This window comes from Panicum virgatum, chromosome 5N, assembly GCF_016808335.1.
Source record: "Panicum virgatum strain AP13 chromosome 5N, P.virgatum_v5, whole genome shotgun sequence".
Classification (NCBI taxonomy): Eukaryota; Viridiplantae; Streptophyta; class Magnoliopsida; order Poales; family Poaceae; genus Panicum; species Panicum virgatum.
In genome coordinates this window covers 29,490,077-29,562,165 of record NC_053149.1, presented here as the reverse complement: position 1 = coordinate 29,562,165, position 72,089 = coordinate 29,490,077, and the positions used below count along the sequence as shown (strand labels likewise).

At 45.8% G+C, this 72,089-nt stretch overlaps 2 protein-coding genes across 3 annotated transcripts; one reads left to right on the top strand and one right to left on the bottom strand.

Annotated features, from left to right (window-relative positions):
• Positions 1-17,404: 17,404 nt before the first annotated feature.
• On the top strand, positions 17,405-46,865 carry LOC120673369 (RAB11-binding protein RELCH homolog). 2 transcript variants are annotated; one of them, XM_039954173.1, is made up of 7 exons: positions 17,405-17,767; positions 18,960-19,112; positions 25,704-25,882; positions 26,450-26,557; positions 26,929-27,099; positions 27,182-27,280; positions 46,608-46,865. In XM_039954173.1, exons 1-7 carry the CDS (start codon positions 17,542-17,544, stop codon positions 46,677-46,679), a joined length of 1,008 nt encoding a protein of 335 aa, XP_039810107.1. In that variant the 5' UTR covers positions 17,405-17,541; the 3' UTR covers positions 46,680-46,865. The 2 variants fall into 2 exon arrangements, with proteins under 2 accessions (XP_039810107.1, XP_039810108.1); XM_039954174.1 differs by lacking the exons at positions 17,405-17,767; positions 18,960-19,112 and adding an exon at positions 19,317-19,794.
• A 1,131-nt stretch (positions 46,866-47,996) lies between these two features.
• LOC120674732 (AP-3 complex subunit delta-like) lies at positions 47,997-51,433 on the bottom strand. Its single transcript, XM_039955866.1, has 2 exons — positions 51,340-51,433; positions 47,997-51,220 (listed from the first exon to the last, which is right to left on the bottom strand). Exons 1-2 carry the CDS (start codon positions 51,431-51,433, stop codon positions 48,249-48,251), a joined length of 3,066 nt encoding a protein of 1,021 aa, XP_039811800.1. The 3' UTR covers positions 47,997-48,248.
• Positions 51,434-72,089: the final 20,656 nt, after the last annotated feature.

Genomic DNA, 72,089 nt, shown 5'->3' with positions numbered 1-72,089 from the left:
CTTCTAGTGGCAACAAGATTAAAGTGGTAGGAACGGTTTTACTACCCAAACTAAGTGGTGCATTATGAACGATTTGGTTTGATGCAACTTTACCACCCGGAGTAGATATCATGAATGACCCTTTCGTGTGACAAAAATCTAACCCAACCCTTGCTCCAAATTTAGAACTAATGAAGCTATGAGATGCACCAGAATCGAATAAGATAACTGCGGGGTGATGGTTTATGGAGAATGTACCCGAAATAATTGGTGCTCCCTCAGGAAGGTCAGCAAGGCTGGTGAAGTTAAGTCGGGCCTGCCTGACTTGAATGGTTTGCCTCTTGCCCTTGTTCTGATCATTTCTGCGAGAAGCCTGCCCTTGAGATTGTCCCGCCTGGGGGCACATCTTGGCAAAGTGATTTGGACTCCCGCATTTGAAACAACGGTTATTGTTGTCAGGGCGAGCTGATTGCTGAGTATTCGGCCTAGGCCCGGTCTGCTGCTGCTGAGGTGCAAATCGAGCTTGCTGAGGAAAACCGAATCGAGTCTGCTGCTGCTGTTGAGGAGGCCGAATAATCCAACGCCCTGGCTGAGGGGCCTTCTGAGAGGGTGCGGGTGGGTTATTCTGTACAAGGCGATACCTCGGTGTAGAGGCACTTGAGGGTCCAGCAGGTGCCTTGCGCTTCTTTTCAGCGCGGTGTGCAGAAATAAGGTCCTCCTGAGAGATAGCCATATTCACCAATCCATTGAAAGAATCCGCATGGACAAGATTTAGCCTTTCTTGTAACTTGGTACTAAGGCCTCGACGGAAGCGTTCACACTTCTTACCATCGGTATTCGCGTGATGTCTAGCATATTGGCACAATTGATTGAATACTTGGGCATACTGCACCACAGTACGAGTGCCCTGAGTTAAAGCCAAGAACTCATTGAGCTTACGGTCAAGAAGTCCAGCTGGAATATGATGATCCCGGAAAGCCATTTTGAACTCATTCCAATTCACCACATGATCAGCCGATAGCATCCCGTGGTAATGATCCCACCACATACGAGCTGATCCGCGAAGCTGCTGCGCGGCGTAACGAGTCTTGTTCGCTTTTGAACAAGGAGTAGTCAATAGAGAAAACTTGGACTCGATTGTGCGAATCCAAGCGTCCGCGTCTAGAGGATCATCCGCTTTATTGAACAGCGGAGGCTGAGTACTGAGGAAATCTTGGTAGCTCGCTTCTTGTGCTTGGTGAGCATGATGCCCACCTCGTGGTTGTTGCTGAGCTTGAACCAACTGCCGCAAAATTTCCGTCTGGGCGGCAAGAACCTCAGCGATACCCACTGGTGGAGGAGGTGGCGGTGGATCGCCATTTCCCCCGGCTCCAAAACCACTAGGGGTGCCTCGAGTTGATCCAACCATCTAAAATGTGAATATTTTTGCATTAGGCTCAACATTATCATCATTTCAAATGGAACATACAACTCAAAATGACATGGGAGTAATCGGAATTGCTTAAATCATGTTGTGCAGAAAAACCAGTGATACGAAATCGCTCATAACTGGAGTTATGTACATGATATAAACTTGAAACTTTTACAGGAGATAGATAATTTCATGAGCTACACCTTTGGTAGTCATCACCAAGTCAGATTCCAAGAGTAGGTTAGTCGAAAAATTCATTTACTCCTCCTCTGGTTTTTCTGTTTTACAGAAAACAGAGCTTCTGTAATTTGCGATTATATCCTGCGATATTAATCCGTTTGAGCTGAAATTTTGTGAGAATTTCCATGATGAAATATGGAACAACTTTGGTATTCAACTCAGGAGCTAAATCGGAAAGGAAAAGAGGATAAAAAGTCGAACTAGCTGCTGCATTCAGCTTTTCACAGATCACCGATATATCACATTAGTAGCATTAGAGATTCATTACATCCATCATCCTCTCATTTCTACTTGGTTACTTCTAACATCATCAATACTAAGGGGGTTACTCAACTCTAAGTTAGCCTAGTAGCCATGATCCAAAAGTAGGCTACACTAAGAGGAGTCTACAAAGCTAAGAAAACAGCGCCTCGGTCTACATGTTGACCGATGCCTCACTCGCCGCGGGAGTGTGAATCTCAACCGGTGCGAGCTGCGGCGCCTGGTCCTCGGAGTCCATCTACGAAATGCCCTGGATCTCCTGGGGCTCGTCCTCACCGTCCACCTGCATCTCGTTGGGTGGTGCGTGAAGGGCATCCTGCGCGTGCTGTATCTCGTGGAGCTGCCCCTGGGCCTCGTCCAACTCAAGCTGCAGGTCGTGAAACTGGTCCTCCAGGAAGTTGATTGTAGCGTCACGATCCATCACCGTGTCCTGAAGCTCATGAACCTGGCCGTGGAGCTGGACGATAAGAGTAGCCCTGCTCTCGAGCTCGGCACTAGCCTCCTGAAGCTGCTCATCTCTCAGGTAGACCGCCAGGTGCAAGGCCTGAGCATGGTCCACCAACTGAGCGACTGCGTAACTCTGGTAAGTGTGAAGTCTTTAGAGACCGTCCAAGCACCTCGCTGTCGTCCAATGTGCCCGGACCGGGTCAAGGGTAGCAACCACGTCCACGTGTGCCATCCAGTCGAGCCAAAGCGGGTCTGTCGGGTCAGGTGCAGGGAACAACCCGAACGCGGTCAGAACCACCTCCAGAGGGTGCGAAGAGCAAAAAGTGGTCATTACCCTCATGGCGGTAAGCTCCCAAGTGTCCAGCAGATAGTGACCGACCATCTGAGTCACAATCGGCTCCCACCCATTGAGCGGGTGCTGCGGGATCACCATCGTCACACTGCAGCGACGAACTCCGTCCTCCACAAACTCATGGCCATCGTAAATCGGTGGCTGGAGGTAACCGGCTGCACTCAAAAGCTCCCAAAGACGGCGAGGAAATCTGTCCCAGTGCAAGCAAGCGGAGTGCACATGCCCCTGCGCGTCAACAGCTAGCAGCTCCTCCATCTATCCCAACAAAAGACCGATGGATCAGCTGATGGTAAACAAGGAATGGCTGACTCTGGACAGTGAAAGAAATTTGCTAAAACGATAGATAATATGCTCCGAAAATTCTCAAAAATTTACACAAGATCCCTATGATAATAAGGAATGATTCATCTAGTCATCACTAAGATCAAATCGGACTCCAGGGGGTGATATGCTCAGGTTTTCAGAATGACCTCAACCAGGAAAACTGGGTGTCCAGAGAGGGTGTATTTTGACCATAACTCTCAAACCAATTGTCAAAAATTATTTAAATTTTTATGGTAAGATCACCACTTAGTTGTCTACAACTTTCATGTTTAACTATTTTTCGTTTGAACAACTTATGAAGGTCGAAAAATTTTAGTTGTACAGATTGTTCAGAGTTAAGAGTTTTAAACAGAGTTGATCTAAAATCACAAATACCAAGCTAGAAGCCTTCAAAAATTCTCAAAATTTTACAAGAGTTTGATAACTTATTGAACATAATTTCGTCTTACTACCCCAAGTCGGTTTGAATAAATTAACAGATGGTTAAAATTCGTGGAAACCAATTTCCCTGAATTTGCAGACTATCTAGAGGCTCCTTAAGATAGGTTTTTAGCCGATTTGATTGGGATTTCTTCCAAAGATTTCTTTGTTAACCATTTTGAGGATGAATGCAGAACCTATCCGTCCTCACCAAGGAAAAGAAATGCCAAGTAACCTTGGTCTTACGCAATTGACTTTGGTGGCATACATATTATGTCTCTCACTAGGTAGCTACTCAATATAGCTAAATAGTCTAGGATTCGATTTCGAGTTAGCGTACCTGCAGAAAATTTGACAATATATAAATTGAACCTTCCGTGCCAGCACCTACGAAAGCGTTCCCATACATTACCGATCACTATAGAACCGGCATCCATACAATTACCGCCGTATGGACAACGTTAAGCATACATCATCGAAACAACGTATTAACTGAGTACCGTCTTTGACGGGGAATTGAATTCCAGTTTCGAAACATTACTCCCCATATAATCAACCGAAGTTGGTATATGGGCAGCAGCTCAAGTAGGCCACTGCCTAAGCTCCAGCGTTCGGCTCGCATCACCGACGGGAAGGTCAGATTCTCTCAGCTGACTGAGTAAGCATACCTTCGCGGCGACGATGTAGTTGCAGAATTTAAATCATAGAATTTAAATACTGAAAAGTAAAGTGCTGGAAGTTAGCCATACAATATAAGCCACCTGATTATACCCATAAGATCCCCTAGGGCTTTACGTCCTAGACTTGTCCTTAGAGATCCTAAGCTCTTTCAAAAACTTTAGTAGTTTTGAAGTCAAGTTTTAATTTGTTGTTTTGAAAACCGAGGTTGTCATCTCTGGTAGGCTGTCTGCGAGCTCTGATGCCAGCTGTGGCGGAACCACCCAAAACTACTGGGCCCGGGTGCACTGAACTTTGTTCCTAAGCAACTCTGACCCAATTTGACACTCACCGGTAGTTCCTCGAGCGAAGCCTTGATAAAAGACACGCTATTCCAGGATCAGTAGACAACACTCACACGAAGGTGAGCCCAGAGATTACAACACAGAACATTTCTTACATCTCAGAGTGATTGCAGCGGAAAGGAAAATTTATTACAAACCAGAATAGTAAAGTACTACAGAGTTCCATCTACTCAAATTATTCAAGTCTCAATGTTCAGCGGAAGCATTAAAAGATAACTAGCGAAATTACGTGACGCATCGATAAGCCCGTACGAAAGCGTCACTCAGCGAGAGGGTGGTCAGCACCAGCTGAAGGGCCATACCACTCAACAGACCAACCCGGAGGCAAGGTACACGGCCAAGTAAGACTCGCGAACAGATCTTCAAAGTTAGTACCTGAAAAACAGTGCCACAAGCAAGGCTGAGTATACTAATACTCAGCAAGACTGACCCGTCTCCAGATATATCATAGTTCGATAACTAGACATGCAAGGCTTTTTGGTTGGTGGGTTTTGTTTTGCCAAAATGCCGCTAAGTGTTGATCCTTATTTTCAGGTTTTACTTAGCCATATTCTAGTTGGATTAACCATTCTAAATTTGCAACTAACTATACACAAACATGGTAGAGCAACCATTTAATCAATCAGCAGTATTATCAACATCATGTTCCACTTGTTACTCGGTGTGACCGAAAACATTAAGCAATCCCATGCCGTGAGAGGCAGACGATTCCGAATCGAATTTCAACCTGGCTAGGGGAACCTAGACCACACGCATGGGGATCGACTTCACTCCCGCCCACGCTACTTTTCCCCTTTCTTTCCAGTCCGTGGATCCGAAACACCCTCCCCAACTAAAGAGCCCGACGTCTCTGCACCCGTATGTCGCGACAAAAATATAAACCCTACTGCTACCAGGAGGGTGCGAGATCGTTCCACTCACCGGTCCAATCAGGTACTTAAGGTTACCAATTACCATATTTCTCGATATGTGGCTAGTACTTTCAAACGCTTAACGAAATGAGCCACACACCGCGACCTTAGCCATTTTTGACTACACCAGCGGGGTATCACAACTACACAACCCCGCCCGTTGTCCTTATATTTCAGCAGGAATTAAAGTCAGTAAAACTCCTAATTGCTCGCGAGAGGCAGGAAACCCCTCGACTCCTACCGTACCTAATTAGCATGGCAACTAGTCGAATATAAAGATCCGGGTATCAAACATAGGTACCTAGGCATCATGCATCTAAGGTTTTCAATCAACGCCTAGAAAACTTAAATGCAGAAAGAAACTATTACAACACATGATAAATAGCTAAATGAATAATAACTCGGAAAATAAGGCATAATGCACCGAGGTTTGCCTTCTTGGGCACTGTCAGGAAGAAAAGCCTCTGGGGCTTGGCCTAGGTCTTGAGACAAGTTAGCACAGTTCAAATTGACCTCCTGATCCACACGAGAGTCCGCGGGCACCAATTCGTAGTCACCGTCCGCGAGATTAACCGTTTCTATATGCAATGCAAGATTATGAGTTATTCACGGATAACGATTTCTTTCCTTCACGATAAAGTTGTAGTTCAACAAAAGTTAATTTAGTGATAATTTCAACATTTCATTTCATGGGCAGTCATTTATAGAGTAGTAAACACAACTATTTTTCTTCATGAATGAGTGGGGGTTTTTGGTTTTCATTTTCAATATTAAAGCGTAGCATGCTTTCATCATTTCATAACATCAACTCTACTCCTGAGCTAGTGATGAAAAACTAAAGTAACATAGATCCAAACTTAAGCATTTATGGTATAAATTTCAGCATCTAACCACAAAGCAATTAACCATAACTATTCATGTAAGTAGTTTATTCTAGTTACTTCATCTTTTTGCACAGAACGTTTGACATGGGTTCTGGTGCTACAAATTTTACGGGAGCATCTACAAAGCATCTACTCAGTACTGAAATTTTCCCAGATTTTATTCACTTGCATAGAAGAGGTGACAAAAAGAACAAAACTAGCAAGCTATTAACTAAGATTAAATCTACAGAGAGTTACACTATGGGTATGGTTCTCAAATTTTTACCAGAGCTTAATCATGATATAAACATACTCCAGAATAATTATCAAGCTTTATATCCACCAGATAAATTAGTTATGCAATTAACTTAACATGAGTTAGCATAAATTTCTCACAATGCATTTGACCAGTACTGCATGTGAACTTTTTATTACAGACAGAACATACTCTAAAAAAGAACAAGTCCAAAAATCATGATCAGATATGTTGTAGTTTACTCAGAACAAAAATGATAAATCTAACCATGAGATACTAAGCATGATTATTAACTAAAGCTTAACTCAGTAACTGCAGCTCAAAATTTTTAGGCAGGACCACAGAACTAAAGTGAGACTTCAGAAACAAATATAGATTTTTCTGAGCCTAAGAAAAATATATGATGAATTAAGTTGATTAAACAAGCATAAAACATGGTATATAGCAAATGAACTCTAATAAATCTAAAATTTATGAATTAACGAGGTTTCAGTTACACATGCATGCAGTAAAAATTACAAAGCAAGTTCATGCATATGTTTTCCAGCATTAATTCAGGAAAGTCAACAACAGATTAGAGAATCTTGATTGTTCCAACATGATAACTATTTTGGTTGGGTGCCATATTTTTATTGTGAACTTAATATTCCATCAGTGATAACATATTCAAAAATCAAGGTCATTTGTTGAGTGGAACTTCCTGAACATGCATAGGGTGATTTTCTTATTCTTTTTCCCAAATTAAATTTGGTAGAGTTTCTACAGATGTGACTGTTACAAAACATGTAGATCTTGTTACAAGAATTTCAGATCCGTTGAGTTTACATTTTTACAATTTTTCTGTGATATGTTTTGCATTTTAGAAGTTCACTGTCATACACTGGAATTCTTGCAAACACACCCGTAAAGGAAAAAAAAGAAATTACAACCGGGCCTTTCGCCGGCCTTCACCGCCGTGGCATCTTGCCGGTGGTGTTCTGCTAGGCAGGACTTACCGGGGCTGCCACGGGGAGGTGCGTGGGAGAGTAGAGATCGAGGAACACCTACCCTTGTAGCCGTTCGGGTGGAAGAAGTTCGGAGGTGAGCTCGTCGGCGCTAATGGCGGAGAGGATGTTCGGGTCGCCGGCGTTGTAGGCGAAGAAGGGCTCGAGGTGGAGGAACATGGCGTGCACGAGCACCGCGAGAGCGTGAGGATGCTCCTGGGGTAGCTCTCGTGCACGCTCTCCCTCTGGGCTGGTCGGTTCGCGGTGAGCCCGAGCTCGCCGGCGGCGGCGCAGAAGGGGAATGGTGTCGGGAAAGGGTTTGGGTTCGATTCCACGCGCGTGGAGCTCAACTGGAAGGTGGAGAAGCTTCTGGGGTGGTTGGATGGAGCAATGCAGGGCTGTGGTGGCCGGTCCGCGCGAGCTAGATCTCGCCGGCCATGGCGGACGGCGGGAGGAGGAAGAAGGAGGGGAAGCCGCGCAACGGCGGGGCGCTGGGGGTACTTATAGGCCCGAGAGCACCTGGGAGAGGGCAGTGGCAGCTGGGGAAGGCTGGTTTGGTCCGGGGTGGTTCGACGCCGAGCGGGCGGAGCGAGCAGGCGGCGCTGCGCATGGCGGGGCGGCGTGGCAGCTCGGGAGAGCGTCTGGGACGTGTGTGAGCGTGGGGAGGTGCCAAGGGGCGGGCCAGGTGGCGTTGGAGGGGTTCCCCGGGTCCATTTGGCCACGGACGCGCCGTGGACGAGGTCCACCGGCGGCGTACGGTGGGCGGCGGGCAAAACAGAGGAACCGGGAGGAGAGAGCTGGAGGTTAGGGCATATCTGCGATTTCTGAAAATCCAGGGACCTCTCGGTAAACTAAAAATATCTCCTACTTAGAGGGCTCAAATGAAAAATTGTTGAATACCAATTTTGCATAACATTTCAAGATCTACAACTTTCGTGTTATGCAAATTTTCATTTGAAACTCACCTTTTGAATTATTTGTAAATTTTCAAACTTGCATAAAAGGGCTTTGGTTTTATTCAGTTTTTTATTTGTTTTTTTGCTGAAGTTCAATTGAGCACATGTCAATTGAAGTACCTCTCATGAGCCAACTAAAATTTTGTGCACATTTTTTAATTGAATTTTTGAGTAGCTTTTCACTCCTTTTTCTTTCTCCTTTAATTTCTTTTGTACACTTTGACTTTTATTTGACCCCTCCTCTTTGAATTAATTGCCCACATTTTTCTTTTAAGTTTAAATGGGTACAGTGATCTGTATTTAAGTGTACTGACACCTAAGGTGTCACAGTCCAGAGCCACCACGTGTTCCGTGGGCGCGGGTGCGAGTCTTCCGCTGGAAGGCTCGCCCACCCACCGCATTCAATGCGGTGGTTGAGGCGTGTCCTGCCGCCGCGGCACGTGGGGCAGCTTTTGTCAGGCCTCACTATAGAACGCATTTTACCGAGTTACACATTGCAGCCGCCTGCGCCGCACCCACGTAGAGCCCTTCTGCCGCATTAATTGGATACGACGGCACGGCACTTTTCCATCATGCCTCTTACGCCGCAAGCTACACAGCCCGTTCAGCTACGTGGCAGGCGACGCCGCTTGCTACGCCTGGCGCCGTTTCGACAAGACAGCACCTGGACATGCTGAATGGAGGATTCCAGGAGCAGGCAAGGAAATCCAGGAGAGAGATCTCCTTCGCCTGCGACGCCATAATGTATGAACAGTATGTTATTTTATACTACATCGTTGGGCCCACCTGTCGGGGACCCAGCAGCCATGTACGCGCCTCCCTTGAGATACAATGGGGAGGCGCTCGCTGCATAGGGCAGGCCATCTAGAACACGCACAGACGCACGCTGGACTCAGCTCCAAACTCTTCAGTCTTGAGCAATACAGCACACAGTGGACGTAGGGTATTACGCTCCGGCGGCCCGAACCACTCTAAACCTGTTGTGCTCATCATGTTCTTGAGCGAGATCGAACTAGTCGCTAGCTAACCCCCGAGTACTCACCCTCTGGACATAGGCAGGTGCATTCCGCCACCCGACTGTGGTTTGCCACACCACGACAAGCCCACTCTCCATTTCAAAGTTACAAACTATGGAGTTCAAATAAATGGGAAGCCATCCATTCCATCCACTCCATACCCTCCAAAAACCCCATGTTCCATGAGACCTGAATTTGGCTAAGTACCAACCCCGGCTTGGATCACCCTTCGGCTAAGCAATACAGGTAACCAAGGTATCCATACATCTTCCTACCCATAAACTCCACATATCAGCCTTAGAGATAGGAAGAAGGTGGTCATCTTTTTCGACCATATATGAGGATCATACACTTTGAGCGACTCGAGAGTACCATTGGGAAACCTAAACCTCTTTTGAAAAACTTTGCAAAAATCCGAGTTGGAAACCTAAACAGGTAGCAAGGAATATTCCGGTGAAGGTTGTTCAGTCCAACAACCGCCGGAGACCGAGGGATGAAAAACGAATACGCCCCATCTTCCAAAACCTTAGGTATGTGCCAACTTTTCATAAGTACATACGGGAAGAGTAATATGCTGTGCACAAGGTACCTGCAAGGGGGTAAACATTGATGCAACTCCTGATCCACCGAGCCTCAGTTTAAGCTTTGCTCGAGGACAAGCAAAAGTTTAAGCTTGGGGGGGGGTGTTGACGGCCATAAATTCACATTCTAAGCCATCAACTTCTCAGAAATAACATGAGCTTTGCACTATGTTCCATTCATATTTTGCTTAATTCTAACGAGTTCCATGAGTTTTAGACGAGTTTTGATTTCAGGACTAAGTGTACCATTAGCTCATCTTCCATGACCTTATATTGTTGTATAGGGGGAAATCCTGTAAAAGCCCTTCATGACTCCACTGCCGAGGCTTGCATCATGTCCGAATTCCTCATGGACACATTCATAGGAAGCATGCCTCTAGAACCGACCAACATACTCTTCCAAAGTCCTTCAAGACTATTCTTTGAATGTCGTGGGATCGCATGGGCAGTGCTGGTCAAGATAGACAAAATCGAGGTCAAATTAGGCTTTCACATCTATCCGATCCTCGATTTTGAACTTCTCATAGGCTACCCTTTAGAATTGTTTCCTCATGAAAAATCATCGCAAGGGAGCCTCAAACATAAAACCAGGGAAACTGCTTTTAACTCTTGCCCGGAAAATCCAACGGTGGAGCACCATCTCGACCACGACCCATTCGAAGAGATGATGCTTGTGTCACCATTCATCTCTCCAAATATTGCTTCTCCTCTCGACCCTTTCAATGAAGAACTTTTGAAGGAGGACATCAAGGAGGAATGGTCAAATGGAATAATAGACTTTGCTGAAGCAGTTTGGATTGATTCACCCTCCATAACCATTCCATGTTCCATAAAGGGAATCACCGTAGAAGCCCAGCTTATCCCTAATATGGAGGGTAATATCATGCCATGGCACTTGACACACACCCTTTTGGGTAGTGTTTTTATAAAACCATCGGGCAAGCTTTTTGAAAGTTGTCCCTTTGGACATATTCTTGAATGCCGGGGGATTGCAAGTGTCGTGTCAATCACAATAGACAAAATTGAGGTTAACCTTGACTTTCACATCTTTGATATCCTCGATTTTGATCTCCTTATGGCTCCCCCTAGAAAACTTTCATCATTCACCTCTAGGGAGTCTCCATGAAGAACTTGGGAATTTGACTTTCGCCACACCTTGTTTAGAAAATCCTACGGCGAAACTTTGTCCCAAACAGAACCCGCTCTAGAAGATGCATGAGCAACCCTCATCATCCTCGATCGAGTTCGAGCCTATTCTTTCTAGCCCACATTGTGTTGTCCTCGATCACGATCGGGATACAACCATGATTTTCCATGATGAACCTTTTGAGGTAGAAAACTCTTGGGCAAGGGAATCCAGTGAGGCGCTGACTTTGGACATCGAAGAAAATAACTCTATAGATTAGCACGGTAGCTTCATCGTCGAAACATCACGACCATGCTCCTTTAGCACCTCTCCAGAGTCAGGCACTCATTGCACCATGAATACCTTTGCGAGCTGCAACCTCTTTAAAACTCTCTCTAGCAAAATGTTTGGAAGGATGATTGTAGACGCCTTTGTTTATCATAAGCATTATAGAATTTGTGGTTGCACTTTAACCCTACAGCTTAGGCACAATTGATGAATGGTGGTGAAGGTGGGGGGCTACATCACCAATTGATAGCTGCAGGAAGAAGCCCCCAGGGTCGAGCTTATGACCATAAACAAAGCACTACCGGGAGATAGCCCGAGATATAAAAAAAGAATATATATAATTCCTTCTAAAAAAATAATAATAAGCATGAGCATGTTTTCGGTATAGTATGGACCTTTGGGTATTTTTGATCGCTAACCCTTTCAGATTAAAATTAAAAAGAACGAAGGACATGTGACGCTCAAGAACATGGGAACTACTCCAACTGGATGCTGGGGATTACTCCGAAGGAAACACCAACATCACACACTTGACTCTTGGTGTTCCAACACACAAAAGTTCAAGTGTGGGGAAAGTTGGTGGGCAAATCAATGCAAGTTCTATTCAAAGAGTATCCTAGTTTATAGAAGGATCAGCTCTGGTTTACTTATTAAAAAAAGGGAAAATTTGATTCATGCCACCACAACTCCGTGAAATTGGGTGTCATGTTGAAAATCATGCCACTCAATGGCATGATTTTCAACATGAGATCCAATTTCAAGAAATTGGAGTGGCATGGATCCAACTGACCCTAAAAAAAAGAGAGTGAAAAAAAAGAGAGAAAGAGAAAAAAAGATAGATAAAAGAAAATAAAAAAGGGTAGTGAGCGAGGAGGGGAGTAAGAGTGAGCCTGCAAGATCCACACGCGTCAAAGGCCGCCATGTGTGCATGCCTTCAAGCTGTGGCCTTACACATCAGCAGAAAAACATTTTGCTGCCTAGATCCACCCATCCTTGCTCTCTCGCGCGCTTGCAAAGCCTCGCCATAGTCCTCATCTGCTTCTAGCTTTGCAAAGTGCCACTCTAGCAGCCCGAGCTCACACACCAGAGGAATACTCCTTTTCTGGTCTGGGGCTTTGCTACTCTAGTCCATTTGGCTCTCACTCGCACACATGAAAGGAGACGTATTTTGCGCCTCCAATCACCGTACCAATGGAGCATGCCACCAAGGCTCAGGGTTCCTGCACACTAGTCGTGTGTGTGATCCAGCCTTGCAGTCACTTGAGTCAGCATGGTCTATGTGTCCTCCTTTGCTTCAGCTCGCACCAAAAATGTTGGAGTCATCGACAATCAAATATGACCATGCCACCTCTTCAGCAATATCAAGACATTCGTCTTACATGCAGGTGGTAAGTGCACTCAGGTATGTAACCCCGAGTTCACCAATCTCCATTTGAACATAGCTTGATCTTCTAAATTCATGCTTCCGTTGTTTATGCTCGTATGCTCTGGTTTGGATGTATTCAATTGGTACATCCATAGGCTCTTTAAATTAAGCGTGGTGCTTAGATTAAATAATCTTTTTTAATCAAATTAGACATGGTGTCGAGTTTGGTTAATGAACATTGAGCTAATACTATCACAATCATTGGATGCATATCTTTTGTGGACTAACCCCTGCAGAAAATTTTCAAAATTTGAGGGGTAAGTCCTCAAGTTCATGCAGGAGATAAATAAAGGCACGGGAGGCATGTCAGGAAAAATTGCACAACATGTAAGGGAAGCACATATCACCTTTCCAAGGTGCACTGTGAGTATATTGTCAAAATACTCCTTTATGTTTGTGCAAGTTTTATCCTAGCCTTGTTTAAGCCACAAATTTGGTGAACCACAATAAAAAGAAATAAAAACCTTTTGATAAAAAAGAGGGAAATATCTTTCTTAAAAAATGAATGAAATAAAATAATGGCCAGCAACATGGGATCCATGCAATTTGAACTTTGGAATATGATTTTAATTAACCATGGATGTGAACAATAAATAAAAAAATGATGGAATACTTTCAAAGAAAAAAATCTTTAGCCATTTCTCAAATATTTGTTGTCCACTAACCTTTTGTAGGGAATGAAAAGAATGCAACCAAGGAGCAGCGTGAACACCCTAACACTCATACAGCCTTCCTTGGTCCCAGAGGGAGACAGACGCACAAGGAGCCAAGCAGAACAAAATACAAGATTTGGCTTTATAAATATAGAGCTTAACTCTTGCATCTTTGTTCAAGGATTGGTAAGTTCTATCAGGTAAATATTCCACATACCTTGTGCATCCTCGTTCATTTCTTCACCCTGCAAAGTTACCCATCATGCTCAGTTTGCCATAATAAAAAGAAAATAATATATATATAATGAAAATAATAATAAAAAGAAACTTGGGCACTTAAACATTCCATGAACCTTGCCTCAATAAAAATTTGACTGCCCGGTATTCAACCCCCGCAGAGTCCCTCTTGTTTCCACTTTTGTTTTTCTTTTGAATAAAAGCAGGTATAAGAATAAGTGTGGGGGGAGATCTTTCAAAGACACCAACTGCAAGCTCACTTGAAGATCTCTCCCCCAACATGTTGCACAACATCGATGGCCCAATATGCTGAAGAATAGGACAAATAGGAACCAGAGAAGGATAGTCAAACCTCTGGTTCAACCAAACCAACTCTGATTTCTCTCAGTTCCCTCTTCTTCCTCTTCAAACGATGGTTTGTGCAAACAAACTCTTCTTACTCCCTAAGTTCTTGAGTTTAAATGAATTCATGCTAATCACTAAAAATAAACTCAATGAACCTTGCCTATCACCTTTTGCACTCCATGCACGCCCTTAAATAATCTTGCAGGCTCTTTATTCCTTGCAGTCGTTCTAGTTCTTATGAACAATTATTTTCATAGGGACCCCATATTCTCTAAGTATTTGACTAATATGATATGATTAGATAAATAGAACAATGCTATTTCTTGCAAAGTACTTGGGATTTCTTTAAAAAAAATCACCAATAAGCTTGTCTCCTCAAATTAATGAAAATTCCTACCAGAGCCAAAGTTTGAGCTTCATGCAAAACCTTATGCCTATGCAGCTTGTCTTTGTTTTGAGCTTTGTCAAATTCTATGACCCATGTTAGAAGCATTTCATACTCCCATAATCGAGATCACGTATGCATCCACTCACACATTATGCTTCTATACTGGAAGATAGCAAGCATTTCCATCTATACTGGGAGCGCGTGGGAGGAGCTGCGCTTGAGCGGTTTCGGACAACAAGAGCTACAAGATCGCGTGGGATGGCAGAACAATCAAGAGACAGATTTTTTAGAACTTCGTTCTTTTTAATCTATACAATAACTATTATTATTTAACTGCTAATTGGTGTTCTAACCATTTCAATATGCTATATTCAAATAACTACGATGGGATGATCAAATTGGTAATTTCTTTACCTCTCACTTCGGAGCTGGAGTAGGACATTACATTCTTCTGGAGAAGCTTAGTAGCAACAAGTTTTCAGCTGCGCAAAGAAACATCAAGATCAAAGTTATTTTGCAACGGTCCAAAGACGGGAATAATCGATGTCGCGTGCGGACCTCGATCCAACCCGTCGCACAAGGTCCAGCAACAACCCGCAGTTGTCACTATTTGCCATGTCACACGGACTGCCGGGGTTTAGGGTTTTAGATCTGCTGGAGTTAGGGTCTAGGGTTGCTAGGAATGCTATGCTACCGGGCTATAAAGGGGCGGTGGGAGGTCGCTGATTGGCGGTGGGCTAGTTGAGAGAGGCAGGGTGGTAGGGGCGCTACCCGCTGAGGCGGTGGGGGATGGTGGCTAGGTAGGGATTGTCGCTAGGATATGTGGCCGGAGTTGGAGAAGGAGGAAGCTTGCGGCAATGGCATCAGTGGGTGGTGGCGGAGGAGCTTAGCCAGTGTCGAGGATGAGGGTTGGGTTAGCTTCGGCGGTGGTAGTGGGTGGTGGCGGAGGTGCCGTGGTGATGCCGGAGCTGGCAAGCGCAGGGGAGCAGCGGCGGCCCAGTACCGACCAGTGGCGGCTCCTTCTCTAAGAGAAGGAGCAGCGGCGGTTCCTTCTCTAAGACTCTCGTTTCCAATCGCACCTGCTACTGGCCCTGGGTAAAGATAATTGGATGGAAGAGTTGTACATATCAAGTTGCTGAATGATGTTTAGATAATGTATTCCTCTGCAAATGCTGGCTGATACTGGAGTGGATATTTGACAAGTGAGATAAATTGATATTTTGTTGGTTCCCGGAGTTTATGATTTTAAGACATACTTTATCTCTATAGGTTGTTCTTGTTTTGGAAAGAGGACGCTTATTGACCATTGGACTAGACTTACTCTCATGTATTAACTATTGGAGGTGGTAAATGATCTTAAAATTTAGCTTATATAATTTAAGGACATGACTATAAAGACCAAACTTCTATTTTGTATCATTTTGAGCAGAGTTATTGTAAAAGTAGGACTAAGGTAGTTATTACTAACACTAATACTTCCTTGGTTCCAAAATGTAAATTGTTTTGATCTTATTAGATTTATAAACATTTACTTAAATTTAAATTTAGATACATAATAAATATTATAAATTAAAAAATAATCTATATTTTAGAAGGCAAAGTATTAAATGTTAATTCGAGCGTCCATCTACATCAGATCCTGCTGTAGTGACAAGACATGCCTTCTAGTGTACGCGCAGGCCACATGGTATCCGGATTAGGTGTTTGCGCGTGCCTCGATCTCCTCCGTCCGAGATTGAGACTCAGTGATACCGAGTTCTGTAGCGGTAACTTACCATCCTTTGAAAGCCGTCCACCATAAAAATAAAGGTTAGATCTGAATTAACAATTTGCGTGTATAGTATCAAATAGTAACCAGCTTACTCTGGAGTGATTATATTTTTATTATCTATTAACGCAAGTCACCTTGTACAAGAGGAAGTCGTTGAATCCCGATCCCTCCGTCCGTTCCCTCCCTGCCCCTGACCCCAAATCACCGTTCCTATCCGCTCGTTCCCCATCTAGTGCTAGCAGGCGATTCAGGGGCGATTCCAGCTTCCGGCATCGATCCGTGCGATTCCCCTCCTCCGGTGTCTGCTCCGGCGGCGTTGTGGAGTGGGGAATCGAACGGATCGACGTTCGGTGTAGGTTTAGCTGCTTTCTTAGGTATCTAGCTAGTAGCTTTGATATGCGGGTGAGGTCGCCGGCGTCGGCAAGGGTTGTCTACGGGCGGCGTGTTGCTGGCGGCGAGGACTTCATGGCGGCTTCTTTTGCTCCCGTTGGACCTTCCTGGTCCATTGGTGGGGGTGCTTCTCCTCTGCTGCTGTGGGTTCGCTGATTCTCGGGACGGACTCTGCTTCTTCTCCGGTATCGGCGGCGGCGGCAACATGAGGTTAGTTCCCGGCAGCGCTTGTTTGGTGGGGGCAGCGCGGCCACCGTGGAATAAATTCCCCCAGGTATTCGTCAGCCTCGTCGTCATGTGATCCGGTGGCGGCGGCGGATCTGTGGGGCTCGTTCAGCTCGGATCTGAAGCTCCTCGTCGGGATTCAGATGGAGTTGAATCGGGGCTCTTCTTCTTCCTCGACTACAGTCTGTTCTTCCCCTTCTTGTTGCTGCTGGTCCTGCGTGTGCAAGTAGCTGGGCAAGAGAAGGAGCGTGGCAAGATCGTCTCGAAAGGCTCGACAGCTGATGGGCGGTTACGGAGGATGTGCTGCAGCTTTCCATTGTTTGCACCTTCGTTTCGGGGGATTGATGGTGGAGGATTGCAGCTTGTGCGCGCGGTTTGGCGTACAGATGGGGATGGATGGGCGGGTGGAGGTGGAAGATCTAAAGTACCAGTAGGGATTTGGTTGTAATTGTCTTATTCCTTGGGGTCCTTTCTGCAAAAGTTGGGTATACTGATCCGTTTGCATCCTCTTCGCTTTTTTTTTTTAAATCACCGTCTCCTTCCCATATTCCTTCCCACCGGCCTCGAGTCGCCCGCGCGAGATCTGCCTCCCACCGCGGCCACATGCCGCGCAACGACGCCCGGCAAGCTCCCCCGCGATCGAGGTAGGCCCCGCCGGATCCTGAGAAGGATGGAGGCGGCGGGCGGCGGCACGGCGGACGAGCGGTGGGCGTCGCTGTGCAACTGCGTGGTGAACTTCCTGCTGGAGGAGCGGTACCATCTCACGGCGCTCGAGCTGCTGCAGGAGCTGCAGGAGGACGGACGCCACGCGCACGCGCTCCGCCTCCGCGCCTTCGTCTCCGACCCAGCGCTCTTCCCGCCGGACCTCCTCGCGCGCGCATCCTCCGCCACGCCCGGTACGTTCCACGCACCCCATTTCCCCGTCTCGCACCGCGCTTGGCCTCACGCTGCGGCGCTCACACGATGGTCCGGTGGCTCGCTGGCTGGATCTCGAGGGATCGTGCCCGCCAGTGCTGCCTACTTTGTAATTGCGCCCTTCTTTCTCTCTGACGTGCGGGTCCACGCAGCTTCGCCTCTCCGTAATCCGATTCGAGATGGAACTCTGGTCCACTCTGCCCCTTTTCCTTTGCGCGGTGTTGCATTAGTGATGGTACAGCTCTGTTCAGTTGGTGTATGTATTGTGGACTTGTGGTGCTCAACTGGCATTTTGAGGGACCTTTGGTTGGCATATCCACGGTTGTTATCGGCAGTGCTGTATGTATTCGTATTAACAACTTCTATCAGATGGAGAAGTACAAAATGAACCTTCAAGGAACGGAGGCCGTTGAACAAAAACATTGGGGGCAGGGAACGGGTGGTAAAGGGCTCAATAATTTAGGCTAAGAATTTTAAGGATGGGGCTCAATAAGGGCCGTGTCAAAATACTACATATTTTTGAACTAAAATTAATTAAGGCCAAGTTGGATTGTGAAGGTGGCATAAGGGTCATGATCCATTACCACCCCTAGGAATACATATGTCAACATTCTAACTTTTATGATGGCTTCTCTATTGTTCTTTTGTTCTTTTTAAACCGTTCACATCACTCAATTGCAAACACAGATAAGGCCATGCCATCTGTAGAACAGCAGCACATATGCTTTTTATTGTGTTAGCTTTGATGACAGGCAGATCCTACTTAGTAGGTATGAGAAAGGAGACAACGCCACAAAAATATATGGGGTATGTGTTTTGAGTGGCATTTTGTCAATTGGATAAAATCCAGTTACTTTGATAATGAATAAAAAATATATAGGCTCCATGGTTTTAGTCTTTCAATAAAATAATCAGTTTTCTATTAATACAATGATATGCAGCAGAACTGCGTATTCGAGAAAAATAAACTAATCTGTTGGCTAGAAATTAGATAAGTGTAAGTTGTAACTAGTTGCTTGACTTGGCTCTTAGTAAAATTCAACTATCCTATTTACTTGGCTTAATTAGTTAAGTTTTTTGGGCGTCCAGGCACCTGATTTTTTTTGGTTGCTTGCAAAGTACCTGCTTTATTACAGAGGCATTGAATGATTCAATATATGTTTACGTTGACAGGTGCTGATCCACAGAGTTTGTTAGAAGAGAAAGTAGCGGCACAAGAAAGATTGGCGCTCGCAGAGTATGATCTGCGACTAGCCAAAGAAGACCTTTCACAGTTGAAGCTTGAGTTACGAAAGCAAAAAGAATCATCTTCTGAAGATTCAAACGGTTTGTGAGCTTGAAATTATGGCTAATGTGATAGATTTTTTTCCGATACGAGGCTTACCCCCATTCCCATTCCAACTGAAACGGAAATACCAGTGTGCATACAAGATAGAGCGAAGGAGTAAAGAGAAAAAAAGGGAGGGGGGAGGGGAGGTAGAGGAGATATCTTCCAGCATGATTCAGATTGGACGAGACAGATGGTAGGTTCTAACCCAGGGTTCCCAGGTTACAGCAGACAAACCTCCTCAGCACTCGGAACAAAAAGAAACAACTCTCAAACGGCTCCCAAAAAAACTTTCTTGATGAAACTCCATCATCGCGAAGAACGCCAGCTTTTAACTCTTCTCCTTCATCCTCATGAGCTTCCTCGTCCGGCGGGGGCAGCAGCCTGGTAGTGATCAGAGTCGGAGGTTGACCTGCCATCACCCTGTGCGCACAAGCCAACAGGGCCTGCACTCCTTCAAGGATCTTCCCCTACGTCTCCTGATTGTACAGCCCTGCCCAATATGTCAGAAAAGCACAAATATGGGTTATTATCTCAACCGGACTTTTGATTACTTTCTTATCGAAACAGGCCTTATTTCGGCATTTCCAAATGGCCCAATAGACTGCAGCGCAGCCACAAGTATAGACAACCCTGAAACCCAGTTCGAAATCCAAACTCTATATTGTCGGAAGTCTCTCGGTATGTTACTCAGACCAAAACATAACCCAATGACCCCCCCCCCCCCCCCCCCCCCCCCCCATATTGATTTGGCAAGAGGTGGTCCACCGATTCATCCTCATGGCAGAAGTAACAAGGTGACCCCACCCAATGTCTTCTTATGAGGTTGTCCTTCGTTAGAATAACATTATTCTTGGCCAGCCACATGAAAATTTTGATTTTATAAGGGATCTTTGCCTTCCAAATGTGTTTGAACCCTCTTCCAGATTCTTCTTTTGTAAGAATATCATACACATATTTAGTTGAAAAACATTTGTTTTTTGTCCACCTCCACATTGGGGTATCCTTCCCATTCTCAAAATTATAATGGTAGACAGAGTCAACCACCTCTAACCATTGAGCAAACAAAACTGGATTAAGCCATCTACTAAATTCCAATTGCCCCTGACATCTCAGGAAGTCACGAACAAAAATGTTTTTGCTTTGGCAAATGTCGAAAAGGACAGGGAGAAAGCATAATGGTTTGTCAAGCAGCCACTTATCAAACCAAAAGGAAGTCTGTTTACCATTTCTGGTTTTCATCACTCGGCCTTCTAGGTATATGTGTTTTATCTTAATCAGGTCAGCCCATACAAGGGAGTCTCTATGCTTCACAAACCCGACAGATTCCCCCTGTTGGTATTTGGTGCGCACCACATCCTGCCAAAGGCCTTCCTCAAATTCAATCTTCCACCACCATTTACATAATAAACTCACATTCATAGTTCTAATGTCTTTTAACCCCAACCCACCGTATTTCTTACTTTTGTTGATGGTCCCCCAACGCACTAGATGATACTTTCTTTTTTGGGCACCTCCTTGCCAAAAGAAAGTTCTCCTATGTTTGTCCAGCTTTTCTGTAGTGGTCTTAGGGAGGAGATACATGGACATGTGATATATAAATGTATTAGATAAGCTAGCACTAGTCAGAGTAGCTCTACCTGCAATGGATAGAGTTTTTCCTTTCCATAGAGCTAAATTTTTTTAATCATTTTTCTCCTCTAAGGGAGTTCAATCTTTTATATGCAATCTACTAGGGCTCACAGGAACCCCAAGATATTTGAGGGGGAACAACCCAGTTTGGCAATTGAATAGCTCAGCTAACTGCATTGCCTTGTGTTCATCCCCATTTATTAAAAGGACTTCGCTTTTTGTAAAGTTAATTTTGAGGACAGACATCTGTTCATACAGATACAACAACAATTTCATATTCGATCTCAAAATCATCTTTAAGGCAAATTATGGTATCATCAGCATACTGTAGGACAGCCACACCATTTTGTATAATGTTATCAGCCAACCCAGTAATCAGGCCATTTCTCTGGGCCTGTCTAATCATTCTCGTCAAGTAGTCTGTGACAAAGTTGAAAAGGATTGGGTACAAGGGATCCCCTTGACGGACTCCTTTGTGGCTCACAAAATAAGGCCCCAACTGATTATTTACTTTCACACTCACAGTGCCCCCAAAACAACTTTTCGCATCCAAGCACACCATATTTCATTAAAACCTCTTATTTTCAAATTGTCAAACAGAAAACCCCAGCACATCTTATCATAAGCTTTTTCGAAGTCAAGTTTCAAAACAATCCCAACTTTTTTTGGTCCTTTTTGTTTCATGAAGTGTCTCATGCAATGTGTCGTGGTGTGGCAAACCACAGCCGGGTGGCGGAATGCACCCGCCTCAACCCAGAGGGTGAGTACTCGGGGGTTAGCTAGGTCTAGTTCGGTCTTGCTCAAGAACACGATGAACACAGCAGTTTAGAGTGGTTCGGGCCGCCGGAGCGTAACACCCTACGTCCACTGTGTGTTGTATTGCCTTGCCTCGAGAGTCTGTGAGGGCTTGTGTTCTGGATTGCCTAGAGTCTGTCCAGAGAGCGTCTGCCCCCCCTGTTCTAGCGGGTGTGCTATCCCTTTTATATGCCCAAGGGGAGCACGTACACTGAGCGGGGCCCTGACAGGTGGGCCCGGCGATGTATTATAAACTATACTTTGGCTTTCAATGCCTCAGATTCGGAGATCTTGTCGTCGGCTTCCGTGCGTAGCTTCTGACCAGGGATGGTCTTGAGCTGTCCTGTCAGAGTAGAGTCTAGCCTCTGCAGCCGCGCGTCGAGGTCATGATGAAGCGCCGCACTACTGACTCAGTCTACTATAGCAACGTGCACTGTTACTCCAGTCAGTAGCTGGTCATCATGACTCGTCGCCCATGCGCGCGGCGCTGAGTCTTTAATGCTTGTCTTGGTAACTGACGAGCCGCCTCGGTAACTGGCGATCCACAGTGTGGACTGACAAAAGCTGCCCCGTGCCCAGAGGCAGCCGAGCCTGCCTCAACCACTCGCACTTAATGCGGGTGGGTGAGGGAGCTTCCAGCGAAAGGCTTGCGCCCGCGCCCGCGCCCGTGTCTGCGTGACACGTCACGGCTCCGGACCTCTCCCGAGCAGCTAGCTGAGCCGAGAGCTCACGGGGGTCCGGATAGGCACGTGGAGGTCCCGGACCCATCTGCGGGAGTCCAGATGGCACGTGGAGGTCCCGGACCCATCTGCGGGAGTCCGGAGGGCACGTGGAGTTCCCGGACCCACCTGCGGGGGTCCGGGTCCGCGGCCACAGGTGCTGAGTATTTCCACCTCTGGGACACGTGGTGACACCGGACCCATTCCCCGCAAGGGGACGGGTCCGGGACCGTTGGTCCGGTGAGATGGAGTTGGACCCCAAGGGTCTGCCTGCTCAGCTCCTTAGGGCGTAGTTACGGATAACTACGCGAGTCTTGGCACAGTAGGAGTGGGTACCCCAGCTGCAGGGTACCGACAAAGGCCCCCGGGCCCGCCTCGGGAGAGGCAACGAACCCGCAGGTGGGGCTACTACTGTGAGCAACTTGGCTGCTTCTGGCGCACAGTGGTGCGCGCCGCAAGGGTCTTGTCCTGCGTCGTCCATCCTTTGGGTCACCTGCTGCATCATCACGTTTGGACCTGCACATGACTCAAGGTAGATGCTTAGTAGCGTGCCCACGGGTCCCAAATCCTATTGGCTGTAATCCTTTGAGATAGACAGCTAGGTTTAGTGAACGGAGCTCAAGGGGCCGGCCTTTAGGTTAAGAGAAAGTCCGGACCTCCAGGTTCCCAGTTCTAGGTACTACGGCACTCATTCACAGGAGGTGGTGCGTTCAGATTTAGGGTACGGAACCAGGCTAAGCGACTACACGGCTCCGGACCTCCCCGGAGAATGAGTGTGCTTCCCTGAACCTGCAGGTTCCCAGGGGTCCGAACCCCTCTCTTCCATGAGGGGTCTCGAGCTAAGTCACTAAATAGCCAACTCAATTCGGATCACAATCACCGCACAAGAGTAAGAAGCCACGTGGGGGTTAGCGCAAACAGAATGCGTAGATTAAAATTGGAATGTAACATCCTTGGAGGCGAACTGAGAATAAACTTTTCCTTTATAACTAGATGTACATGAGATGTGCGATGTAAGCCAGAACACGGGTTTATGAGGTCGGAGCTGTCCGGACCTCCGGGCCCCCAGTCTTAGGTACTACGGTACTCGCCCTAGGGAGGTAGAGCATGCAGGCTTAGGGTACGGAACCAGGCTAAGCGGCTACATGGCTCCGGACCTCCCCGGAGGGTGAGTACGCTTCCCTGAACCTGGTTCGCAGAGGTCCGGACCCCTCCATTGGGGAGGCTCACCGGACTGGACCACACGGAAGTACTACCTAGTTACAAAGGAAAATGTTTTATTCCCTGCTGGGCCTCTAAGGGTAGGACATACAGAGATGTAGAGTCGGGGGTGCGACCGGAGTCGGCTTAACATGAGAGCCACCAGAGTCGGCTTAGTGCGACCGGAGTGGGCTTTCCGCCTGAGCGGGCTTGGTGCGACCGGAGTGGGCTTTTCGGCGGAGCGGGCTTGGTGCGATTGGAGTCGGCTTTCCGCCGGAGCGGGCTTTGTGCAACCGGAGTCGGTTTTCCGCCGGAGCGGGCTTGGTGCGACCGGAGTCGGCTTTCCACCAGAGCGGGCTTCCTCACATGAGTGAGGTTTGCTGCGAGCTGGGATTTGTTGATCCGCCGCTCGCAGCTTGTGAGGGGGCCCTTGACGGGCGCCCTGACTTTCGCCGACGTGCAGCGCGCGCCGCCGCCGACGGTGGCTGCTCCACGGGCACGGTTGCCCCTGGCGTAGGAAGGCGAGAGGCGCGTGGCGCGGATGACGCCACACCCTCCGTCATCTCCACGTCGTCGTCGTGGTGGGAGTGCTCAACCATCCGAACCATGGAGATGAGCAAGAGATGAGCTAAAACTAGCTAAAACCTCCCCTACCTGGCGCGCCAAATGTCGTGGTGTGGCAAACCACAGCTGGGTGGCGGAATGCACCCGCCTCAGCCCAGAGGGTGAGCACTCGGGGGTTAGCTAGGTCTAGTTCGGTCTCGCTCAAGAACACGATGAACACAGCAGTTTTGAGTGGTTCGGGCCGCCGGAGCGTAACACCCTACGTTCACTGTGTGTTGTATTGCTTTGCCTCGAGAGGGTCTGTGAGGGCTTGTGTTCTGGATTGCCTAGAGTCTGTCCAGAGAGCGTCTGCCCCCTTGTTCTAGCGGGCGTGCTCTCCCTTTTATATGCCCAAGGGGAGCACGTACACTGAGCGGGGCCCCGACAGGTGGGCCCGGCATTGTATTATAAACTACAATTTGGCCTTCAATGCCTCAGATCCGGAGATCTTGTCGTCGGCTTCCGTGCGTAGCTTCTGACCAGGGATGGTCTTGAGCTGTCCTGTCAGAGTAGAGTCTAGCCTCTGCAGCCGCGCGTCGAGGTCATGATGAAGCGCCGCAGTACTGACTCAGTCCACTATAGCAGCATGCACTCTTACTCCAGTCAGTAGCTGGTCATCATGACTCGTCGCCCATGCGCGCGGCGCTGAGTCTTTAATGCTTGTCTTGGTAACTGATGAGCCGCCTCGGTAACTAGCAATCCACAGTGTGGACTGACAAAAGTTGCCCCGTGCCCAGAGGCAGCAGAGCCTGCCTCAACCACTCGCACTTAATGCGGGTGGGTGAGGGAGCTTCCAGCGAAAGGCTTGCGCCCGCGCCCGTGTTTGCATGACACGTCACGGCTCCGGACCCCTCCCGAGCAGCTAGCTGAGCCGAGAGCTCACGGGGGTCCGGATAGTCACGTGGAGGTCCCGGACCCATCTGCGGGAGTCCGGATGGCACGTGGAGGTTCCGGACCCATTTGCGGGAGTCCGGATGGCACGTGGAGGTCCCGGACCCACCTGCGGGGGTCCGGGTCCGCGGCCACAGGTGCAGAGTATTTCCACCTCTGGGACACGTGGTGACACCGGACCCGCATCACGCTCGGGGACGGGTCCGGGACCGTTGGTCCGGTGAGATGGAGTTGGACCCCAAGGGTCTGCCTGCTCAGCTCCTTAGGGCGAAGTTACGGATAACTACGCGAGTCTTGGCACAATAGGAGTGGGTACCCCAGCTGTAGGGTACCGACACAATGCCATGATACCATTCATAATATCTCTGTTTTTCATAAAGGCAGATTGATTTTTTAGAATGATGCAGAGAATGCAGAAAGCTAATATATGAATGGTTGCTCTCCCGCTGCTGGGTCAGCAGCAGCTACAGTAAAAAGCACTTCTTTTCAGCTCAACCAAAAAGCGTGTGCAATGTCATCTATCACATTAGCCAAACAAAACTAATGCCCATAACCATACTCGAGTGATATTTGATATCTTATCAGAGCACCACAATATAAAAATGTTTTTAATATAAAGAAAGTCAATATTAAATATTCCAACTTATAAGGTGCTCTTATATTCATTTGTGTTATGAGGTTCATAAGCAGATCAGTGATCAACTGATCATTTTGAGTTTGCGTGACATGATTCACAAATTCGGCATACAGGGCTCCTTTTGGGTGCTTCTACACGGGAAGGATCCATTAGCCAACCAGACAAACGGGATTTGAAAATTTCAGCATTGGGCCCTCTAAAGGATAATGAACGAAAAGATCTTAACTGTGCTGTAAAAGAATACTTGCTTTTGGCAGGGTATCGACTTGCAGCCATGACATTCATTGAGGAGGTCTGTATTATCTATGTAGTGCATTTTTTCCTTATACTCCCTCCATCCATTTTTATAAGGCATAGTATACCATGGCACGGTCTTCCAAATAACACTTTGACCATTCATTTATCATATATTATATCACTTATGGTTATAAACTTATAATCGTGGTAAGTATATTTGATTACGAATCCGATCATATAATGTTTACATTTTAAAAATAAAAAATTAATAGTCAAATTATTGGTCCAAGATTGCAAAGTTTGAATCTTGATATGCGTGTGTGCCTTATAAAAGTAGATGGGAGGGAGTACTATTGTAACTTATGTCAATGTGTATCAGCTTGTTATTTTTTTCTTAAATCTTTCATGGACGTTGATATTTTGCACCATTATACTTGTACCTTTTATAAAAAATTTAGTAAGGATGGTACTTTTGATGTGACCAATGAAAATAGTTCTATGTATATTGGAGGTGGAACTTAATGAAATTTGATTTCATCACTCTAATTAAAAAATAAAATATTTCTGATCAGAGGGAGTATTTCCTTACCAATGACTTGTACTCTCAATCATCTTATTGCAGGTTCCTGATCAAGACCTTGATGTCTGGCCAAACAGTTCAGCTTGTGTTCCTGATGCGCTTCGCCGTTATTACTATCAGTATCTTTCATCTACCGCAGAGGCTGCAGAGGTAACTTTTTACATCAATTTGAATCTTATTTCAAACTACAGATTGATGCATTACAGTGTCATATACAGCCACGGAAAAATACAAATAATGCACTGATATTTTCTCTTTCCTGTTTCATGAAACCTCCTGCTATTGATAGGAAACCTTGATGGCTTATTACAGATTCTGAATAAAACATTTAAACATCAATCAGCAAAAACCTTTACCATTTGATGACTTTGGGCTAGGACAAAGTTCATGGCATAGTTCTGTACTTCATTTCCACCTTTTTCCTTGTCACTTCAAAAGTTCAAGCTTTACTTTATATTGTGCTTTCACTTGGAAATCTAAAACTTCTAAACAGGGTCGTTCAATTCTGTAACGTATTGCAGGAAAAAATATCCATACTTCGGGAAAATGAAACATTAAGTAAGGACAATGAGCGACTCAATGCTGACAAGGGCTCCTTGATGAAGAGCTGCGAATCAGCTAATGATCAGGTTGCTGCTTCGAGGAAGACTTTGGAAGCTGCACATAAGGATATAAAAGAGAAGGAGAAAATGGTAATATTCTCTTAGAAATGATGATCCAGATGATCCATAGTATAAGTTTTCTGAACTTTCCTAACCTTCAAATTGATTAAAGGTTCAAGACTTGAGGCAGTCACTGGATGTCCAGAGGAAAGAGCTGAACGACTGCAGACCTGAAATTACATCCCTTAAGATGTACATTGAAGGGGCAAGGGTGAGTACACAACTTGTACTCAACAAGTATAACACAAACTATGAGGCTCTAGGTTGGCTGACTGACTGCATTAGCTTTTAAGTCTTGGCAAAAATTTATTAAAACTATTTACTACAAGTTGGTGAATTACCATAAACGAAGTTACATAGTAATTAATCAGAATTAATCATGTTACTACTGAGAACCAAACCACAACCATACCAAAACCCCGAGAGGCACCCCCTCGTCGGAAGGAGCTAACCCCACTAATCAAGAGGAGGATCTGGGCCGCTCATGACCGTGAGCACGGCTAGTATACCAGTTTTACACTCTGCAGAGGTTGCACATCTTTACCCACAAGTCGTGAGCTACGCCAGTTGTTCATCACACTTCCTTAGGTGAGATGACTAGCGACTCACTACGAGGCCGTTACAAAGGACACGTTGGTAAGGTGTAACCGCTAAGGATTCAGTCAATGCAACGATGGTACCCACCTCGAGGGGTGCGCACACCAAGCCTCGTAGCCTGGGCACCATTGAGGCTCGACTCCCCTCTTGCCCCGTCGGTAAGTTACTCCCGAACCAAAATGGCCTAATTAGTAAGCCAAGACCGTCTCATTCCAGTCTTGTGGTAGCGCTGTTGTCCCAGGTTGTCGCTCTATGAACCGGTCCTTATGGAGAGTGGCCAACCAGGCAGTAAGCACCGTGCTGGCCCCCTAAACCAAGTTTCTAACAAAACCAATTTTAATGAGAAGTGAGCCACTCAAGCCACACAGAGGGCCACTCTCGGAATTAAGTTGCATATACCATTAATCAAATTAATTAAAAAGGACCAAGTGTGTTATAGCGCGGCACCTAGCACAACTAACCAAAATGCAACCCAAAGGATATATATAAAGGATATAAAGTGGCTAGGAAAGTCCTTATAGGCATACAGTATTAAAATGCAGTATGAAAATGTATTTAAAAGTGATAGGTTGTTCATGTTACACTTGCCTTCCTCAAAAGTTCTCCTGCTGCTCAAACTGCTCAGAAGATGGCTCCTGGTACTGGTACTGATGCTTCTCCGGTAGCTCAACATCTACTCACGATCGCAACGCCAAAACAAGTCCACATATACACATACATGCAAACAAGAGCAAAAACTAAGAAACAGTACAACAATACATGAAAACATCACACAAAACTACTCTAGAACTACTCTATGCGTTACAACGATCGCGTGGACATAAAGAACGCCTAAATCGGAGCTAAAACGCATAATCTAGGCCAAAAACAAGTTTTAGGGGCTTATCTGCGAGAAAAACTAAGTTCCAGCGGGTTTTCTGTGAAAACCGAGGTCCTAAACGTAATTAACCATTAACTCCAGGGTCTAACTCGCAAAAACTACCAGGCTGGACGGTGGGTTGTATTTTAAAGAAACGCAGGGTCTAAAACGTAAAAGCAGGGGCGGATTTGGAAATATTTTTGAACTATTACGGACCGCGGGTTGATTGTCGAAAACCTGAGGGGTTCTTTAGCAAAACTCCCGGGCCGAACCGGTATCCTAGGATATTGGCCGTTGGATCGCGATCTGGCGGTCTGGATCTAAATGGGGGGTGATCTAATCTTGACCACAGGTTCTGGATCGAACGGCTCTAGCGGTTTTGGGCGCGGGGTGGAGGCGGAACTCGCCGGACTTGAGTACCCGCGGCGTCGCTTCGCCGGGAGCTCGTCGGAGAGGGCGGCCTGGCGCAACAAGCGGTATTTTGGGCTGCTGTTTGGCCGTGGAGCTTGTGCGCGGCGTGGCTAATCCACCTAGGCACTCAGAACGGTCGATTAGGGGTTGGGCGCGGCTCGCCACGGCGAGGGGCGGCGCTGCAGCGAAGGTGCTCGCCGGAGCGAGTGCTCTAGGCGATGCCAAGGGCTACGGGCTACGCTAACATGCCAAAAAGGGAGCGCGGGCGGAGGATGTCCTCACCGAGTCTTGGAACGGGCGGAGCGTGACGCGGAAGAGGGTCGCCGGCGAGGTCAAGCGGAGAAGGCCGGTCGGAGGAGGTGGCGCGGTCGAAAACGTGCCGTTCCAGCGTCCTGGACCCACGGGCTGACTCCGGGAGGTGCTGCGGAGGCGAACATGGGGTCATGGGGGCCAAAGCGTCACCGGAGGCGAGCTATTGCTCGGAGGCGGACCTGCGGCGGCGGAGCTCGGTGAGTCGGGGCAGAGCGGCGCGGAGGCGGCAGGTACGATTTGGTGTGGCTACGGGATGGGAAAGCGAGGTGCGGGGAAGGCCGGGCGTTTAAAGGGGAGGGCCGGAGATCACGGCGCGGGGCAGCAGAAGGAAATCCCGGCGATCTCGGCGAGATTCGGGCGCAGGCGTTGCGCTGCGGGGGAGACGGACCTGGCGGGTGGGGCCACGGCGTCAGCGACTCGTGGGCGACGCGAGCGACGCGCGGGCGCGAGTGGGTGGAGCTGGCGTGTGGAGCCGGGTTGCAGCGGGGCGGGGAGGGCGATGCGCTGGGCTGAACGGTTGAGCGGGCCACGCGGGGAGGGGGCGTCGCGCGGCGCGGGGCAGGCCGAATGGAGAGGAGGGCGCACACTGGGCCGAAGCGGGATGGAAAGGCCGAGCGGGAAAGGGAAACCGTGGGAGCGGGCTGGGCTAACTGGGCCGCGGGAAAGAGGGAGCGGACCGGGCTGGGTGCTGCTGGTTTGGGCCGGCGGCTTGGGTTGAGCCGCTGGACTGAAATGGGGTGGGCTCTGGTTTGAGCGTGGGAGCTGGGCTGAGTGAGAGAAGTGGGCCACGAGATTGGGTTTGAGTTTGGGTTTTGGGTTTTGGGTTTTCTTTCTCTTTCTATTTCTTTTCCTTTCTAAAGCTAATTCTAATTCAAACTCAAGGCAAATGAATTCAAATTTGAATTTGAATTCACACAAGCACTCAACAAATAAAACAATGCTCCAGCATGATGCAACAACAAAAAAAATTAAACCTATGATAAATTTTAATTACTTGTGGAACAAAACTTAGATTAAATACAAGACTAGACATATAAACCTTAGAAAATTAAATAAACCAATTAAATTTATTATTAAATGCTGGAATTTAAATTAGGGTGTTACATTCAGCCTTTATTTTGAGGTGTGAGGGCCTCAAAATTGATTTCCCAGTTGCACATGAGGTGCATACAAAATCTAAGGTTTTTGGGAATTTTCTGTCACTCATACCATGTCCACATGAATTGCTTATGATTTTTCTCATCATGCCGATGCCAGGATGGCCAAGGCATTTATGTCAAGTTTTGAATGTATCCACATTAGGAAAAATCACTTTGGATGCAAAATGTGGTATGAGTTTGATGTATGTGTATGTTAACGGCCATTATTTCCCATTTTGACCGTCAACTTCTCGGGAATAAAATGAGCTTCACACCATGTTCCATACATATTTTACTTATTTCTAACAAATTCCACAAGTTTTGGATGAGTTGTGGTTGCAGGAACTAATATACCAAAAATGAGGCAAAACTGGGACAAACCCAGGCCGGCCGGCCTAGCACCTCCACTATGTGTGCCCCGTCTTCGGTACAGGAGCGAAGAGACATGTGTACAAAGCCTCTAAACCAAGGATTGCAAGTTGGTTTGATCAAATGGACCGAAAGGCCTAGCACATGGATGAAAAGACCTACTTGCAGCACTTACCGAAATCTTTTGGGCTGGACCACCACTATGGACTTCATACACATGTGGATGAAGATGTCGGTGAAACGGGAGGCCGAGATATGCCAGACCTAGGCCGGCCGGCCTAGGAGAGGCCGGCAGGCCTACAATTTTCAGCTTTGAAGCCACACAACACACACCATCATCTAGAGAAGATCAGAAGCGTCCACGAGAAGGTCGGCGCCAAACGGAGGGAATCCCAGGCCGGCCGGCCTAGGGGAGGCCGGCCGTCCCCACTTTGCAGCGTCTCAAGTTCATCTTCGCGTGGAAGCTACGTCAACCGACCCTCTTGCGTACAATCGACACCTCGGCCAAATACCGACCTCTAGCAAGTATAAATAGGCCCTCCATCCTCACTTGTGAGATACACACCAAAAGGAGTTCTCTCTTCTCATTGTTAGTTTCTAGAGTAGGTAGGTAGTCTAGGAGTTAGAGTCGAGTCGAGCTTATCTCGGGATTCCGGAGTTAGTTATCTTCTTTATCTTTTCGAGTCAGCTTACTTGCCACATTTATTTATCTCTCCAAGTTATCTTGCTTGTGTGCGGAAGTAATTTCTCTAGCTTAGGTGTTGTACCTATCTTGTTTATCGGGATCTTACCTCAAGGGTTTTCTCGCTTGGACTAGAGTATCTCAAGTTAGTGCTCTAGGTTGAGGGGGATTTCTCTTGTTCGCGACAAGAGAAATCCTAACACCGAGTACGGACGTGGTGTTTGGGCTTAGTGTTACCTAGAAAGTGTGTTCCACCCCCACAGAACTGTTGTGGTAGTCGGTAGGTGGTGACAGCCCTATCCGTCCTTTGTAGTCCACCACGTTCGGGAGTTTTCATAGAAGTAGTTGCAGGTTGCCATTGGACTCCCCTCTCATCCCTTTCTGAAGTTCTTCCTATTCTAGCAGCCGAAGTAAGCTCTAGGTTCCCGATAACTAGTTAGAAGCAAGGTTTAGTCTAGAGAGGCTAGCTTGATAGTTTAGAAGTGTTTTAGGAGTTTTTCTCGCTCGTTGTCCTCCCAGCTGCTTACCTCTCTAAGGATTAGAGTCTCCTGTGTCAGACGGTCATCGTTGGCCATTATCTTATCTATCATATCAGGCTTACCCCCACTAAGTTAGTTGGTTGATATCTCTAGTAAAGTTTGTCATTTGATTCTTCGATACTCTTTATCCATAGTGCTTCCCTAAGGAAATATATTATACCCTGGAATACTCCAAGGTGAAGTGCTACAGTGGCGATTCTATGCACTTGCGGAATCCATATTCTATTAAGCGTAAGAAACGCCAACAGTGTAGTACAATCCAGACGGGAGAGAAGGCACCTTTTCAAGTGTTTGTTTGCCATATCCAATATCTTTGGTAAAGAGGAGGAACTCCTCACTATGTTCTTCGTATGTTTCCACATGAATCCCATTTTTTCGGATATCTCTATAACTTAGTAACATGTTGAATCAGGATATAATAATGCTTCCTGGATATGTATTTATGTACCCATTGGAAGTATGATAGTCACCCTGCCGGAACCAACAATCATAGCATCATGTCCCGCGATGGTCAAAATTTGTCCTTCTCTATTGGTGAGAGTTTGGAAAAATTTGACTTCCTCAAGTATAGTGTTAGTGGTACAACTATCCACTAGGCACATCTCTTCTTCCATTGGATTGACTCCCATAACAATCTATATAATGCATAATTTAAATTCATAACAATAAATGCAAAATATATAAAGTACATAGAAATATATTTAAAAACATGTGCATCATTAAAATTGATAAAAATGTAGCAACATCATGTCTTTATTACAAGAGATACTTTTGCAAATTTAAATATTAAATATATGGAGCCTATTTGAGGTCTCCAAAAATATTGTTGGAAGAGAAATCCACAAGCATGTCGTCGATGTCCAGAGAGCCTTCTTCATTTGGCGGAGTCTTGGTGTTGCTCGGTCCCGCTCCTTGAGGGATAGGGTCCATAGCTTCAGTCCAGCACTTGAAAAACGAAGTGTGCTTCATGCTTCTGATCCATGGGCTTCATGTATAGTTCAACAAGATGCTCAGCTATTATCATTTTTGGGCTTAGAAATGCCTTTCCCCTTTTGGACATTTGCACGTGGCTTTCTGGCTCTCTTTTGTTTACCCTTACCTGAGGAATTTCCAGATTGTGCGTTCATGTTGAACCATTCTTCTTCGCATTTGCATGTACTGCAGGCAGTGGTGCAGTGTCCAATGGGTGCTGATTTGAATTCCACACGGTGAGCTCATGGCTCTTTTCTGTCTGTTTCAATGTTTGAATGAGTGAAGAATATTCTATGAAATCCTTCTCAAGATATTGTTGAGTAATTATCCTTTCTGACGGAAGCATTGTAGACGAAGTCTTCTCAATTTTCTCTGCTTCAGAAGGTTCTTTCTCACAAAACCAGAGCTTAGAGCATATCTTATGAACAACATGGTTGAACTCGTCTACAGTTTTGAAATCTTGTAGACGTAAGTGGTTCCACTCATGCATTGCCTCTGCGAGCATAATAACTTTGTGTTGTTCATATCGATTTTTCAGAGGTGTCCATAAAGCACATGGATCCTCCTCATACATGTACTCCATTTTCAAATCCGGATGGATATGATTCCTCATTTCTTTTAAGGCGGAGTAATTAGACATGCTTGAGGGGTAACAATCCCAGCTACTATTTCATATATACATATGTATAGTCCAAGTGTCGATAGATTCACTTTGAGGTCCATCGCCCAAGAAAGGAAATTGGAACCATCAAGAGCGAGGGTATCAAACTCTTGGTTGCCATCTCACCTACATTATGATAGCCAAAACTTTTGAGAAATTATGGTATATTTATGCAATTTTGTGAATTCAAAATGAACTCAAATAATAACTTAAATTTCCTTCAGTTTTGGTAGAGAATTTTGAGTAGGAGGGATTATCGCAATGCTGAGGCATACGTAAATCCATATTTCTCATACCTGAAAGAATTGTTCCAATTTAGAAGGAATTTTTGTATTGAATAAATAAAGCAGAGCTTGGAAATTAACTTTGCATAGTATTTATAATATTAAAGAACATAGGAATGCATAAATTGCTGAAATAAAAACATATATGGAAAACAGAGAATTACAGGGTGCTGAAAGCAAATATAATGTCTCTGATTATTCACAGAATGTAAACTGTTCAAAGTTCATGGACTGAAATGTAAAATTTCTTGCTCAAATTTAAATACTAGAAATAATAAAGATAATTGGGTGGTGGGCCGAGACAACCTCGGTTTCAGCCCACCGCCGCTTTGAGTCCAAGGGGGGTAGGCGGGGTTTGGCGAGCAGGCCAGTGCGCATGTTTGGTCGGTGCGGCCCAGCTTGCCACGGCCTAGAATGCCCGGCTTGGGCACCGGTTAGGGTTAAACCCTAACCTGGTCCTGCCGTCGCTGCCCAGCCGATCCGCCGGCGTCACACCGCTGCGTAGATGCCGCCTCCGCTACTCTACCACCGCGTCGTTATGCCACCGTGTCAGTCCGTCGCCACCAAGCTGATGCACCGCCACTGTGGTCAGCTGGTGTGCCACGTTGCGCGCATCGCACCATCACCCACCGCACGCCGCCGCCCGCCTCCTCTTAGATCCCGTCTCACCCGCTCTGCTCAATCCTCCCCCTCACCTGATAGTGGGGGGCGTCGGGCAGCGCCGCTGCTGCTCATCTCGGCTAGGACGTGCCCGGTCTTGATGATGCAGTTGGGTGGCCGGCAGCCAAGGAAGGCGGTGGTGGGGGCGGAGTTTCCGGGGTGATGTTGCTGGAGCTTCCTATGGTCGTGGAGAAGTGCAGGGCTCCACAACGTACGACAATCATGCCTCTGAGGAGGAATTCTGGCGGCGTGGTCGGAGTTGGAGAGTTCGGTGGCGTTGCCGGTGTGTACTTTGGTGAAAAGGAACCGTCGTCACCACAAGGATAGGACTACAAGCCATAGCAAGGACAGAACGCCGTCACCATGATGGGTCCATCCTGTCCGCGATGAGTCGCGTGAGTGCTGGAGTAATTGCTGTTGGCTTGAGCAGATCTTCGCGCAGCGGCGTTACCGTTGCAGCATCTTCCTCCACGATTGAAGAAGCCCTTGTCGTGTTGACCCATGTTTCTTGCCTACATCACAAGGGTTAGCAACATTTTGCAATTGATCTTTTGACCCATGTGATGAGCTCTCACTAGTTTTAACTACTTTACTAGAAAGCTTGCTAGTGAGTAAAGCATGGTCTAATACCAAATTCTCATGAGCAACACTAAGCTTCTCATGAGTCAATTTTAGCTCCTCATGTGAACAACTTATGACATAAAGTAGATTGACATAAAGTAGATGCTTTTGTTGTTCACATGTGTCTTTGAGAAAAGAGTTTTGTTTTTCAAATTTGATTGTTTTGGCTAACACTTCCTCAAATAATTTGGTCAAGTTAGCATATCTACTCAAGAGCTCATCATATGAATTAAGATCAATCACATTGCAATTTGATACCTTTGTGTCACCTTGTGACATGAAGCAATGTGGCGATGGAGATAAGCTTGACGTAGCAATATCATCCGTGCATGAGCCAACTTGATCATCAAGTGTGCTTGGAGTAGAATCATAATTTGCAACACTTGAATCATCATCATCATCATCAATCATGTCAAGTCAACTTGTTGTAGATTGATTATCATCATCATCACTTGACCATGAGGTGGAGCAATCTTCCACAACCACCATGTCATGGATGTGCTCATCATCCTCATGCACTTCCTCCTTGGTCTTATAATTATCATGATCATCGGAGGCCGCCCCATATTTCTCATTTAGATAACTCCAAATTTCATGGGTGGTTTCCTTGTCCATGATCTCACCAAGAATGCAATTATGCAAAGATCTAAACAAGATGTTAGTAGCTTGGATGTCTAGATCTAGGCATTTCTCTTGTGTTGGAGTTAGATTTCCTTCATCTAACACATGAGAAAAACCTACATCCACCATCCACCACATTTGAGGACAAATAAATTTAAAATTGCATGTCATCCAATTTCTCCACCGTGCAAAGTGTGTGCCATCAAAAATATGTGGACACTCAACATCTAGCCCATAAGTCGCCATCCTCTCGGGTCGGTAAGGACCACAAATGAGAGACCTCGGCTTTGATACCACTTGTAGGGTCGAGATGGCGGACTAGAGGGGGTGAATAGTCCTTTCTAAAACTAATTGCGCCGGTTAACCGAAACTTATGCGGAATTGAAATTATTAGCTCAGCCAAGACTTCACCCCTCTAACTATGACTCTAAGGCACCTCCAAAAAGGATCCTACACAAAGCAAATGGAGTGCCAACCTAGTAAGAGCTCCCCTAACACTTCTAATGCCAAGTCATACAAGCCTAAGCACTACTACTTCACAAACTGGGGGGAGCTCCTACACAATTCTAATGTGCAAAAGCACAAAGCCAAACCTAAGCTCACTAGATGCTCAAGGACAAGGATACACAATACAAATCCAAGAGCTCAACTTGCTTAGCTACACAATCTAAGCAAGAGCAACTAATTAAGCTACACAAGCTAACTAGTTACACTAGGAGCAACTACACAAGCACAAGATATAGATGAAAGTAAATACAAGGCTTGTGATTTGGAGAAAGCAAACCACCGAAAAGAGTAGACAAGATTGACACGGTGATTTTTATCCCGAGGTTCACTTGGTTGCCACCAAGCTAATCCCCGTTGAGACAAGCTCCAAGGTTGCCGCCGATCCTCTTGCTAGTGGTGACTCTCAAGTCACACTCTCCCACGTGGAGTGCTCACACCGAGCTCTAGCACATGATCCGGCCGGACCACTTGTTGCTCTTCACGTCTCGCTCAACTAGAGTTGCTCTTCGCGGCTCCCGCGGGGTGAGCACAATACCCCTCACAATCTCTTCTCCGGAGCACCGCACAATCTTCTTGCGGGCTTCAACGGAGCCTCTTGCCACCAAGCCGTCTAGGAGGTGGGAACCTCCAAGAGTAACAAGCACACCGGCTTGCAACACGATCACCTAGTGCCACTTGATGCAATCTCTCAAAGCAATCACACTAGAATCGCTCTCTCACTCGATCGAATGATTAATATCAAGTTAGAGTGAGTAGAGGGCTCTCAAGCACTCTCACACATGGACACCAAGTCCCCAAGGTGCTCAGCCGCCTCAAATTGCCGGCCACACCCTCTATTTATAGAGGGAGGCCCCAAACTAGCCGTTACACTCAAATCCCGTGAAAACAGAGTTTTCGCGGACTGTCCGCCTCACAAAAACCGAACTGTCCGCCATTCAAAACCAACGGCTAGAACTGCAATGATTATGTGTCAGAGTCGACCGTTAGAGCCCCGGGCGGACTGTCCGCACACCTGGGGCGGACCGTCCGCGGTTCAAAACTTTGAACCAACCGATTTGCAAACGTCTCTGACTAAATCTGGAAGTGACCGGTGGACTGTCCTATCCCCAGGGGCGGACCGTCCGCGGTACAAATTGGACACCCAAGACAGAACTACCAAATTTCTGCGCCCATTTCAGCTTTTAAAGGCGGACCGTCCGCCCCCATGGACCGAACGGTCCGCAGTTCATTTTGGACCACCAACAGAGCCAAAAATGGTTCTGTTCGAGCTCATCCGAGATAACGGTGGACCGTCCGCCCCCATGAGCGGAACGTCCGCAGGTCTATTTCCAGCAGAAATGTACCTCGGTAAAACGGCCATAACTCTTAGCTCCAATGTCCAAATTTGGTGATCTTGGACTCTATGGAAAACTTATTCAGAGGGCTACACAATCCAACTGAATATTTGATCCAAAACACAATGGATCAAAGCAGTATTTCACTACAAGAGCCAACCTAATCTCCGAAGAACACCGAAAAGCCTTTCTTGCTTCCCCAAGTTGATAAATATCAACTCCAACTCTTTCTCCTTTGTAAATGTGGCAACAACACCACGTGAACAAAACCATGTGCATGTGTGTTAGCATTTCACAAACATTTTCAAAGGATTTTCACTTGATCTCACCACGCCACTCGATCCTAGCAACATCGCAATGTTAGATCGCTCAAGTGGCACTAGATGACCGATATGCAAACAAGTTTACCCCTCTTGATAGTACGGCCATCTATCCTAAATCCGGTCATGCACTTCTCTACACAACCTTTGACCGGTGAAATAAAATGCCCTACAAGTCATACCTTTGCCTTGCGCATTCCATTTCATCTACCCAGATGTTGATGCCACACTAGCACCAAACTCCATCAAGCCTTTTGATCATCATCATGAGTCAACACTTGGCTTGATCTTTCTTAAATGATATGATCCACTCTATATCATCACATGAACTCTTTGGTCCATCGATCTTGACCTTGCTCGCTCTTCACCGTTGCCTCGGTGCATCGGCGCCAAATCTTGCCCAAGCTTCACCGCCTCGCGGTCTCTCGCTTCAAAGCCTTGATTTGCCCTTCTGCATTGCAACCGGTCCATCAAGCCAAGGCTTGTCTTGATCTTCTCCACTTTGTCACATAACTACATGTCATGTCTCATATGCAATGAGCTCCTCGATCACACTATATGAGCATAGCATCAACCCTTAGCCATTTCTCCTCCATGTCACATGTTGCTCATACTAGTGTCTTTGTGTGGACTAATCTCCTGTGTATCTCAACATAAACACTTATTAGTCCACCTAAGTTGTCACTCAATTACCAAAACCAAACAAGGGCCTTTCAATCTCCCCCTTTTTGGTAATTGATGACAACTCTACGAAGATATGGAAATTAAGCATATTCCAAGCTAGCACTTCACACACACGTGTAAATAGCTAACTTGGTATGGATTTTATGTTTCTTATCCACCATTAAGACCACTTGTAAAAGATTGGATAAGCACCATAAAAATCCGACTTGGTAGTGATAACTCCAACTACATGTGTGCTCAAGAGATTTGGTTTTAAACTCACACACATGCATAAATATGAAATTTGTGGGATTGTTATCACTACTAAGTGATGCTAAGGTATATAGGATAAATCTTTGAAGCGTGATACCAATTTGAGTTGTATCTTTGAAGTTCATTCCTTAGCATCACCGAGTAACTAGACATTCATCAAAAACTCAAGATACCTCATGAGATCAACAATATTAGCAAAGCTCTTGATTCACTTGTAAAAAAATGTCTAGCTACAATCTATGCATGCTAGTTATCAAATCATCAATCAAGTTCTATGACTAGCATACATCACACACAAGCAATGCATATATAAATTTTAAAAATTATGCAAATGCAAGCAAGCACATGAATATGCACATATCAAATGCATGCACATATCAAATGCAAACAACTAAGTTCATGAGCTTGCTCCCCCTACTTGTGTGCTCCTCTTGTCCAAGAATATTGATCCTCCTCAATATTACTCCTCTTGATCCATGTCCATGATTGCACTCTCATCTCATCTCCCCCTTTGTCATCCAAGGATAATTCATATCTTTGTTCATTCCTCTCCCCTTTGTCATCAATGACCATAAAAAAAAGGGCCGAAACCACATGAACTTGGCCATGTGAAGATCAATGGCTATCACTTGAAGCTGTACCTCTTGTACTTATAGGGTTACCACTTGAATACCCCTTGTAGGCAATCATATGAAGCGTTTGTGGTTTGATACAAAGAGTTGGACTTGGGTAGATGGTTGAGTCTTGAATCTTCATTTTTTATGGATACTTTCAAGTTAATTAGAATTGACACCACTTGTAATAACAACATGTGGAAGCATAAAGACCACCTTGAAATGCCACATGTAGGACACTAGTAGGATTCTTGACCTTGATACGTTGTAGTGGGGCTCCTCCCCCTATGTCAAAGTGTTTGTCAATCTACTTGAATCTTGAGCTTTTCTTGATGTGGGTAGCTTTCTTGATTTGAATTGATCACTTAAAGTTGAGGATCACTTGTGGAACCACCATTGTTGCACTAGATCTACTTGAATGAATACAACTTGTATGACCATGTATATCACTTGTAGAGATACAATGATATACCTTTTGTTGAATCTAGTAACAATTGTAAAATCATGATGGACCACTTTGTTGAATTTGACATTGATAACCAATTCTTGAACTAGATTGTTTCCATGAGCTTCTTTCTCTTTGACTTGATCTAGACTACTTGCCCAAATAATTCAACTCGGTTTGAACCAATGACAAGCTTCTTCACACCTCATTCTAAGGGTTATCTTGACAATGTTGAGTTAAACACTTGAAAGCTCATTTTCTAGATCAACTACTTGGGTTTACTAGCTCATGAACATGTCATATGTTACCACTAGATCATATCAAGTATAGAAGCAACAGTGGCATCATAAAACATTTAAAATTATTTTATTTTTCATGAATGATCACTATATATGACTATATGCACTAATCATGTCCTTCGCATAGTATGAATGCATATGTCAAGCAATTTCACCTTGCTATGTTAGAGTAGAGGATAGTCATTAGATTCCAATTTAGCTCTCCAACTAGCATCATGAAGTCCAATTATAATAGCTTGGTGAAGACAATGAATATCAATATGAAAATCATTCTTCACCCATATGAAATGAATACCACTTATCATCAAATACACTATCTTGTTGTGGTTGGCTTGCTCCATCTCTTTGATTTTTGCTTGCATGAGAGAATACCATTTGAATATCACTTGTATTTTCATGAATATCTCTACTTTGGGTGTTACTTGCTTTTCTTGATCAACCCATTTGATATCTTCAACTAAGCATCTCCAATGATTCTAGATCACCACTTTCATATTGGCCTTCCAAGCACCTTGCTTGTCAATCCCACTCTTGGGTGGCTCTCCCCTCTCCAGAGAGAAGTGATATCTCCAAGAACCATTCTTGACACTCACTTGAAATGAATTTTAATTAATTGATCAAACAATGGACTTGTCATGATGAGTAATTTTGAAGTCTGCTCTAAGTCCTTTTCTTTCTACTTGAGGTTGGTCTTGATTCTCAATTTGAGTACCAAAAGTGTGCCAAAAATACTTCTCAGTCAAATGGCCTTGTACCCAATACTCGTCATGCTTCTAGATCATTTCAAAACCAAACCTAGGTTCCTCAATCACTTGTAAAGATGATTCCAACTTGAGGACCTTTCAATTTAAGTGACTCAAGATCAATCCAATATTTGTCACTTTTATGACAGATTTTGTACTTCTCAAAGAATACATCAAATCTCTCAAAGTACAAGTTGAATTGCCACGAATTTTTGTGGAGATGTGTGACACTAAGTCATACAGCAGCCATAAAAATTTGAGCTTCAATGCATTTCTAGATTGCTACCAGATTTCACATCTTCACTCATAGGTGTATGCTGAAAACTGCTGCACATGCATTGACAAGATCCACTCCAAAACCGAAGTATCCCTCATCATATTCTCATGAAATTTGTAGATCAACTAGTATCATAAGTGTAGGGAATGCACACCAAATTTCAATCCAATCCAAATATATTTGATCATCCAACCATGGCTATCTTCTCAGCTTACTCAGATTTTCAATAAAGGACAGATTTTGAGCAATTGAGCTATACTTCATCAAATTGAATCAAACTTGATGTCAACTTATTTGAATAAACTCACAAGACATATATCTAATCATATCTCATACTGAATGTCATCTCATGATCTTATCCATTCAAACTAACTCAATTTTGATTACTAACCATTTAATCTATTCAATCATCTTGTAGCAAGCAACAAGAGCATATATATCCAATTCAAACATCTCATATGCACCCAAATGAATGTGATCAACTAGAGATATATCTTTGTAGCTGATGATAAGTCTGGCTGTCAGGATCCTCCTGAAAACACCAAGAGCGGACCGTCCGCAGTCCATGAGCCCCGAACCAAAAACCACTACTGGTAGAAAACTTCAATTCCTTGATCCAATCATAAGATCAAAAATAAGAATTTAATTTGAATCAAGCTCCCAATGCCTTTGGTACCTACACACATTCATCCATGTTTTGATGGTACCCAAACTAGGTTGGGTCCTCTCAAGTTAGGAGCAACATACTTTGGCAATGCCTTAGTATGAATAGCGGGATGTTTTGCAATAGTAACAAATGAGGTACCATTACCATCCTTTCTAAGCATAATATTTGCATCAATTGAAATAGGCTTAGAATTGTTACCTAAGGGACATGAATAAACCATGTGTCCCTTTTCCCGGCATAAGTAGCATCTTCTCTTTTGTTGAGCCTTTTCTTCCTTACTCATTTGATGCTTCTCATTGTCTTGCTTCTCATTGTTTGCTTGAGCCTTCTTCTCAAGCTTGTTTGGGCAACCCGAAGCTAGGTGACCCAATATTGCACAACTATAGCACTTGATGTGAGTATGTGGATTCTTCTCTTGGATCTTGTTCTTGCTCAACATCTTGGCACCTTGAATGTGAGTTGGATGCCTTGCTCTTGCCTTGCCACCCCTTCTTGTTCTCTTTTTCATCATCTTCAAGTCATCAACTTGATCATCATGGTTGATCTTGACTTGAGGTTGGGGTACCTTCTCTTGCTCAACTTGTGGCTTTGGTTGAGGTTCTTGTTGCTTCACCAATTGCTTGATTGGACACATTGAGGTGAGGTGACCCCAAATACGGCACTTGAAGCATTTGACATGTTTAAGCTTCTCTTCTTCCTTCTTCAATTTGAGCTTTTCTTTGTTGGGGCAACCATTTGCAAAGTGTCCCATTTCATGGCATTGAAAGCACATGAAATGAGATAGCTTTATTTCTTCTTGCTTCTTCATCTTCCTATTATATTTATTCTTGCCCCATTTCTTGCCTTTGAATTTACTCTTGTTGGAACCAATGCCACTCATGTCACCGAAGCTTCTTTGGCTTTTTATTATGCTTTCAAGTGTGACTTTTGATTTTGTCCATCTCTCTATCTTGTTGCTCAAATACTTCACTTGACTTTGGAGCTCTTTATTTTCTTCTACAAGGTTAGTCTCATATTGCATAGTAGAAGAAGAACAAGCATCTATATGTGAAGTACATGGCATAGACAATAAATCATCACATGAGGTGGATACGTGTTTCTTGCCTACATCACAAGGGTTAGCAACATTTTGCAATTGATCTTTTGACCCATGTGATGAGCTCTCACTAGTTTTAACTACTTTACTAGAAAACTTGCTAGTGAGTAAAACATGGTCTAATACCAAATTCTCATGAGCAACACTAAGCTTCTCATGAGTCAATTTTAGCTCCTCATGTGAACAACTTATGACATAAAGTAGATGCTTTTGTTGTTCACATGTGTCTTTGAGAAAAGAGTTTTGTTTTTCAAATTTGATTGTTTTGGCTAACACTTCCTCAAATAATTTGGTCAAGTTAGCATATCTACTCAAGAGCTCATCATATGAATTAAGATCAATCACATTGCAATTTGATACCTTTATGTCACCTTGTGACATGAAGCAATGTGGCGATGGAGATAAGCTTGACGTAGCAATATCATCCGTGCATGAGCCAACTTGATCATCAAGTGTGCTTGGAGTAGAATCATAATTTGCAACACTTGAATCATCATCATCATCATCAATCATGTCAAGTCAACTTGTTGTAGATTGATTATCATCATCACTTGACAATGAGGTGGAGCAATCTTCCACAACCACCATGTCATGGATGTGCTCATCATCCTCATGCACTTCCTCCTTGGTCTTATAATTATCATGATCATCGGAGGCCGCCCCATATTTCTCATTTAGATAACTCCAAATTTCATGGGCGGTTTCCTTGTCCATGATCTCACCAAGAATGCAATTATGCAAAGATCTAAACAAGATGTTAATAGCTTGGATGTCTAGATCTAGGCATTTCTCTTGTGTTGGAGTTAGATTTCCTTCATCTAACACATGAGAAAAACCTACATCCACCATCCACCACATTTGAGGACAAATAAATTTAAAATTGCATGTCATCCAATTTCTCCACCGTGCAAAGTGTGTGCCATCAAAAATATGTGGACACTCAACATCTAGCCCATAAGTCGCCATCCTCTCGGGTCGGTAAGGACCACAAATGAGAGACCTCGGCTTTGATACCACTTGTAGGGTCGAGATGGCGGACTAGAGGGGGGTGAATAGTCCTTTCTAAAACTAATTGCGCCGGTTAACCGAAACTTATGCGGAATTGAAACTATTAGCTCAGCCAAGACTTCACCCCTCTAACTATGACTCTAAGGCACCTCCAAAAAGGATCCTACCCAAAGCAAATGGAGTGCCAAGCTAGTAAGAGCTCTCCTAACAATTCTAATGCCAAGTCATACAAGCCTAAGCACTAGTACTTCACAAACCGGGGGGGGGAGCTCCTACACAATTCTAATGAGCAAAAGCACAAAGCCAAACCTAAACTCACTAGATGCTCAAGGACAAGGATACACAATACAAATCCAAGAGCTCAACTTGCTTAGCTACACAATCTAAGTAAGAGCAACTAATTAAGCTACACAAGCTAAATAGTTACACTAGGAGCAACTACACAAGCACAAGATATAGATGAAAGTAAATACAAGGCTTGTGATTTGGAGAAAGCAAACCACCGAAAAGAGTAGACAAGATTGACACGGTGATTTTTATCCCGAGGTTCACTTGGTTGCCACCAAGCTAATCCCCGTTGAGACAAGCTCCAAGGTTGCTGCCGATCCTCTTGCTAGTGGTGACTCTCAAGTCACACTCTCCCACGTGGAGTGCTCACACTGAGCTCTAGCACATGATCCGGCCGGACCACTTGTTGCTCTTCACGTCTCGCTCAACTAGAGTTGCTCTTCGCGGCTCCCGCGGGGTGAGCACAATACCCCTCACAATCTCTTCTCCGGAGCACCGCACAATCTTCTTGCGGGCTTCAACGGAGCCTCTTACCACCAAACCGTCTAGGAGGTGGCAACCTCCAAGAGTAACAAGCACACCGGCTTGCAACACGATCACCTAGTGCCACTTGATGCAATCTCTCAAAGCAATCACACTAGAATCGCTCTCTCACTCGATCGAATGATTAATATCAAGTTAGAGTGAGTAGAGGGCTCTCAAGCACTCTCACACATGGACACCAAGTCCCCAAGGTGCTCAGCCGCCTCAAATGGTCGGCCACACCCTCTATTTATAGAGGGAGGCCCCAAACTAGCCGTTACACTCAAATCCCATGAAAACAGAGTTTTCGCGGACTGTCCGCCTCACAAAAACCGGACTGTCCGCCATTCAAAACCAACGGCTAGAACTGCAATGATCATGTTGACACTGGGAGCCGCCATCGAGCGATCACATGGTGGTTAGAGTATGCAACTGCCCCTACAAGCGTGCCAACTGTTGGTGTTTCCATCACCGGCTAGTAAATCTGTGTTGCACTTCTCTGTAGCTCGATGGCTAACACTGAAAGACAAAGGGATTTAGACTGGTTTGGGCAATTGCCCTACGTCCAGTATGGGGTTGGTGCACTTTTGTGTTCCTTGAGTTCGAGTGTTGGGTGCTTACAACCGGACACTTGCAAGCGGTGAATGTGTGTGTGTTCAAAATGGGCTTGAATTGGGTCAAGTTGAGAGAGTGTCTGGAGAGAGTCTGAGAAAGAAAGCCTAGCTCTACCTTATATATATCTCAGTGGGCTAGGCTACAATACGAGAGGAGGGTTCCTCACCCCCCGGTATTGATATCCTGGTGAGGAGGTCAAAAGCTCTACACATGTCCTAACTAAGGCCCACAGGCTGGTTGCGCTCCATCTCGTCCCGAAGCTAGTCTTCTCCACTCAACCCGCTGCACCGCATGTCAAGGCCTCGGTCATGTCATCTACCCCCGTGTCAGGGCATGCCGCATGCCACCATAGCATGGTCATCTCGGTCCGCTGATATGGGCTTCTTCATCTTGTTGGAGAGATCAACTCTCTTCACTAGGGTCGGCGGGTTAGGTCTCTCTTCCCCCTATCTTGGTGGTGCGTGGCGGGCCCGCTGGCGCGGCACGCCTTCCTCTACCTACGGCTGATAGCGGAGGGTGACCAGAGCGGCCCATCCTATCGCTCAAAAAGGAATAAGGACGCAAGCGCGAGTTCGCGGCATCATGATGCCCCGACTAACCAGGGCCGCCCCTACCGGACCCTCGGTCCTTGGGTCGAACCCCTGCCCCATTTGTTAGACGGGAGGCATGAGCGTGGGTGCGCATCACATCGTTCTGGGGCATTTAATGCCTCTAGCGGCCGGTCTTCCCCCGCATGCCACCCACAGGGTTGGGGGAGGGGGGTCGGACTCGGCCGTTGAGTCGGCACTGGCTTCTCGACACCACTGAACCTAGGGTTGGTAAGATGCCATGTGTCTAGCGGTCGCCTGCCGGTCTTCTGCTAAGTGGGCCGGCGCCGGGTGTGCGGCCAGCCACGTGGCATTAATGACCCGTGGGGCCTTCCTTGGGTACGTGTGGTAATTGACTCCGTTAAAAAAATTAAATTAATGACCTGTTTGCTTTTAGATTTTTGTGCAGTCCTCATGGAACACGGAGCAAAACACCATTTTCTGAACCAAATGTCTCATGCAGTTGGACGATATGCTATTTTTTGCACTAAATGGAATTTTTGCCTCCAATTTCAAGGTCAAATCAGTTGCTTATGATTCAACCATTGCGCAGGAAACTTGGATTGTTCAACAAAGAGTGCCTTGCTTGTGGTGTAATAACATGGGAGCTAAGGTGTCATGCTAGAACCAAACGTGTTCCAGTGAATGTTGCTATCAACATCATTGAGTAAAGATTTATTTCCTTCGAGCATTAGTCGGCTGATATCACTCTCAACTCAGTTCTTTATGCATTTGCAATCTTAACATTGGGTTTGTAAAAAGTAAAGATTCAGAGTGACAGAGAAGATACATAATGGAGTATATCTGTAGCAAACATCTCTTGAATGAACCCCCTAAACTTCAAGAAGCTCTATGTTTAAGCAAATACAAATATGAAGATAGGGTCCTTAAAAGCATCACTCCCTGACAATACAAGCCACTGAATCTTTTTTTTAAACTAATTTCTCAACTAGCCTATTTATCCTTTAAATAAACTTCTCCGATAATTCATTGCGAACAAAAGCTCTAATCCTAAGTATGGTATGGCAACCATAAGCAGGGTTTTGAATTTCGTTTGTCAAAAAATTTCGGACATGGCCGAAATCACCGAATTTCGTGAAATTTCGGCCAAAATTTATTTTTAGACTATTTTAAAAAATACTTTTAAATATATTTAAATTATTATTTCCGAAATTTTCAAATTTCGGAGGGGGGCGACATCACCGAATTTCGCGAAATTTCGCCGAAATTTTGAACACTGACCATAAGTGTCCAAAAGATCACAAACATTAACACCGTGGTGTGACATTACGTTTTTGTTATAAAGGGCATAATTGAACTGAAGCAACATTAAACATCATGTGAGGCATTAACAGTGTGTTTCTTTCCGAACAATAATTGTTCAGTATAATAACTAAATAAATATTGGCCTCACAAACTTCTGGATTCTGTAACAATAAGCGAACTACTGATCTGGTAACTGTGGACTGGAAAGAATGCTACTAAATCATCGCATAACCTAAATAGTGTGTTTAAGCTAAGAAGTGTTCCTTTATATATATATTTAATTATTTATCATGGTAACTCAGAACAATTCAATCTTAGAACTGTGTTGCTCCTTTCATTTGCATAACCTGCAACACAAAATGTTTTAATAATTGTCTAAAACATCTATTGCAAACTTAGGCCAATTAAAGTATTTCAGTATTTCCCCATTTCAATTGAGTAATATGCGTGGCTCACTCCACCTTATTTGCAGCTGCAAGAAACATTTGTATGGTTCAATTCGAACTCTAAACAAAACTATCCCCGCATGTTAAGTCAGTTTGAAATAGATCTATTTATTGATGTGTATTGATATACCATGGTAACCTTATGTGTATTTGAAGTTTAAATGGCCTATTAGCATTGGTGCAAAATTAGTTTGCATGACTTCCACAATTTTGAGAGGTAGATAAGAGACTAAATAAATATTGAGTCTAACTCTCCATAGCATGAACTACATTGCAGTGAAGATATCCAAGAACATCAAGTGCTATGACCAAGAAGATATACATGATTGAACAATGAAAAACAGCACACCAGCAACTGAGCAAAAACTAAAAAGCACCACAGGTCAAACGAGAGTGAACAAAATGAAACTGCACAGAATGTGAATGAACAAAAATCAACATGTATTCAGTAACTGAAATGTACCAAACGAGAGTCTCAGCCACTATAGAAGGAAGTCTTGGATAACTGGAGCTTGAGGTACAATATCAGGCTGAGTACTAGACCTTTCTCTGTGCTCATGTTTTCCTTGGCGATGTCCACTTCTACCAGAGCTCCTGTGCTTTCTCGATTCTTTGGCATTGTCATGGTTTTGTTTACTTGTTACAGAACTTGACGCAGGATGGCTTCCTAAATTCTCTATCCGCTGAAAGGTAGATTCATTAGTGCCCATTTTTTTTAGCATTGCTTCAGAGTTTAAATCTGAAACCTTTTGTGAAGGTGATGCCATAGCATCTCTACCCAAGAGCACACAACGTAGAGCACCAGACAAGGGGTCTTCTTTTGGAACATTTGTGGTGGCCATCATAGAACTGAGGAAATCCTCACCATCCAATTTAACTACTTTTGGTCTGGACTTTGTGGACTTCGACTTTTTCCCAGCAAATAAAGGTTCAACGGTCTTCGACTTTTCATCACTAACAGTTTCATTGCTACAAGATGGTAGAGTATCATTGGCATGGGGGTAATCACTTAGCTCGTCCTCAATTTTTCCTGTGGGGAGATAAAAGAGCCCATGCCTTTTGCGATGCTCAGAAAGAGAAGATGAACCAATTGACACTGCAGGATCATCTCTTGTATCTACAGAATCATGGTGACGAGGATAAAAAAAGATTGAAGTTGACGGAGCAGTATCATCTTCACTCACAATGTCTCTGAGTTCAGCAAGATTCTCATTCAGGTTAAGACCATCTGGAGAGGCTACTTTCATATGTGCAGTCGCAGAAACAGGACCAAGTTCTTGACAGAATATTGTCCGCATAGTTTTGACAAGCTCTTTTACCCTGATTTGCTTGTCATCATCAGCAACCTTATTTTCTTTCAATTCTTGAATATGTCTTATCAAATGGACAAAACCAATCAGGTTGTGTGCTCTCTCCTGGACTTCTACTTCATTACACTCAACAAGTGGGCCAACTGTAGTTTCAATCAAGTTAATCACGTAAAGTATAGATTCATGTGAAAATGGGTCCTTTTGCAATGTGCTTGCCCTAATATCTTGCTCTTCAGCAGACCCAAGTGCAACCTTGCCTTCCTGATGAACAGTTTGATCAATAGCCAACCCACTAAACACTACATCCACATCCACATCCACTTCCTTGCTTGAATCACCCAATTTCTCAACATACACACTCACACAGAAAGTGAGCACCTTAAACACTGCATGCATGTAGACTGCTCGAACGGACATAGGCAGGAGGCTGGTCTTTGGTTGCAAGAGTGCTTCAACAAGCTCGACAGGATCCTTCATGAAGTCCACATACTCACCAGAAATCCATGCGGCAGCTGAAAGAACAGGGCAGAGGAAGTGGTTTCCAAGCAAAGCAGGGTCAATTAGGAGAGTTCGAGCTGAACGGACAAGCTCTGACCGTGCATCCTGCACCCGCAATCCCACATCAACAAGCTGCCGACCAATCTCATCTCCCTGGGCGCAATGAAGGCTCCTTGCCATGTCTGCAAGGAGTGAAGCATACCAATCAAAGTCCACAACCAGCTCATACACATTACGCCCACATGCTGCTAGAACGGCCCCGAGAATGTCATTTGCGAACTCTGGGTCTGACTTTGCAGCATGACTGACCAACATACTCGCAATGTCCATTACGTTGTTTTCATCAAACATCTCCATCATGAGGTGCAATGCCTCCCGGCGAATGTTTGAGTCGGCATCATCCAGTGACCGCACAATAACATCCCGGCAATCATTCACTGTTGTTGCATAACCTGGGCCAAGCATACCAAGCGCCAGTAGCCCAAGGTACCGGAGGTTGGGATCATCATCAGCAGCAAGGAACTCCTTCGCTTTTGCAATGGCAAGGTGGACAGCGGCGTCATGTGCTGGCAGCGCAGTGAGCACTGTACGGACACACTCAAAAGTCAGTGACACGGCTGCAGATCGGGTCAGGAGCTGGCAGACTGGGTCGACAATTCGAGCGGCAAGCCGGGACTCTAGAGGAGTCAGCCGTGCAAACAGCTTGACCACCTTGATGAGTTCCCAGTTGGACCGGGAAGTGGTGAGCAGGTTGTAGAGATCAGGCGCCAGAGGCAGGAAAGGGGCCGCGTCAGCAGGCGGCGCTGACAGGTCACAGAACGCTGCTGCAGCCGCAGTCGACGCCCGCGAGTCAGGGGATGCGAGACAGGCTGCCAGCGGCTTGAAGAGGACCGGCACGGCCGCGGACGGCGCGCCGGATATGACGCGCGCGGCGGCCGCGATGGCGCGTGGACTGCCGCGGGAGAGGTGTGGCACGAGATCGTGCGCGAGGTGAACGGCGAGGTCCGTTGCGGCGGCGGCGGTGGCGGGGGATCCGAGGAGCTGGAGCGCAAGCGCGGGGACGTGCCAGTGGGTCGTGGCGGCGGAGGCGGAGGCGGAGGGGGAAAGGTCCTTGTGTAGCTGGTGCGTGGCAAGCGGGAGCAGGGATAGCGAGGCCGGGTGTAGCGAGAGCGAGGCGGCGAGGTAGGCGAGGCGCTTGTGGGGCAGGCTTGGCGAGGCGAGGAGCTCGATGGCCGGGAAAGCGAGTGGGTGGGAGGCGACGGGGGTGAAGTGGAGGGAGGAGAGGTAGGTAAGCTTCTGTAGTGCGACGGCCTTGGTTGCGGCGTCGGGGGCGCGGATCTCGTGGTGGATCTCGGACAACGCGCGGGCGACGGCCGCGGACTCGCCGGCGGCCGACGGGTCGGCGCGGAGGGACTTGATGAGGTCGTCCAGGGAGCGCTGGAAGAGGGTGTCCACCAGAGACGGCGCCGCTGTGTGCGCCGTCGCCGGCCGGCGCCGGCGCCGGATGGGCAGAGGCCATCGGCTTTGGCGGAAGGGTAAGAGGCTGGATCCGTGTGGTTTTGGGGGTAACTTGAGAACGTGCGGGGGCGGCCGAGACGAAGGACTCGCGCTTGGTGTGTGGCTTTTTTTTTTGAGCAAACATATACCTGTATTAAGAGGTAAGGAAAACGTACACAGACCGTACGAATACAGATACGTCAAGGATACAGGGGAGAGCTGTCCCTCCAAACTTTGAAGAAAGGGCCTCAATAAAAATAAAAATTACAAATAGGTCCCTGGACCCTTCCCCTTCCAACAACAGCATCGGACGAATTTGCCGCCGCCGCCGTCGCCACCACCATGATCTGACGAAGCTCCATCGCACGCAGGCTTTAGCGAGCCGCAATAGCTGCCCGACACGAAGGCCGGGCCGATTCCGCCGTTGAAGGAGCATCGGCCGGGGACGCGCCCCAAGCTTTGCAGATCTCGAATCGACGCTCGTCGTCGCCCGTCGCCGAGGAGAAGTCGAGGTCGATCCGCTCTCCTGCAGTCCACATCACCCACAGCTTCCTCCGCAGCCAAGCAGAATCGCGGCATGAGCACCTCAGCTCCACCACATCGACGAAGCAGCAACCGCCGCAGACTCCTAGATAGGAGCCGACAAAGCCGGACTCTACCTCCACAGGCTCGTCGTCAATGTCGGAGTGAAACGTCGACGAGGCGAGGGAGAGTCCGAGAGGACTTATTCCATGGCGCCGCCGTCGCCTCCGCCTCAACGACACCGCCGGGAAACCAAACCCTAGACCTACTAGGACCTAACCTACCAGCTGGCAAGAAACCAGCGGTCTCCGCCACCTCACGACGCCCGACGGGCCATCGGAGACGGAGGAGACCACCGGCTCCGCCGGCGGAGACGCGAAGACTCCTTTTCGCCGCTCTCAACTGTAGCAGCCGAGAGACTTCGAGAGGGTGCAGCAGGTGCGGCTTTAGGGAAGGGGATGTGGCTTGGTTGTTGAGGTCTGAGGAATTTCAGTGCCGGCATTTTCATTTCAGTGCCGTTGGAATTCATGGGCTAACTATTTTAATATCATCACATCGGATATTGAGACACCAACTAAAATTAATAAATATAAGCTACTTAGAAAAACCAATTATATAAATAGAGGCTAATTTATGAGATAAATTCATTAATTCGAATTAGTTCATAATGATAATATTGTACTATAGTAAATATGTGGATGGATTAATTAGGTTTAATAGATTTGTCTAATGAATTAGTCTACATCTATGCATGTAGTTTTATAATTATTCTATATTTAAAACTTATAATTATTGTTCAAATATCTGATGTGACGGGACTAAAATTGTAATTGTAGAGAATTCCTAACCAATATGGCTGGTTGGTTGGTTATGGCGCATGTTGGTATTTTTAAGCGTCATGAAAGAATCCGCAAACGCATGGATACCGCTGTAACTTTCAACCAGAAGTATTCTAGGGCATTATATCTACTAAGGAACGTGAGTACACTATCTAAGGTTTAGACTCATCCAAAAACACAACACCAGTATGATCATGGGTAGAGGGAATTCCTTAGTTTCAGAATTGAATATAAGAAATATCTAGCTTAACTGTTTAAATCAGGCTATCAATTTCGTCTGGATAAAACCAGAAGTTCTGATAATAAGGCTACTATCATCCACCCAAACTTGGAGGATTACGATGGCAAAAACAGGATTGTCACCACTTGCAGGCTACCTCTATAAACCGTGGAATGTTACAAAAATTGAAGGGTAAAATCTAGTCTAGGCACCACGTCTACACTGTCTTTTACTAACTCTAGTCTCGACCAAGAGCCTCCGTCTTTATCGAGTGTCTTAGACTATCCACTAATACTAGTGAACCATCAATCCAGTAAACAACTAGGAACTAGTACTAAATTAAAATTAAATTACTTAAATACTAAAAAGACCATGAATACTTACTATGATTGATAACCATCCGTCAAGTTACAAGCGGGAGAAGAGTGCCGACAAACCCAGCACCTCCCCAACTCATCCTCACTCTCTTCCTATTTTCTATACTCCTAGGCAGTCTAAGCCCAATGATAGAGCTCTCAAGCTCCTAGATGAAGAAGAGTAGAATGTGTTGGTGTTGATGTGTCTCATTTCTTCACCCCCTCTCATATTCATAGAAGGGTGTGGCGGAACCACCCGAAATAAACTGACTTGAGTGCACTATTTTTCTATAATTTTATATGTAATTTAGAAGTTCACAGATTGCATTAGAAAACTTGAACTAAATATTATAGATAAGTCCCTAGATCTTTCATTCAGACCCCCGTAACACTTTGTTTCCTTACGGATAACTCCCTGGCCGGAGTTTTTTTAAGGGAACCTGTGGGAGAGTTCCCCATAGTGCCACTACAATAATTCTGGATTTTGCGAGGCACTTAAAATAGGCCTATGAGGTGTGCACAAAAAATGAACGCAGCATTAATAGAGGCGGTTATATTTTATTAACTGAGGTGTTTCCGAAAAACGCCTCAGAAAATCGATTAACAGAGGTGGTCAAACATAACACGACCACCTCTGTTAATAGACCGGCCCAATAGAAGCCCATTTGAGCCCGGTTGCTGAAAGAAGTATATAAGAAACCCTAACTCCCTCTCCCGACGCCTTCCCCGGAGGTGCTGCCTCGGATCCGAGGATGGTGTGCGGCGGCGGCGGCGCAGAGGGCGCGCGACGGCGGAGCAGAAGGCCCGCAGCAGCGGAGGGGAGGGGCGGCGGGCTGCTCGCGGCGGCGCGGCAGGCGGCCGCGGGCGCGGCGGCTCGGCTGTGCTCGGTAGCAGCGCCCGGAGGGCGGCGGCCGGCGGTGAGTGGCGGCGCAGTAGGCGGCTGGCTGGCCGCTCAGATGGGCTCGCCGGGCCTAGATGGGCTCGGCGGGCTCGCCTGTTTTTTTATTTATTTTTGATTAACAGAGGCGTGCAAAAAAATGCCTCTGAAAATGCTTTATTAACACTGACTATAGCTCTGAGGCGTTTCCAAAAAATGCCTCTGAAAATAAAAAATACATGCCTCTGAAAATAAAAAATGTAGTAGTGTGCTTCATGTTTTTTAATTAAAAAGAAAAGATACAAACTGTACAGGATAGAAAGTACTTACAGAGATACATTAGGGGCAGAATAAAGGATAAGAAAAAAATCAGATCTATACAATAGTTTCTAGCCATTCAATTTGCAAATGAAAAGTCTCCTTTACTCTTAAGAGTTGGAGGTGAACCTGCCTCTTGAAATTGAAAATCCATTGATTTATGTTAGCTGTTCCTTGATTAAAAATCTTGTCATTTCTTAATTTCCAGATCTCCCATGTGGCTACCAGAAATATCTCCATGAAAAGTAGATGGGTATTGTTGGCCCTGTTATTAATGAATTTATACTATTACGGAACAGGCCTTTGATCTAGGCCATTTGTCCCGGCTGCCTTTGGGCCCGGGACAAAAGGGGGGGGGGGGACAGGTGCCTTTGGTCCTGGTTGGAGGCACCAATCTAGACCAAAGCCCCCCCCCCCCTTTGTCCGGGTTGATGGCTCCAACCGGGACCAATGTCCCCTCGGCCTATTTGTCCCGGTTGGTTCCAACCGGGACAAAAGGGGGTCCTTTGATCTCGGTTGGTGCCTCCAACCAAGACAAATGTCCTTGGCCCCCATATCCCCTTTCTCCTCTCCCCACCCGAGCCATTCAGTTCACTTGTTTTTGCTGTTCTTGGCTCGGGTGAGGAGAGTTCTTGCTCATTTGCTCACCACATTTGTGAAGATCTTTGATTCCCTGTACATCCATCGGCGCTAAAGGTTTAGGGCTTATTTCTCTCTTCTTTCATTGCTTGAGTAGCTCATTTCATGCTTTAAAAATAGAGAAAATGTGGGATATTTACCTGATGGAACTTACCAATTACTGAACAAAGATGCAAGAATTAAGCTCTATATTCATAAAGCCAAACATTGCATTTTGTTCTACTTGGCTCCTTGTGCATCTGTCTCCTTCTTGGGCTAAGGAGGGCTGTTTGAGTGTTTAGGGTGTTCACGCTGCTCCTTAGTTATTTTATTTTCATTTCCTGCAAAAGATTTGCGGACAAAAAATATTCGAGAAATGTTTTAATTTTTTTTTAAATTATTTCATCATTTTTTATATTTGTTGTTAACATCCATGGTATGCCGGGGTTGAATACCGGGGAGTCAAATTTTTATTGAGGCAAGGTGCATGGAATGTTTAACTGCCTAAGTTTGTTTTTTTTTTCTGTTATTAGTTTTCATTATATATTTTTTATTTTCTTTTTATTATGGCAAACTGGGCATGATGGGTAATTTTGCAGGGTGAAGAAATGAACGAGGATGCAGAAGGTAGTGGAATATTTACCTGATTGAACTTACCAATCATTGAACAAAGATACAAAAGTTAAGCTCTATATTCATAAAGCCAAACCTTGCATTTTGTTCTGCTTGGGTCCTTGTGCATGTGTCTCCTTCTTGGACCAAGGAGTGTTGTATGAGTGTTAGGGTGCTGCTCCTTGGTTGCATTCTTTCCATTCCCTGCAAAAGGTTAGTGGACAACAAATATTCGAGAAATGTCTAAAGATTTTTTTTTGAAAGTATTTCATCATCCCCTTTTTTTCTCATTTGTTGTTCACATCCATGGTTAATCAAATTCCAAGGTTCAAATGGCATGATCCCAAATTTCTTGCCATTATTTTATTTCATTTATTTTTCTAAGAAAGATATTTTCCTCTTTTTTATCAAAAGGTTTTTATTTCTTTTTATTGTGGTTCACCAAATTTGTGTCTTAATCAAGGCTGGGTAAAACTTGCACAAACATAAAGGAGCTTTTTGACAATATACTCACAGTGCACCTTGGAAGGGTGATCCGTGCTTCCCTTGCATGTTGTGCAACTTTTGCTGACGTGCCTTCCACATCTTAATTTATCTCCGACATGAACTTGAGGACTTTCCCATCAAATTTTGAAAATTTCTTGCAGGGGTTAGTCCACAAAAGATATGCATCCAATATTTATGATAGTATTAGCTAAACGTTCATTAACCAAACTCGACACCATGTCTAATTTGATTAAAGAAGGCTATTTTAACCTAAGCACCATGCTTAATTTAAAAAGCCTATGGATGTATCAATTGAATACATCCAAACCAGAGCATACGAGCATAAACAATGGAAGCATGAATTTCAAAGTTCAAGCTATGTTCAAATGGAGATTGGTGAACTCGGGGTATACATACCTGAGTGCACTTACCACCTACATGTAGGACAGATGTCTTGATATTGCTGCAGAGGTGGCATTGTCATATTTGATTGTCAATGACTTTTCCATCTTTGATGTGAGCTGAAGCAAAGGAGGACACATAGACCATGCTGACTCAGGTGACTGCAAGGCTGCGTCACACACACAACTAGTGTGCACGAACCCTGGGCCTTGCTGGTATGCTCCATTGGCACGATGATTGGAGGTGCAAAATACGTCTCCTTTCATGTGTACGAGTGAGTGCCAAATGGACTGGAGTAGCACAGCCCCGTACCAGAAGAGGAGCATTACTCTGGTGTGTGAGCTCGGGCTGCTAGAGTGGCACTTTGCAAAGCTAGAAGCGGATGAGGATTATGACGAGGCTTTGCAAGCGTGAGCGAGAGCAAGGATGGGTGGAGCTAGACAGCAGAATGATTTCTGTGTAAGGCCAAGGCTTGAAGGCAATGCACATGAAGCCTTTTGACTTGTGTGGATCTTGTAGGTTCACTCTTACTCCCCTCTTTCCTCACTTCTCTCTCTTTTTTTTCTTTTCTTTTCTTCTCTTTTTTTTCTATACTTTTTTTCTCTTTTTTTTCTCCTTCTCTCTTTTTTCTCTCTCTTTTTCTTTCCTTTTTTAAGTAAACCAGAGCTGATCCTTCTGTAGACTAGGATACTCTTTGAATAGAACTTGCAGTGATTTGCTCACCAACTTCCCCCACACTTGGACTTTTGTGTGTCGGGGCACCAAGAGTCAAGTATGTGGTTTTGGTGTTCCCTTCAGAATGTGTTCTATAACTAGTGAATACCTAGTGTACAGTTGGAACAGTTTCCATGTTCCTGGGCGTCGCGTGTCCTTTGTTTTTTTAATCTTAACCTGAAAGGGTTAGTGACGTAAAATACCCGAAGGTCCATACTATCCTAGAAACATGCTCAAGCTTATTATTATTTTTTAAGAAGGAATTATAAATATTCTTTTTTTATATCTCATGCTATCTCCCGGTAGTGCTTTGTTTATGGTCATAAGCTCGACCCTGGGGGCTTCTTCCTGCAACTATCAATTGGTGATGTAGCCCCCACTTCCACCACCATTCATCAATTATGCTTAAGCTGCAGGGTTAATGTGCAACCACAAAATCTACAATGCCTCTGATAAACAAAGGTGTCTACAACCATCCTTCCAAACATTTTGCTAGAAAGAGTTTTAAAGAGGTTGTAGCTTGCAAAGACATTCATGGTGCAACGAGTGCCTGACTCTTGAGGGGTGCTAAAGGAGCATGGTGGTGATGTTTCGACGATGAAGCTACCATGCTCATCTATAGAGTTATTTTCTTCGAAGTCAGCGCCTCACTGGATTCCCTAGCCCAAGAGTTTTCTACCTCAAGAGGTTCATCATGGAAAATCATGGTTATATCCCGATTGTGATCGAGAACAACACAATGTGAGCTAGAAAGAATAGGCTCAAACTTGATCGAGGATGATGAGGGTTGCTCATGCATCTCCTCGAGCGGGTTCTGTTTGGGGCAAGGCTTCGCCAAAGAGTTCTCTAAGCAAGGTGAGGCAGAAGTCATTTCCCTAAACTTTTCATGGATGCTCCCTAGAGTTGAATGATGAATGTTTTCTAGGGGGTAGCCTATGAGGAGATCAAAATTGAGGATATCAAAAATGTGAAAGTCTAGGTTATCCTCGATTTTGTCTATTGTGACTGGCACGACACTTGCGACCCCCCGGCATTCAAGAATGTGTCCAAAGGGACAACTTTCAAAAAGCTTCCCGGATGGTTTTAGAGAAACACTACTCAAAAGAGTGTGTGCCCAGTGCCATGGCATGATATTACCCTCCATAGTAGGGATAAGCTGGGCCTCTACGGTGATTCCCTTTATGGAGCATGGAATGGTTATGGAGGGTGAATCAATCCAAACTGCTTCAGCAAAGTCTATTATTCCATTTGACCATTCCTCCCTAATGTCTTCCTTCAGAAGTGCTTCATTTAAAGGATCGGGAGGAGAAGCAATATTTGGAGAGATGAACGGTGATACGAGCATCATCTCTTCGAATGGGTCGTGGTTGAGATGGTGCTCCACCATTGGATCTTCCGGGCAAGAGATAAGAGTGGCAAAAGCAATTTCCCCGGATTTATGTTTGAGGCTCCCTTGCGATGATTTTTCATGAAGAAGCATTTCTAAAGGGTAGCCTATGAGAAGTTCAAAATTGACGATCGAATAGATGTGAAAGTCTAATTTGATCTCGATTTTGTCTATCTTGACTGGCATTGCCCGCGCGATCCCCCGACAATCAAAGAATAGTCCTGAAGGACTTCGAAAGAGTATGTCGGTCAGGTCTAGGGGCATGCTTCCAATGAACGTGTCCATGAGGAATTCAGACATGATGCAAGCCTCGGCAGTGGAGTCATGAAGGGCTTCTACAGAATTTCCCCCTATAGAGCAATAGAAGGTCATGGAAGATGAGCTAAGTTGAATTGCCTTGGAGGAGCGTCTCACTTCCTTCGACCATTCTAAGTTCATGGATTTGCTGGAAGGATAAAGGGGCGCTGTAGGTCTCCTATAATGAAGGTAATTCGAGGTGTTTCTATGGTCTTCATAAGGATCATCCTCAAATTGGAAAGAGAACTTCGAAGGTTGAATTTCTTCTTCCTTCGATGTTGGCAGATTTTCGAATGTGGAAATTCGAAGTTCGGGAGAGGGCTCAAAAGACAAATCTTCGAATGTGGAAGGGTAGGATTTGGCAGATGAGGGGTTCTCAAGGTGCGATTGGGACTCCTGCTAGGGCTCATAAGGATAAGCAACAAAAGAAGAGTTTCCTAAGATGTGATCTAGGATTTCTCTTCCTTCTGTTGGAGTTCTATAAATAAACGAACCTCCAGCGGCGATGTCGAGATCGTCGGCCGAGTCCATGTCTAATCCCGTGTAAAAGATGTACAAGGATATGTCATCAGGTATAGACCAGTCTGGGCTTGACGCTAAAAGGTGTGAGAATCTAGCCCAAGCTGCACCAAGGGACTCCTTCTCTAATTGTTCAAATGCAAGGATGTCACCTCGTCGAGATGCTTCGTGGGATAAAGAAGAGAACGAGAGACAAAAGTCATCTCGGAGCTCTTCCCAATCCCCATTCGCATTCCCCACGTTGTGAGTGTACCATTGTTCCGCCTTTTCCACGAGAGAAAAGGGGAACAACTTCCACCTCAACGTTTCCTGTGACATGCCTGGGATTACCAAGTACGAACACAATTCCTCGAACTCTAGCAAATGATGGTAGGGATCTTCATTTCCTAGACCAGAGAAGGTTCGTTGTCGAACCATGGCAATGATGTCAGGATCAAGTTCATAGCCGGAAACCATGAAAGGCTTTGGAGAGGTTGATGGCTCTGAGAACTCATCGTCAGAGGAGAGTTGGTGGATAGAAGGGTGTGACATGGTATAAGGATAAAATAAAAGAAGGGATAAAAGAAAAGGTAAAAGAAAAAATACACGGGCAAACAAGGTTCGAAGATAACTACAGCAACCGTTGCCCGGCAACAACGCCAGAAATGCTTGTTGGTATTTCTTAACATTCACAGAATAATCTTCAAGCGCACGGAAGATACCATTGTAGCACTTCACCCGGAGAGTATTCATGTATCGTATTTTCACTGGGAACGGAGGTGTAACGATCTTCTGGCTATTTTAACCCCGGAGAACAAGAGGTAGGAGAGCTTTGGGTAGTGTGGTTTATCTAAAGATAAGGATCAAGGTAAGGTGGACTTAGGCTATCACTCGTTTACTTCGGGCACCGGTCTGACCCAGGTACTGTTAGGGACCTCCGGCTTGTTGCTCTACGCCGTACCCGGACAGGGGGGAGTGCACTAACCACGAAGCAACTACGTAGCGGACCAACAGGGCTGTCACCACCTGCGGTCTACCCCGCAATACTATAGAGTACGAGGCAAACAAAGGCGATCTAGGGCCTAGACACCACGTCTAATTCTTCGATTACTACTCTAGTAGCGTACAGGGTTACCCGTCTTTATCAGGGGTCCTCTACTAGAGTATCCGTTACGAGAACGGATGATGAACCCGTAAACGAAAGAATAACTTAAGAATACTGAACCAAGAACTTAATAGAAGATGAACTCCGGATACTTACTCAAGTGATTCATACCTGTCGAGGTACAAGACGAAGAGAGGCCGACAAGTCCGGCTCTTCTCCGATCCTCCTCCTCGCACACTCCCTACTCTAAAGATACAAGTGGAGTCCTACCACTACTTCTCCAACAAGTGAATGTGAATGGAAGGGTGAATGGTCAATGCTTGAGAGGATGTGTGGAGGCCCCTTTTATAGCTCCAAAGGTCGTTTCCTGCCCTCAATAAATATGGGAACATTGACAACTGCCTTTTAGAGGATAAGAACGACATTCCCACCAAAAATCTCCTGGAGAGGCCTCCAGGTGGGGTCGGCCGACCCCCCCCTTGGCCACCTTTGGCCACCGCCTTTGTCTGGGTTGCTGCCTGGTGGGTCCTGATGTCAGATGGTTGGTGCCGGGGCTTGGTTGGTCGATTTGGTCTGGTTTGTGGGCCCTCTTTGTAGGTATGATGCAGCGTTGGATATTCTGTGCAATTGTGTTGCGTCTTTTGTCTGTTTTTACCTTATTCCGTGTATGGGTGCCTGCAATCCAAGAATCACCAAAACTCGTGGAAATAATTAGAAATAAGTCCTATAACTACTTTTGGTGTTTGAAAGTTATGAAAAGATGCAGGAGTTGACGGCTTTATTTCTGACTTAAGGTCCGTCAACCGCAGCCACTTAGTCGAGTGCGCCAAGGTGACCCATGAGTGGGTCGAGGTAAGTCTCCTGCCTGGCTATTAGTGTAGCTGACTTGTTCTTGCAGGTATTGTGTTGTAACGCCAAGTTGCTCTCCAGGCCCTCGTGGAGCTGTCGGAGCAGGCCGCCCAGGAGCTGGCCGAGAGGAGCAGCGCCATCGGCCGGGTGGCGGAGCTCGAGGCCAAGGTGGGCGAGCTAGAGGCGTAGGGCCGCTGGCTGGAGGCTGACAGGGTGAAGGCCGAGAAGGCTCTGCACAAGGAGAAGAGCGGTGAGGAGTCGGGTCAATGTGTGCCGGATCCCTTTTTGCACTATTTTGGCTCTGACCTGCTTTTTGTTTACAGCTGGAGGCCTGCACCAAGGCTAACAAGGAGCTGCAGAAGCTCCGGGAGGTGGCTGAGGCCCGGGAGGCCGCCACCGAGGAGAAGCTTCGCCTGGAGCAACATGCCAATCGAGGTATGATTCGGAAATCATACAGCCGTTGGGTGCGTATTGTTTTGGCAGCTTGTGCTGACCTAGCCGAGTGCTTCTTTTGCAGAAGTAGACGATCAAGCGGCGCAAGGCCGGGCGACACTGGATCGCCTGAGCAGGCCGTTGGAGGCTCTGCTTGGGGGTGTTCGAGCCCGAGGGCGTGGCGGCGGCCGTGAGCCTATCTGAGAGGCTGGAGGCGTGGCGTGGCTGACTAGAGGCCTTCGTCAAGGGAGCTGCCAGAGATGCTGTGCAGCACACACTGGGACTGGTGAAGTCCCATCTCCCAGAGGCGGATCTAGATCTGGTGGGAGACGGCGTTCCTGAAGTCTGCTCCAACACAGATTGGGAGGCCAACCACGCCGCTGTCCTGGAGATCGCCGAGCACATTGTGGACGAGCTGTAGGCTACCTATCTCTAGGATGTTCTGTTTTTTATTTTGGCTGCAAGAAGAGTTGGTCAGAATGGACTGACTTAAAAACAATATTTATGTAAATAATATTTTATTTTAATTGCTGTTAGGGTATGCCCACGGTCCGAATTCTTTTCTGAATTTGCCGAGTAGGTGAGGGGTAGACTCTGAGCCCTTGATAGCGCTTGAGAGCTGGTCATCAATATGCCGATGAATTAGGGTGACACAAAGTGGCTCCAGGACGTACTCGACTGTGTTCATTAAGAGCGGGCTGGGTTGTTCTTGTCCGACTGGTCGAAATCTGAGTGGGGGCTGGCTGTGTGGCCGAGACACAACCCCCGAGCGTATTGGTAACGACTCGGTAAAGAACGAGAGCAAGTAGAATGTGAGGTATAAAATGTGACAAACTTTATTAAATAAGTAGATGGGTACATAGCTTTGCATTTTCTATGCTTCTATGGGTAGAAGCGGCGTAGGTGCTCGATATTTCATGGGTTGCCCACATCTGTGCTGTCTGGCCTCTGTAGGTGTTAGGTTCCAGGAACCACTATCCCACTGACTACAAAGGGTCCTTCCCATGGGGAGGACAACTTGTGAGCACTGGTAGTCGACTGGATTTGTCTTAGAACCAGGCTGCCGACGTTGAAGTCTCGCTCATGAACATTGCGGTCATGATAGCACCGGAGCTGCTGCTCATATCTCGGATGTTGTATGGAGGCTGTCAGGCGGTGCTCCTCTGCCGAGTCGATGTCAGTGCACCGTGTTGATTCAGCTTCGTTTTCGTTGTAGTTCTGGATGCACGGAGCACCAAAAGCTATGTCCGATGGCAAGACTCCTTCAGAACCGTACACCATGAAGAATGGCGAATAACCGGTAGCCCGGCTTCTTTGTGTGCGGAGCCCCCAAACTACTCTGGGTAGTTCTTGGAGCCACTTTGCACCATACTTTTCGATCGGATCGAAAATTATGGCCTTGAGCCCCTGGAGGATCAAGCCGTTGGCCCTTTATTGACATTTCTTAGCGCAATCACTAAGAATGGATAATCCTTAGCAATAGCGCCAGAAATGCCTGTTGGCAGTCCTTAGTGCAATCACTAGAAATGAGGGCGTCGAACCCATCCTAGCAACTGCACCCAAGGGATGCCACTCTCGTGGTATAATCAATATGATTACAGATGGATCCGCAAGCGCATGGATATACCGTTGTAGCATTTCACCCGGAGAGTAAGGGTATCATTATTTATTTGTGTCCCAAAGGACGGTAGCGACAAAGGTATTGTACTCAACATTAACCATGACATTGTGCCTCAAGCAATAGGCAATACTCTAACAGGGGTAAGAACAGATAAAGAATAAGCAAGGGTAATGCGACACAGCACACATCCACATTTCAAGAGGAAGGAATAAAGGAGAGAAACTATAAAGCAAAGAATTACTCTATCCTACGTCAAGTCAGCTGGAGCTTAGGCTAGGTTAGGTGTCCTAGTGCTTCTATCCAAAGCTAGGTTAGAACTGTAGGTGCCAGGAAAATGGGATAGCGGGGAGAAGGTCCCGCACCGGAGTACATCCAGTCCCGTTACCTCTTTGCATGAACTCCTACACCGAACCCGAACGTCGGGGAGTACGCTAAACGAAACACCACTGTTACGCCGGACGGACAGGGCTGTCACCACCTGCCATCTACCCCAGTCACACCGTGGAGCACGGTCATATCCGAAGGATCCCGCATACCCGATCACCACGCTCGTGTATGAAGTCACTACTCAAGTGCCCCCAGGTCTCCCACCCTTCGGATGGACGAGTAAAACACTAGAGCAAGCCCGAAAGCACAACGAACCTCTATCCGTACCTGAATCATCTAGCCTAACCAAGACCGTAGCATAACTTATGAACGATCTAAGCATGGATTGATAAACTATCAAGATAGTAAAGCAACCATGCCAAAACTCTATATTATGAATAGAAGTCTAACAAGTCGGATACAAAGCCATACTAGGAGCCGAGGATTGCTCAACGACCCCGAGGACGAATTGCTCGCTAAAGAGAACTAGCCTAGCTCCACTACCTAGCTAAGAGAGCAAGAGAGAGGAGAGCCTTCATGGAGAGAATGGAATGAAGTGTGTGTGTGTGAGAGGGGTGAGAGGGGGCCCTATTTATACTAGTGGAGGTCGGTTCTCGCCAAATGCACATATGGAAGGTAATCAGGAGACTTGGGGCCGACTCCTCCTCGAAATGCACCTGGACAGGAGGCCGGCCAGGTTCGGCCGACCCAGGGGGTCGGCCGGCTCCACCTAGCCGCCTCTCGTCCCTATCCTTCTCTGGCAGGCTGACATGTGGGCCCTGATATCTTTCCTTGTATGCATTATGCGTGGCGCGCCCGTTTGCTCTGCCAAATGGGCCCTTATTGTAAGTGGGTGACGCCGGACGCGATGTTCTGTTTAGTTGTATGTCGTCCGCTGCGTGTTTTCGTCTTATTCCGCTCCTGCTCATCTGAAATGTACAAAACTCGAAAACAACTGTGGAGCAAGGTTAGTGATACAAATATGCGAGTAAGGCATGAAATTTTCCTTTGCTCCGTCAACAACTGCCCCAAGCTAGCCCTTAAGCACCGTCAACAACTCTCCCAAGCTAGCCCTTTGCTCGTCCCGAGCAAAGTTTTAGACTTAGGTTGTTGATCAGGAGTTGCTACAATGTCGCATTCCTGACTTATGCCCAAGGCACAACCGAGTGTTCTAACCTTTATTCAGAATAAGTTGGCCTTGTTCGCACCTTTTACCTTACTCCTGTGGGGCTTATAGCATCATCCTCATCTTTGGCGGTTGAGGGTCAGAACGTCTTGTAGAGTACCACTTACCACTCCTTTGTTCAACCGTCCATCCGGAGGTTTTATAAAGTTTTTGAAAAGAAATTTGTAAGTTCCTCGGGTGATCTCTCGGATCGCTCAAAGTATTTCATTCCTCACCAAGGCCTTTTTATGAGCCTTTCTTTTTCCATCCTACTTCTAATGGCTTCTTTTTAGTGGATCTGAAGGTATGGAGGGTATAATGGCAAACTTGTTTCTCATATTTTGCTAAGTCAAAGACCGGATCCTAAGGAGAAACAAGTCATAAGCCTTGATCAAGATGTGCAAGTGTGTGGATATTTTTGGTGGATGATGGATGAGAACTCCTTTATATGAATTCTCTTTCCCTTGTAATGTTTTTGGTATGGGCTATATTTTCTTTTTCTCTCTCTCTTTTTCTTTGACACACCTTGTGGGTGTGTGGCATACCTTCTTTGGGTATGCATCTTTTCTATCTCTTTTTTTTGACATGCCTTGTGGGCATGTGGCATACCTTCTTTGGGTATGCATCTTTTTTCCCTTTTTTGTGTAACATGCTCTGTGAGCATGTGGCATACCTTCTTTGGGTATGCATCTTTTATTTCTTTTTGCATAGCCCACATCCCTGATGGTCTTTGGAGAGAGAGGGAGTCATGGTATTTCTTGGAGTTTTATTTTGTGGTAGATGGAAATGCTTGCTATCTTCCAATGTAGAAGTATAGCATGTGAGTGGACGTGTATGTGATCTTGATCATGGGAGTATGAAAAGTTTCTAACATGGGTCATAGAATTTGACAAAGCTCAAGGCAATAGACAAGCTGCATGAGCATAAGGTTTTTCATGAAGCTCAAACTTTGGCTCTGGTAGGAATTTATATTAATTTGAGGAGACAAGCTATTGATGATTTTTTTTGAAAAGAAATTCCAAGTACTTTGCAAGGAAGAGCATGGTTCCGTTCATCCAATCATATCACATTGGTCAATTACTTAGATAGCATGAAGAAATATGTTCACAAGAACTAGGAAGGAATGCGAGGAATAAGGAGTATGCAAGTCTATTTAAGGAAGCGCATGGAGTGCATAAGGTGGGTTGCAAGGTTCTTTGAGTTTAATTTTAGTGATAAAAAAATAAATTCGATTAGACTCAAGAACTTAGAGAGTTTGAGGGAGTTTGTGAGGGATGTGTTGCACATACCATCGCTGGAGAGGAAGAAGAGGGAACCGCAGGAAGCTAGAGGTGGTTTTGCCGAACCAAAAGTTCGACCATCCCTCCTTGAATTCCTTCTGTCCTGTTCTCTAACATGCTGAACCGTCAATGATGTGCAACATGTTTGGGGGAGAGATCTTGAACGTATTTGAAATTGGTGATTTTGAGATATCTCCCCCACACTTATTCTTGTACCTGTCTTTATTCAAAGAAAACAAAAGTGGAGACAAAAAGGGACTCTACCGGTTATGAACACCGGGGAGTCTAAATTTTATTGAGTAAGGACACCTAATTTTTTTATTTTACTTATATGATTTATTGTTATTTTTATTTTGGTATCTTTTTTATTTCTTTTTGTTTATTTATTTTTATTTTTTTCTTGGCAAGCGAACATGATGGGTAACTTAGCAGAGTGGAGACATGAGGCAAAGGTGCACTAGGTGTGTGGAAGAACTCTCCAAGCATAGAACAAAAATGTAAGAGTTAAGCTTCACATATATGAAACAAAGCTTTGCATTTGTTCAGCTTGGTTCCTCGTGCATCTCCCCATGGGACCAAGGAGTGTTGTGTTGGTGATGGAGTTATTGTACACTGCTCTTTGGATGTTTATTTCCTTCCCTGCAAAATGTTAGTGGACAACAAATACTCTAGGAATATTTAAAGAATGTTGAATTTTTTTTCCAAAATTTGTTGTTCACATCCCTGCTTCAAGGAAAATCTGGTTCAAAGTTTTAGAGAGCATGGATCCTGAAATGCTTGCCACCATTTATTTCATGATTTTTTTTCTGAGAGAGATTTTTTTTGAAAAGGATTCCCTTTTTTAATTGTTCACCAATTTTTTTTATTATCTCATCATAACATAAATAAGGCTAAGATAAAACTGCACGAATCATAAGCAAAGAGGCATTTTAGAAATGTACTCACAGTGAACCTTTGAAAGTTAATATGCGCCTCCTTTGTAGGTTGTGCAAATTTTGCTAAAGTGGATCCCGGACCTTGATTTATCTCCAGTATGGATATAGCTTGAGGACTTAACTGTCTTATTTGAAAAAATTTCCTGTAGGGGTTAGTCCACAAAAGATATGCATCCAGGCTCTATGATTGTATTAACTCTGATGGTTCATTAATCAAACTCGACACCTTGTCTAATTTGATTAAAGAAGACTTTTGAACCTAAGCACCATGCTTAATTTAAAGAGCCTTTGAGTGTACGTCGACTATACACTCAAACCCAAGCAAAACAAGCATAGAAAAAAGGAAGCACGCAAAAAGATCAAGATATGTTCAAATGGAGATAAGTGTGGGTAAAGGATTGGTGAATCATACCTTCGCAACTAGAGTATACTTACCGCCAGCATATGGGATGGATATCTCGGAGTTGCTACAGCGGTGGTATGTGGTACTCTTGCCTCGTGTGTGGGAACCATGTTCATTGGAGGCTTGATCTATTGGCACAATGCTTTATGTTTGGGGACGCAAGGTGCGTCTCCCTTTGTGCATGTGAGCAAGTGCCGATCTAAGTGGAGCAGCAAAGGATTGGAAAGGAAGAGGAGCAGCCTCTTGATTGTTTGTGTGCATGGGCTACTTGAGTGTGTCGAGCCATGGCTCTCTCTCACTCTTTCCTTCTTCTTTTCTCTCTTTTTTTCACTCTTTTTTTTCTTTTTATACTTTTTTTCTCTTTTTTCATCTCTCTCCTTATTTTTTCTCTCTTCTCTTTTTTTTTCAAAGCAAGCCAAGGCTAACACCTTCTTGAAACAAGGATGCTCCTTTGGTTGGCTGGAACTTGCAGCGAGATTCTCAGCGATTTCCCTCACACTTGGACTTTTATGTAAAAGTCAAGTGTGCAATTTTGGGGTCTCTTTTCGAGTATGTTCCAACTCCAAAGAGAATCACAGTGTTCAGCTGATGTAGCCTTCATGTTCTCGGGCATCGTATGTCCCCTGTTCTTCTTAATTGTCACCTGAAATGATTAGGACCAAGAATACCTGAGGGTGCATACTATGCTTAAAAACATGTTCTTGCTTTGTTTTTGTTTAGGAGAAAGATTTTTTTTAGTTTCTCCGGGCTATCTCCCGGCAGTGCTTTGTTTATGGTCACAAGCTTGACCATGGGGATTCCTCCTGCAGCTATCAATGGCGATGTAGTTCCCAGCTTCACCACTATTTGTTGATTTATCGTCGTCCAAGCTGCAAGGTTAGTGCACAAATGCAACAACGAGCCCTGCATAGATATTATGAAAAGCAGAACCAAGCACAACCATCCTAAAGAGCATCTATGGTGGGAAACCCTAATGTAACACCCTAATTTAAATTTCAGTATTTAATAATAAATTTAATTGGCCTTATTTAATTTTCTAGGATCTAATTTGCTTAGTCTTGCATTTAATCTAATTTTTGTTCCACATGTAAATAAAATTTATTTTAAGTTTAACTTGTTTGTGCATTCATGCTGGTGCATGGTTTTCATTTTGGTTGAGTGCCTAGGGTTTGAATTCAAATTCATTTGAATTCAAATAGATTTGAGTTGGTTTGAAAAGGAAAAGAGGTTTGGAAATAGGGAAAACAGTGAACCGAAACCCAGCCCGGCAGCCAAACCCAGCCCGGCCCACACCCCTCTCCCCTTCCCTGTGCCAGCCCAGCAACTCAACCGGCCCACTCCCTCTTCCCCGCTCAGTCCGGCCCGGAACGCAGCGCCTCAGCCCAGCCCTCCTTTCCTCTCCCGCGCTCACGGCCCGTTCTTCCCCCTCCGCGCTCGGCCCACCGCCTCCCGCTCGGCCCAGCAGGTCCGCGCGCCAGCTCGCCCCTCGCCCACTCACGGCCCGCACCGCGTGTCGCCCGCGCCTCACTTCCCTCTCCCCTCGCCCGTGCCCACGCGTCAGTGGTCGACCCCGTCGCCCAGCGCCCGCGCGTCACCGTTGCCACCCTGTCACTGCCAGCCATGGCCCACCTGTCATCCCCCACCTTCCTTCCTCCCCATGCGCGCAACGCCCCACCGAGATACCCGGCCGGGAATCACGCCGGACTTCCATCCTGGGCGTGCATGCCAAGGACGCTCCGCCGCCCTATAAGTACCGCCTGCGGCCCTCCGCACCTCATCCCCCACGCTAGAGCCGCACCTAACCCTAGCACCACCGCCCTCGCCTTGCTCCGCCGCATAGGGGCTCTGCGCCGCCGCGGAGTCGCTGCTCCGCCACGCCCCAGACTCCGCAGAGCTGCGCAGCAGCCGCTTCCTGTGCCCAGGATCGCCTCCGGATTCGCTGCCCCGACCACGGACCACGCCTGCGCCGGATTTATCACCGGAGCACCGCCTCGGTGAGTATGCTCCCCACTGCAATTACTCGCCGCCGGCGCATCTCCGGCCCGCCTGACCCCTGGACCACCTTAACAGCTCGATAGCGCATCGTCCCGTAGGGAAAAGAAGCCCGGAGGAGCACGCCATCATCCCCATCACCGAGCTCTGCCCGTGCGCCGCCGCAGGCCACCATCGACAGCTGCCCCTGCACGGTTTCCCCGAGCGACCTGCACCTTGGTGAGCACTTCTTGGCACCCCTTAACTTTTTGCGCACGCTGTAGAGGCGTATAGGCCACTCTAGTGGTCAGAACGCCGTCGCCGGCGAGACCCGCCATGGCCTAACACCGCCCCGCCGCCGCGCACGACATCCCGAGCCCTAATCCCCTTACCTGAGTGTCCAGGTGGTTTACGCATGCCATTCTCGTGCTCCATGGCCAAACTTCGATCCAAACGGAGCACTGTAGCGCCCGTTTCACCAGCTCCGGCCGAGCGCCGCCGCGGAGCTCTGCTCCGGCGACCTTTCGCCGCCGGCCCGCGCGTCCGACTCACCCTAGCCACCGGATCTGAAAGCGACGGCCACGATTAGATCCCGAGGACATTAGATCTGAACCGTTAGATCCAGATCCAAGCGCCCATATTGAAACGTACCCCTTCGGCCTGGAAAACTTTATAAAGAGCCCCTGGGTTTTACTGGAATTAACCCGCAGTCCAGATGTGTTCAAAACTAATTCCAGTTAGGCCCAGATTTTCGCACAAACCCCCCCCCCCCCCAAACTTTTTAGAAATAGAACCCGCCGTCCATGACTGCTGTTTTTGCACGTTAGACCCCAGAGTTATTGTTTAATTACATTTTAGTCCTCAGTTTTTGCCCAGAAACCCCCTGGAACTCCAGTTTTCTTACAAATAGGTCCCTGGAACTTGTTTTTGGCCTAGATTTTGTGTTTTAGCTCCGTTTTAGGCGTTCTTTATGTCCACGGGATCGTTGTGACGCGTAGAATAGTTTTAGACTAGTTTAGTGTGCTATTTTTATGTATTGATGTACTGTTTCTTAGCTTTTGTTAGTGTTTGCTTGTATGCTTATTGTTGTGTATTATTTTTGGCCATGTGTTCGTGAGTAGACGTTGATCCATCTGAGGAGCCCCAGTACCAGTACCAGGAGCCATCTTCGGAATAGTTTGAGGAGCAGGAACAGTTTGAGGAAGGCAAGTATAACATGAACAACACCTATCACTTTTAAATACATTTTCATACTGCATTTTAATACCTTATGCCTATAAGGACTTTCCTAGCCACTTTATATCCTTTATATATATCCTTGGGTTGCATTTTGGTTAGTTGTGCTAGGTGCCACACTATAACACATAATGGTCCTTTTTAATTAATTTGATTAATGGTATATGCAACTTAATTCTGAGAGTGACCCTCTGTGTGGCTTGAGTGGCTCACGTCTCGCTAAAATTGGTTTTGTTAGAAACATGGTTTAGGGGGCCAGCACGGTGCTTACTGCCTGGTTGGCCACTCTCCATAAGGACCGGTTCATAGAGCGACAACCTGGGACAACAACGCTACCACAAGACTGGAATGGGACGGTCTTGGCTTACTAATTAGGCCATTTTGGTTCGGGAGTAACTTACCGACGGGGCAAGAGGGGAGTCGAGCTTCAATGGTGCCCAGGCTACGAGACTTGGTCTGCGTACCCCTTGAGGTGGGTACCATCGTTGCATTGCCTGAATCCTTAGCGGTTACACCTTACCAACGTGTCCTTTGTAACGGCCTCGTAGTGAGTTTGCTAGTCATCTCACCTAAGGAAGTGTGATGAACAACTAGCGTAACTCACGACTTGTGGGTAAAGATGTGCAACCTCTGCAGAGTGTAAAACTGGTATATTAGCCGTGCTCACGGTCATGAGCGGCCCAGATCCTCCTTTTGATTAGTGGGGTTGTCTCCTTCCGACGAGGGGGGTGCCTCTCGGGGTTACCTTGGTGGTTTCGGTTTGGTTCTCAGTAGTAACATGATTAATCTTAATTAATTATTATGTAACTGGGTTTATGGTAATTCATCCACTTGTAGTAAATAGCTTTAATAAATTTTTTCCAAGATTAAAAGCTAATGCAGTTGAGTCAGTCAACCTTAGAGCCTCATAGTTTGTGTTATACTTGTTGAGTACAAGTTGTGTACTCACTCTTGCCTACTCTACTATTTTTCCTCTTGGGGGTACTCTACTGCTGCTCAGTTCCTGCCGACGCGAGGGAGTTCGCTCAGCGCTACCAGGACTACAAGGACTTCTAGGCGTTTTGTCTCCCAGTCGACGTCCCTGTGGCCAGCTTCCGAGAGACTTCGTATATGTATTCTACGCTTCCGCTGTATCAGACATGTTGTCATTAATATAATAAATAACTTTCGTACTCGTTTTATTATATCTTTTTATGTGATATGTGCTGTGATATACTGTTCATTCTGTTGTATATACGTGTGACTTGATCCTGGCACGTATATGATTGTTCGGTTTATGTCCTTTTATAAACCGGGTGTATCAGAGTGGTATCAGAGCTGTATCGACTATAGGACGAAAGCCTAGATAGAACTGGTCGAGTTTTAGATCTTCTTCTCTCTATGCCTTGTCTGCTAAAACTATTTTGTTATTATATTCCTGGAATTCTAAGATTTTTTACTCGTCTTGCCTTGATTTCCCTCTATGGAATAGTTTCCGTAGATTCTGGCCAAAAGTAAGTCGTTTGACCA

What these genes read in the sequence shown, in the direction of transcription:
- LOC120673369 (XM_039954173.1), top strand. Translation starts at nt 17,542, where the DNA reads ATGGAGGCGGCGGGCGGCGGCACGGCGGACGAGCGGTGGGCGTCGCTG. An exon ending in CTACCGCAGAGGCTGCAGAG is followed by an intron (nt 26,558 to 26,928) that starts GTAACTTTTTAC and finishes AACGTATTGCAG; the next exon opens with GAAAAAATATCCATACTTCG. An exon ending in TAAAAGAGAAGGAGAAAATG is followed by an intron (nt 27,100 to 27,181) that starts GTAATATTCTCT and finishes AATTGATTAAAG; the next exon opens with GTTCAAGACTTGAGGCAGTC.
- LOC120674732 (XM_039955866.1), bottom strand. Translation starts at nt 51,433, where the DNA reads ATGGAGCTTCGTCAGATCATGGTGGTGGCGACGGCGGCGGCGGCAAAT. An exon ending in AAGGGTCCAGGGACCTATTT is followed by an intron (nt 51,221 to 51,339) that starts GTAATTTTTATT and finishes CTCTTAATACAG; the next exon opens with GTATATGTTTGCTCAAAAAA.